Consider the following 63,952-nt stretch of genomic DNA (forward strand, 5'->3'; position numbering starts at 1 on the left):
TCCGTATAGACAGCCCCCGTACTCAGGAGTGAACCCTGGTCTCTGGCGCTGTGAGGCAGCAACTCTACCGCTGTGCCACCGTGCCGCCTGTAATCGTATGTTACGATATTTTCATATTTTATCTATAAGTCTGATTCTGTTTTAGATATCAACCAATTCATTGAAAATGTATTTATGTCCAATAAAGAATTTTCTGATAATTGCTTGTGAATAATGTAGATTAAAGACATTTTTAACATTGGGCCGAATGTATATAATCAAATACTAATACAATGTCTTCTCTGTTTACTGTGAGTCTGGTAGTCAGTCCTTTAATGCGACAGGTTGGTAGCAGCAGACTCCCATCAGTAAGGATTTTGCTGCCAATAAATAACACAGAGGCAGGCATCTCTTTCCAGAATAACTTCAAATGAAATAATCTGCAGAGCAGAGCTGTTGTTGAGTATTGGGGTTAGGGTACTGACATGGATAGAAAATTGGTTGGCAGACAGGAAACAAAGAGTAGGGATTAACGGGTCCCATTCAGAATGGCAGGCAGTGACTAGTGGGGTACTGCAAGGCTCGGTGCTGGGACCGCAGCTATTTACAATATACATCAATGATTTAGATGAAGGGATTAAAAGTAACTAGCAAATTTGCAGATGACACAAAGCTGGGTGGCAGTGTGAACTGTGAGGAGGGCTCTATGAGGATGCAGGGTGACATGGACAGGTTGGGTGAGTGGGCAGATGCATGGCAGATGCAGTTTAATGTGGATAAATGTGAGGTTATCCACTTTGGTGGCAAGAACCGAAGGCAGATTATTATCTGAATGGTGTCAAGTTGGGAAAAGGGGAAGTATAACAAAATCTGGGGGTCCTTGTTCATCAGCCACCGAAAGTAGGCACGCAGGTACAGCAGGCAGTGAAGAAAGTGAAAGGCATGTTGGCCTTCATAACAAGAGGAGTTGATTATGCAAAGAGGTCTTCTGTAGTTGTACAGGGCCCTAGTGAGACCAGACCTGGAGTATTGTGTGCAGTTTTGGTCTCCAAATTTGAGGAAGGACATTCTTGATATTGAGGGAGTGCAGCGTAGGTTCACGAGGATGGTGGGACTGTCATATGTTGATAGAATGGAGCGACTGAGCTTGTATACACTAGAATTTAGAAGGATGAGAGGATATCTTTTCAAAATATATAAAATTACTAGACCAAGTGCAGACCCGTTGGGTCTGTTCCCCCAACGTGCGGTTGTGGGGGGGGGGAGGCGGCATGCAGCGTCACACACACTAACTATCCCCCCCCCTCCCCCCTCCCCCCCCCGCACTCACGCTAATTACCCCCCTTGATCCTTGATATTATATTAATATTATTAATTTGCTCCTTTTACCCCATAACCACCCTATCTACTGACGCACAGCCCCCAACTTGCAGTCACATCTAGAGAGGGGGGGGGGGGCGGGGGTAGAGAGTTAGGGCAGAGAGAGAAGGGGCAGAGACAGAGACAGAGACACAGAGAGAGGGGCAAGAGGGAGAGGGGGGTGGAGAGGAGAAGAGGGAGGGTGGGTGAGGGGGGAAAGGTGGGGGTGGAGGGGAGGAGCGAGAGAGGATGAGAGTGAGGGGGAGAGAGGTGAGGGGAGGGGTGAGAGGGGGGAGAGGTGAGGGGAGAGGGAGATGAGAGCAGGGAGGGTGGAGGGGAGGAGGGGGAGAAAAAGAGGGGAGAGAGAGGGGGGAGTGGAGAGGAGAGGAGAGGGAGGGAGAGGAGAGGGAGGGAGAGGAGAGGGGGGGGAGGAGAGGAGGAGGGAGGAGAGGAGAGGAGAAGGGGGGAGAGGAGAGGGGGGAGAGGAGAGGGGGAGAGGAGAGGGGGGAGAGGAGAGGGGGAGAGGAGAGGGGGGAGAGAGAGGGGGGGAGAGGAGGAAGGGGGGACGAGGAGAGGGGTGGAGAAGAGAGGGGGGCGAGAAGAGAGGGGGGAGAGGAGAGGGGGGAGAGGAGAGGGGGGAGAAGAGAGGGGGGTGAGGAGAGGGGGGGAGAGGAGAGTGGGGGGAGAGTGGAGGGGAGAGGAGAGGGGAGGGAGGGGAGAGGAGAGGGGGAGAGGGGAGGGAGGGGGAGAGGAGAGGGGGGGAGAGGGGAGGGGGAGAGGAGAGGGGGGGAGAGGAAGGGGGGGGGGGGAGAGAAGAGGAGGGGGAGAGGAAGGGGGGGGGGGGAGAGAGAGAGAGAGAGAGAGAGAGTGCCTTTTTATTTCAACCCAAAACCCCCAAACAACCATTTGCAGGCAGTGCTTTTTTACTTTAACCATATTTTCATTTTCAAACCACATTAAGGGTACTTAGTCAGTTGTGTGCACATGCGTTCAGTGTTATTCACAGCTCAGAGAAACGTGACCCTCTGCCTTCCTCCATCTTGAAGAGACTGAATGAGGCACACCACTACCTGGTTTTATAGTCCCTCCCCCCTGCCGCCAGCAGGGGCAGCAGAGAGAATGGGGAATTTTGTAAAATCATTAATATCTCTCTCATTTTTCATCGACTGGAAAAATCCTCGGCACACATACGGCGGAGGGGAGGCTCTGAGCGAGGTGGCCAAAAATGACAGCCGTAGGTGGCGGCATTCTCTCGGAAATCGCAGCACAGATAGCCGAAACCGGTCAAGAACAGACTTTTAGTAATATAGATTGAGGGATTGGACACGCTAGAGGCAGGAAACATGTCCCCGATGTTGGGGGAGTCCAGAACCAGGGGCCACAGATTAAGAATAAGGAGTAGGCCATTTAGAATGGTGGTGAGGAAAAACTTTTTCACCCAGAGAGTTATGAATCTGTGGAATTCTCTGCCTCAGAGGAGCTCTTAAAGATAGCGGAGTCAAGGGATATGGGGAGAAGGCAGGAACGGGATACTGATTGTGGATGATCAGCCATGATCACGGTGAATTGTGGTGCTGGCTCAAAGGACCGAATGGCCTACTCCTGCACGTATTGTCTATTGTCTATTTACCTGCAGATGAAATTCTAATAATCTTGCAGTGGCTGCATCTCAAATATTATTCTGTAATGAAAATGCTATTATCTATCAATTCTTTGGAGTATTTCAGTCATTTATAGTGGATGACATCCACTTATGAAAAAATACCAGCAGTAAATGTAACGTTTATAAGATTAAGAGTAATTCTGCACATATTAGCGAAAGTAATTCCACGCTATGATTACAAGGAAAACAATTATATTAGGGTCATCTGACAATAAAAATCTTAAACCTCAGATTTCTGGTTAAACTGTTTTCGAATCTTTCATTGATATTAGTTTGTTATTATTCCAGCCAGCCATTATTTTCCATGATAAAACACAAGCCTTTGGAGTAGCAATTCGGCAGAAGGAATGGATAGGCAACATTTCGGGTAGGGATCCTTCTTCAGGCTGACGTTTCGGACAAATGGTCTTGACTTTAGAGATACAGCGTGGAAACAGGCCCTTCGGCCCACTGAGTCCGCACCAACCAGCGATCACCCCGTACATTAACAGCGCCGCAGCTTGCCGCCACCCCGGAGCATGCGCCCTTTTTAGGTCGAGCACCTACGTATGCCGAGCCGGATGGTATCACCCTGCTGCGGACTTCTGCTGCCTCAAACGCAAGAAGAAGAACACTATCCTGCACACTAAGCACAATTTACGATTTTTACCGAAGCAAATGAACCTACATACCTGTACGACTCTGAAGTGTGGGAGGAAACTGGAGCACCCGGAGAAAACCCACGCAGTCACGGGGAGAACGTACAAACTCCGTACGGACAGCACCCATTGTCAGTATCGATCCCGGGATCTCTGCCGCAGTAAGGCAGCAACTCTACTGCAGCGCCACCTTGCCGCCCCTCTGACCCAAAATGGCACCTATCCATTCCTTCGACAGACGCTGCCTGACCCACTGAGTTCCTCCAGCACTTTGTAGTGTACTCGCGATCCCAGCATCTGCCGTCCCAGGCGTCTCCATTTTTTTTCGCGGCCTCTCAGAAGAGAGAGAAAATGGGCATTACAGTGGGGTGCATGTCAAACTGCGCAGGTTGGCTAGATTATCATCTTCTTATTGAGTCCACACACACAGGCACGGAAATTGCATCAAAATATGGAGGGGACCGTGGGGACTGGCGGGACGGGCAGAGTTGAGCTGGGTTTAGCGCTGCTTGTCTGCGCTGGCTGTGGGCCTGGGGGTACCACGCCCGTCTGACTCCCGACCTCTCTGGCCACCCGTGGGGGGGGGGGGGCACTCGGGTTGGGACAGGACAGCGCCGAGAGCCGGGATCGATCCTGGCTGTGGATGAGGCGCAGGTCTGTGCCACGTCTCCCTCCTCCAATCACCGCACTCTATCCTCAGTCCCACCCCCCCCTCCACTCCTCCCTCCTCCAATCATCGTGCTGAATCATCATGTCCCGCCCCCATTGCCTGCTGACTGACGTCTCTCTCACCCAATCGACGCCCTCGATCAGCAGTCCCACCTCCACTGTCTCGCGGAGAGCGGAGATTTTAAAATCCGGATGACAAAAACTTGGGGGGGACGTCCCCCACCTCTCAAAACATGGGGGGGACGTGTCCCCTCTGCCTCCCCGGCTTTTCCGCCCCTGCACACACAAGATCGGAAGTTGTTCAGCCAGAGCTGGACACATTTCTCGGCATCTACACACACAATAGTGTCTGCCTCGTGGCTGCTTGTGCTTCGTGTGCGTGGCGGTGGAACGATTGGTGGAAACAAGGCCGCGACGTGAACGCTCGTTCCTTGACCCCACTAGATTGTCATGAAATATACAGAGTGAAACTTTTGAGTAATATCACACGTTCATTCAAACAACCCAGCTACCTTCCTTCTTTACACAGTTTGATGTGTTTTTTAAAGCTATTAATGACATAATTAGAGAAGCTGACTGGAAATAAAAACTGAGCTTCATAGAGTTGAGCTGACATCTTCACAGTTGAAATGGCATTTGATCACTGATATAAGGCAGGATAATGACTGTGTTAATTCAGCTCTACTGCAAGAGCTGTTAAGGCTCAGTAACTCCTGCATGCCTGTTTACTTCGTGCCATTAGTGTTGGGTATTAAAATTAAAATATCGGCACCAGAAAAAAATCCCCCGCCTCAATCTATCAAAATCCCATCATAGTTAGCCCCTGGGTGGGTGAACCGGGGTGATGCCTCCAGCAGCTTTAGCTAGGCTTGCATGGGACTTCCCCCTGGGACACAGGATGCCTGGGAGAAGAGAGGTGAGGGACGACGGTTTGCAGGCCAAGCCAGTCGAGGGTGACGGGGAAGAAATTGCAGCGAATTGTGGACGCAGCCCAGACCATCGCACAAACCAACCTCCCTTCCATTGACTCCATCTACACCTCACGCTGCCTCGGCAAGGCCAGCAGCATCATCAAGGACCAGTCGCACCCCGGCCACTCCCTCTTCTCCCCTCTCCCATCGGGCAAAAGGTACAGAAGTGTGAATACGCACACCTCCAGATTCAGGCACAGTTTCTTCCCAGCTGTTATCAGGCAAACTGAACCATCCCACCACAACCAGAGAGCAGTGCTGAACGTTTCAGCCCAAAACGTTGCCTATTTCCTTCGCTCCATAGATGCTGCTGCACCCGCTGAATTTCTCCAGCATTTTTGTGTACCTACCATCTACCTCAGACTATCTTTGATCGGATGCTGGCTTTACTTAGCACTGAACCTTATTCCCTTGTCATGTATGTATGCAATGGGGATGGATGGATTGTGATCATGTGTTGTCTTTCCGCTGACTAGTCAGCACGCAACAAAGGCTTTTCACTGCACCTCGGCACACGTGACAATAAACTAAACTGAAACTGAACTGAGGGTATCGGGGGCAGCTCCGGTAGAACGAACAAGCGGGAATCTGAACTTTGAACTCGATTAAATTGCGCCAAACATGGTAGCAGCGGCATTATTATATGCAAAATGAATTTCACTGTGTAATGTTTCATTGCATATGTGACAATAAATATCCATAGAACCATTGAGCCACCGATATTTCCATTTAACGTACCCTTTCTTAGCCAATTCCTTGCGATTTTGCGCGACTTACCTGGTAGTGGTCAAGGGGTAACGTCAGGTTGAAATGGATGAGTACTTTATTTTCACATGTGACAAGTCACAGTGATATTCTCTCAAGTCAAGTCAAGTCACTTTTATTTCTAGAACACATTTAAAAAACAACTCTCGTTGGCCAAAGTGCTTTACATTGGTGGAGGTACTAACGTTCTACAACAGTGGTTCATAGATTAAGTACATACATAAATACATACATATAGCCCTCGCTCAGAGGACGTCAAGAAAGGCTTGGGAGTAGAGATGAGTTTTAAGTCTCGACTTAAAGGAGTCGATGGAGGGGGCAGTTCTGATGGGAAGGGGGATGCTGTTCCACAGTCTAGGAGCTGCAAACGCAAAGGCACGGTCGCCCCTGAGCCTATGCCTAGACCGCGGGATGGTCAGTAACCCCAAGTCGGCCGATCTGAGGGACCTGGAGGTGGTGTGGTGGGTAAGCAGATTTTTGATGTAGGTGGGGGCGAGCCCGTTAAGGGCTTTGTAGACATAAAGGAGGATCTTGAAATGTATTCGGAACCGCACAGGGAGCCAGTGGAGAGAGGCCAGGATCGGGGTGATGTGGTCCAGTCAGGAGTCTCGCTGCGGCGTTTTGGACCAGTTGCAGGCGGGACAGGGAAGATTGGCTGATGCCAGTGTGAAGAGAGTTGCAGTAATCTAGGCGGGAGGAGATGAATGTGTGGATGATCTTTTCGAGGTCATCAAACTGGAGGAATTGTTTTATTTTTCTGTGTTGCGAACCCAAGGTATGCAAAGAGTTGCCACGTAAAGGGCACCAACAAGGTTACAAAGTATTCTGCGGCAGGTCGTCCTTTGATCTCCACTCCCCCTCCTCTCTCCTGGCAGTTCCCTCATGAGGGTTCCCCACCCGGGACCACCTTTGTTCTTCTGCCCCCCCTCACGGTGGGTCCCCCTTAGTCCTTGGCTCCGTGACCTCCGGCTCCCACGTGGCCCATCCACGACCGCTGGCACCCTCAACCGCTGCTGCCAGCCTCGACCATCGGCGCCCTCGAGTAGGGCAATGCTAAGGATGCCTGAGAATACTTCTACCAGCTGGTCCACGCAGGCCCTGAGGCCACGACTGGGGTCTCCATCCAGGCCAAGTTGCATTCCCATGTGTTCGCCATCAGGAACGCTGTACTGACTTCCGCTACAGCGACTGCAAGGCCAGGTACACCTGAGGCCATCAAGGTGAATGACAGCACACAACTGATCCACTGATCGAAACAAGCACGGAATGGTGCTCATTGGACAGGCTAAATGCAGGAAAAATGTCCCCGATGTTGGGGGAGTCCAGAACAAGGGGCCACAGTTTAAGAATAAGGGGGTAGGCCATTTAGGATTGAGATGAGGAAAATCGTTTTCACCCAGAGAGTTGTGAATCTGTGGAATTCTCTGCCACAGAAGGCAGTGGAGGCCAATTCTCTGGATGTTTTCAAGAGAGAGTTAGATTTAACTGTTAGGGCTAACGGAATCATGGGATATGGGGATAAAGCAGGAACAGGGTACAGCTTTTGTATGATCAGCCGTGATCATATTGAATGGCGGTGCTGGTTCAAAGGGCCGAATGGCCTACTCCTGCATGTATTTTTCTGTTTTTAATGCATTGAATTCATGTGGGAGAGACCCGTTGCTGCCATCGATACTGCCCGACCTATCTTTGTAGCCTCTTACAGCATGCAAGCCTTGCTACAAACAGGTGACCATGTGGTTAGTCTGAGACACAAACCAGGTCTGGCATTGAGTGTGTCAATGAAGGTTCACCTTTCGTTTAATTTGCTAACAGTGGTTGGTGGCATTCCTGGGAGCTCGGCAAACATTGCTGATCCCAAGTAGCAATACAGAGCCCCAACGCAAATTGGAGGAACAGCAGCTCATATTTCACTTAGACAGCTTACCACCCGGCAGTCTAAATATTGACTTCTCTAACTTCAAGTAACCCTTGCTTTCCCTCTCTCCCCATCCCTCCCCCATCCCAGTTCTCTGACCAGTCTGCTTATCCTCCTGATTAAATTTTATCTGTGTATACCTCGTTGTCACCCAGCTAACAATGATCTCCATTTTCCTTGAACCTCATCTCCTTTGATGTCTCATGTTCACACCTTGCCCTTCCTTATCTCTGTTTCCTTCTACCCTTACTCTCGGTCTGAAGAAGGATCTCCACCCGAAACGTCACCCACTCCTTCTATCCAGAGATGCTGCCTATCCCGCTGAGTTTCTCCAGCATTTTGCGTCTAGCCCTGGTGAATGTCTAAAGAAGGGTCCCTGCCGGAAACATAATTTATCCATGTTCTCCAGAGATGCTGCCTGACCCACTGAGTTACTCCAGCACTTGGGTGCCATTCTTTGTAAACCAGCATCTGCCGTTCCCGCTTTCTCTGATGAATGATTGCCTGCAGAGCATAAAATGAGGAAACGTCAACAACGATATCATGGGAGGCACCTCTGACACGGTTTAATAATCGGACACTCAAGGTGAACTATATGTTCACGGGCTTGACATTCACCTTGCAGATGTTGGAAATTCTTGCAGAAGCTGCCCTTGTCAATATAAATGATGCGGATCGAGTTTCCTCTGAATAAGCTTTGATGTGTTACTGCTATCCTCGTTGGTTCATGGTGCAAACTGCAGGAGTTTTGTCAATATTGAGCTGTAGTGAAAGTTCAGTTTGGTTAACGGGGGAGGCAATGCTGTGTGATCAAGGATGTGCCATGTTTGGCATGTTTAGAGCTGCACACATACGGGGAAGTAGTGGTAGACAGTCAGAACGTTATTGCCAAGGTGGCGCAGCAGTAGACTGAATGTTACAGCGAATGCAGCGCCAGAGACCCGGGTTCGATCCCGACTACGGGCGCCGTCAGTACGGAGTTTGTACGTTCTCCCCGTCACCTGCGTGGGTTTTCGCCGAGATCTTCGGTTTCCTCCCACACTCCAAAGACGTACAGGTTTGTAGGTTAATAGGTTTGGTGTAAATGTAAAAATTGTCCCTAGTGGGTATAGGATAGTGTTAACGTGCGGGGATCGCTGGTCGGCGCGGACCCGGTGGAGCCTGTTTCCGCGCTGTATCTCCAAACTAAACTAAAAAAAAAATGTCAAGGAAGAGAGAGGGCATAGCTTTAAGGCAAGAGGAACAAAGTTTAAAGTAGTCAAAAGGGAACTGCAGATGCTGGAATATCGAAGGTACACAAAATTGCTGGGGAAACTCAGCGGGTGCAGCAGCATCTATGGAGCGAAGGAAATAGGCGACGTTTCGGGCCGAAACGTCGCCTATTTCCTTCGCTCCATAGATGCTGCTGCACCCGCTGAGTTTCCCCAGCAATTTTGTGTACCAAAGTTTAAAGTAGGTTTGCAGAGCAAATGTTTTAACACAGAGAGTGGTGGGTGTCTGGAACACACTGCCAGGGGTGGTGGTGGAGGAGGCAGATACGGTAGTGGCATTTAAGAGGCGTTTTAATAGACATGTGGATATGCAAGGAATAGTGGAGTATGGATCATGCACTGGGATTAACGGGATCATGTTCGGCACGGAGATTGTGGGCTGAAGGGCCTGTTTCTGTGTTGCACTGTTCCGTGTACTCTGTTCTTCCAGTTTAATGTACGGCAATGTGGTCTCCCCTACATTGGAGACCAAATGCAGATTTGATGATTGCTTTGTCGAATATCAGCAGTCAGTGCATGAAGCAATTCTGAGCCTCCCGTCACTGCCAATTTAATTCCTCATTCCTCATTGATGTCACTAATTCTCTTCTGTTCTAAGGTAGTCCCTTGGAGTCAAGAAGATTTGCTTCAACTTGTGTGTTTTAAACCAAGAAACATAGAAAGTAGGTGAAGGAGTAGGCTATTTCGCCCCTTGAGCCAGCACCACCATTCAATATGATCATGGCAGATCATCCAGAATCAGTACCCCCGTTCCTGCTTTTTCCTCATATCCCTTGATTCCGTTAGCCCTCAGAGCTCTATCTAACTCTCTCTTGAACACAACCAGTGAATTGTGCTCCACTGCCTTCTGTGGCAGAGAATTCCACAGATTCACAACTCTCTGGGTGAAAAAAAAAGCCTCATCTCAGTCTAACCCCTTATTCTTAGACTGTTACCCCTGGTTCTGGACTCCCCCAACATCAGGAACATTTTTCCTGCATCAAGCCAATCCTTTAAGAATTGTATATATGTCTATAAGATTCCCTCTCATCCTAAATTCCAGTGAATGTAAGCCCAGTCGATCCATTCTTTCATCATATGTCAGTCTCGCCATGCTGGGAATTAACCTGGTGAACCTATGCTGCACTCCCTCAATAGCAATAATGTCCTTCCTCAAATTAGGCGATCAAAACTGCACACAATACTCCAGGTGCAGTCTCACCAGGGCCCTGTACAACAACAGTAGGACCTCCTTGCTCCTAAACTCAAATCCTCTCGCAATGAATGCGAATATACCATTTGCTTTCTTCACTGCCTGCTGTACCTACATTTAGTGACTGATGTACAAGGACACCCAGGTCTCGTTGTATCTCCCCTTTTCCTAATCTGACACCATTCAGATAATAATCTACCTTCTTGTTCTTGCCACCAAAGTGGATAACCTCACATTATCCACATTATACTGCACCTGCCATGCTTCTGCCCACTCGCCCAACCTATCCAAGTCACCCTGCTGCATCCTTTGAGGCAGCATCAGCATCTGTCGTCCCTTGGGACGACAGATGGCACAATGGGCTAAGTGTTCGGCTGGCGACCGGAAGGTGGCCGGTTCGAATCCCGCTTGGAGTGCCGTTGTGTCCTTGGGCAAGACACTTCACCCACCTTTGCCTGTGTGTGAATGTGTGTGAATGTGTGTGAGTGATTGGTGATGGTCGGAGGGGCCGTAGGCGCAGAATGGCAGCCACGCTTCCGTCAGTCTGCCCCAGGGCAGCTGTGGCTACAGAAGTAGCTTACCACCACCGAGTGTGACTGAGGAGTGAATGAATAATGCGATGTAAAGCGCCTTGAGTATTAGAAAGGCGCTATATAAATCCCATCCATTATTATTATTATCCTCCTCCCAGCCACCCAGCTTTGTGTCATCTGCAAACTTGGAGATGTTACATTTAATGCCTTTGTCTAAATCTTAAATATATATTGTAAATAATGGGTCCCAGCACTGAGCCTTGCGGCACCCCACTAGTCACTGCCTGCCATTCTGAAAAGGACCCATTAATTCTTACTATTTGCTTCCTGTCTGCCAACCAGTTCTCTATCCATGTCCATATCCTACCCCCAATACCATGTGCTCCAAAATACACTAATCTCTTGTGTTAAAGTAGCTAACAAGGTCATTGTGGGATGGAAACGCCCTACTGAAGTGGCAAAAAAGTACCTGATAGGGAGAATGGATGGGTATAATATCATAGGAGATACAGCATGGAAACGGGATCTTCAGCCCATCGAGTCTATGCTAACCCATATACACTAATCCTACCATTGTATTAATGTTATCAACTTGCTTCAGACTTTATCATTCACCTAAACACTCGGGCAATTTATAACTTGCCGATGTGCAGGTATTTGGCTTGTGGGAGGAAACCAGAGCACCCAGATGAGAACCAAGCGTTCACAAGAAGAACATGAAAACTCCACATGGACAGCAGCTGAGGTCAGGATTGAACAGTGTCCCTGGCGCTGTGTGGCTTCACTAGCGTCTCTACCAGCGGCACCTCTGTGCCCCCCCCCCCCCCCGTGCTGTGCCCTTTACACCACGTATGTGAGGCTTCTCTCTCCTCCTGAACATGGCCTTGACGTTCTCAGTACATTGAGTAGTCCACAAAGATAGTCTCAAAGGTTGACAAAGGCAATAGAGTCATAGAGCTGTACAACTGGGAAACAAGCTCTTCGGCCTATCTTAACCAAGTGGTCTCACCAACAGTTTGATGATCTGCATCATGATATCCCAACTTTTGTACTCAATGGCCTTCCCAATGAAGACAAGCATGCCAAATTCCTTCTTCAACACGTTGTCTATCTGACTCACCACTTTTAGGGAACCATGCACCTGTACACACAGATCTCTCTGTTCTCCAACACTCTCCAGGGATCTACTATTTACCATGTAAGTCCTGCCCCAGTCTGACATAACAAAATACACCTCACACTTGTCTGAATTGAAACATATAAAATTGTTTGGACACGCTAGAGGCAGGAAATATGTTCCCAATGTTGTGGAAGTCCAGAACCGGGGGCCACAGTTTAAGAATAAGGGGTAAGCCATTTAGAACGGAGACGAGGAACCACTTTTTTTATCACAGAGAGTTGTGAGTTGTGAGGAATTCTCTGCCTCAGAGGGCGGTGGAGGCCGATTCTCTGGATACTTTCAAGAGAGAGCTAGATAGGGCTCTTAAAGATAGTGAAGTCAAGGGATATAGGGAGAAGGCAGGAACGGGGTACTGATTGGGGATGTTCAACCATGATCACATTGAATGGCGGTGCAGGCTCGAAGGGCTGAATGGCCTACTCCTGCACCTATTGTCTATTGATTATTGTCTATTGGATTAAATTCCATTTGCTATTCCTTGGAACGACCTTCCCAACTCGATCTCGATCTTGTTCCAATACCTCACTGTCGGCCACGCCACCAAATTTGATGTCATGAATAGTGACTGATATCTTTGATTACAATTTTTATTGGAAATGCATGGTTAACTGGATATCGATATCTAGGACTATTTATTTTGCTTTGGGTTCCAGAATGAAACGATTTTCATATAGTCTCAATCAAGCCCTGCTGAAGCATAAATTAGTATATGGATCTTTTGAAATTTAATCTTGTCGAAGGGAAAAGAGAAATTAAATGACAACCTCTCACATGACACTGAAAAAAACAAACATTTGTTTAGTTTAGAGATACAGAGTGAACCGGGCCCTTTGGCCGACCTGTGATCCCCGCACACTAACACTATCCCACACACTAGACACAGTTTACAATTATATCAAGCCAATTACATAGAAACATAGAAAATAGGTGCAGGAGTAGGCCATTCGGCCCTTCGAGCCTGCACCGCCATTCAATATGATCATGGCTGATCATCCAACTCAGTATCCCGTACCTGCCTTCTCTCCATACCCTCTGATCCCTTTAGCCACAAGGGCCACATCTTAAATATAGCCAATGAACTGGCCTCAACTACCTTCTGTGGCGGAGAGTTCCAGAGATTCACCACTCTCTGTGTGAAAAATGTTTTTCTCATCTCGGTCCGAAAAGGATTTCCCCTTTATCCTTAAGCTGTGACCCCTTGTCCTGGACTTCCCCAACATCAGGAACAATCTTCCTGCATCTAGCCTGTCCAACCCCTTAAGAATTTTGTAGGTTTCTATAAGATCCCCCCTCAATCTCCTAAATTCTAGCGAGTACAAGCCGAGTCTATCCAGTCTTTCTTCATATGAAAGTCCTGACATCCCAGGAATCAGTCTGGTGAACCTTCTCTGCACTCCCTCTATGGCAATAATGTCCTTCCTCAGATTTGGAGACCAAAACTGTACGCAATTAACCTACAAACCCTGTATGTTTTTGAAGTGTGGGGGGGAAACCAGAGATCCCGGAGAAAACCCACACAGGTCACAGGGAGAACCCACAAATTCCATACAGACAAGCGCCTGTAGTCAGGATCGAACCCAAGACCCTGGAGCTGCAAGACAGTAACTCTATCGCTGCGCCACCGTGCCGTCCTTAATTAACCAGATACAGAAATCCAGGCAAATGTCTTCTGCTTCGGGTACCAGAATGAAACAATTTTTATGTAGTCTCAATCAAGCCCTGCGGAAGCAAGAATTAGAATATGGATCTTTTGAAATTTAATCTTGTATAAGGGAAAAGGGAAAATTAAACATTCCCTCCCATGGCACGGAAAAACTGAACATTCATGCCGCCTTTGCAATTCCTACTTCCCAATCATCTCCACTGCCAGCTGCATAATTTAGACTTTTTCAATTCCTCACACCAAAAACACATAGTACATCAGTACAGGACTACGAGACACTTTTCTTTTCAATAATATATTCCCTCGCACAGCCAATTAGTTCAGAAACGGCTTGCCACGTTCGTCCCAGGACTGTGCACGTTCAGAGAATATCAAAGTTCTATTGCTACAGGATTCAATTATAACGGTGATACAACATTCCCTCACATTCCTGTGTCTGAAGGATCAGATCATGGCAGGGATTCTGTTAAAATATATATTTTTTCCATTTGATGTATGTCAGTTTTTGAAGTCACAGTGTTGGAAACAAGGATAAATACAGTTCTAATGATGAATTGATGATGCAGAGGTTCGTAGTGAAATAAATATCCCAGGAAAATGTAACATCCTGATCCATATTCTGTATATTACAGTACTCATAGTGTAAAGTGACATGTTGACTGCTACTATATTGGACCTATATTCACACAAATTGATGTAGCCTAGCTCTTTGAAAAATTAACTCATTCTGTAAACTACTCTGATGCTGCCGTTTCCAATGTATGCAATAAATCAGCTCCATGTAAACTGACACATATATATTATTGCACTGTGATAGCTGTCATTGAGAAGTACAGTTATTGCAATGCTAATTGTGAAGGAACAGTCCCTTACTGCTGCGCGCATCACTCATAGTACAGTAATTTTATGTTTAATTATGTATCAACAACATAAACAGCCTTCGGTAATGTGTGTTAAACAACACTGACATCCTTACATAATTCATTTCACAATGAATGAATGATTCTTCATTGCCACATGTGACAAGTCACAGTGAGAGTCTTTGTTTTATCCATCCAGGGTATGCAAAGAGTCGCCACATAAAGGGCGCCGACAACGTTATGAAGTATCCCGTGCTGGGTCCTCCTCTGTTCACCTCCCCCGCTCACGGCGGTACCCCTACGCCGAGCCCTCCTTTGTCCTCAGCGGCACATCTGTTTTGCGGCCCCCACGTGGCCCATCGTCGATCGCCGGCCCCCTCGCTCGACAACTCATTTAGCAATCATTAATTTATGAAGATCAGATAATAATTGTTTTTTTTGTTTCATTCCTTTTCACTTGTGATTGTCATCCTGAATTGTATCAACGGGATGATATTTCCAGTCCAATTTTATAAGTTTATTTCCTTCAGCAGCATGAATAGACAATGCCAAAACTAAATTGAACATACAAAACGTAAGTAAAATATCAAGAATTGTTGGCTTTTGAGGATCAAACAATGATCTATGATCTGGTTGATAAACACAAAAAGCTGGAGTAACTCATGGAGTCGTAGAGTTATAGAGTGATACAGTGTGGAAACAGGCCCTTCGGCCCAACTTGCCCACACTAATCCCACCTGCCAGCATTAGGTCCATATCCCTCCAAACCTTTTAAATCTTTTCCCCTTCACCTTTAACCTATGTCATCTGATCCACGATTCACCAACTCTGGGTAAGAGACTCTGTGCATCTATCCAATCTATTCCTCTCATGATCTTATACACCTCTATAAGATCACCCCTTATCCACCTGCACTCCATGGAATAGAGTCCCAGCCTACTCAACCTCTGCCTATAGCTCAGACCCGCTGGTCCTGACAACATCCTCGTAAATCTGCTCTGTACCCATCCAACTTGACAACATCTTTCCTATAACATGGTGCCCAGAACTGAACACAATATTATAAATGCGGTCTCACCAATGTCTTATACAACTGCAACATGACCTCCCAATCTCTATACTCAATACTCTGGCTGATGAAGGCCAATGTGCCAAAAGCCTTTTTGTCCACCCGATCTACTTGCGACTCCACCTTCAGGGAGCTTTGCACCTGCACCCCTTGATCCCTCTGCTCTACAACACTCCCCAGAGACCTGCCATTCACTGTGTAGGTTAGGAGTCAGCAACCTACGGCCCCCGGGCCGAATGCGGCCCGTAATCCGCAATCATCCGGCCCGCAGGTGGATTTTTTTTCCCGTAATCATCCGGCCCGCCGAACGCCCGACCCGAGCAGCGGCCGAGCTCTGGCTGTACCACATCCTGCGCAAAGCCGCCAGCACGGTCGCGCACCTTCTGCGAACACGTTTAAGAAAGAACTGCAGATGCTGGAAAAATCGAAGGTCGACAAAAATGCTGGAGAAACTCAGCGGGTGAGACATGCGAGGATTGCACGAGGCTGCCTCACCCGCTGAGTTTCTCCAGCATTTTTGTCTACCTTCTGTGAACACGTGATTTGATGCCTACCATCCGGGGCGGGATCCATGTGTACACGTGATAGATGTGGCCCGTCATCCGCTCACAGCTATGCGTCCCGGCCCCTATGCGGAACAAGGTTGCCCACCCCTGGTGTAGGTCTGCTTCCTTCCATGAAGCCAATTTTCTATCCATTCAGCTACAGTATCCCATGCGATCTAACCTTCCAGAGCAGCTGACCATGACGTACCTTGTCAAATGATTTACTGGAGTCCATATACACAACATCTACAGCTCTGCCCTCGTCGAACTTTTTGGTCACGTCTTCAAAATCAGATTTGTGAGACACAACTTCCCACGTACAAAACCACGCTGACTATCCCTAATCAGCCCTTGTCCATCCAAATCCCTGTATATCCTATCCCTCAGAATACCCTCTATTAACTTTCCAACTAGAGAACTCAGCGGGTCAGACAGCATCCCTGGAGAAAAGGAATAGGTGGTGTTTCGGGTCGAGACCCTTCTTCAGACCCTTTTTCGGACCCAAAATGTTACCTATTCCTCTTCTCGAGAGATGCTGTCTGCCCCGCTGAGTTACTCCAGCTTTTGGTGTCTACCTTCGGTTTAAACCAGCATCTGCAGTTCCTTCTGACACACCTATGATCTGGGCTACGTCTTTGGGTAAATGGACAATATGTTTGATCAACAAACATTTCAACAATGGGTTATAGTCACAAATGAGTCACACGCTGGGAACATGGTAAGAAAACATGAACAAAGATTCAAAAATAGCAAGTACAGAAATATAATGGCATCTTTTCTGTTGAAGTGGAGGCGAGAGAATAAGGACGCTAGCCAAAATGCAATATTCCAAGCAGAATGTAGACTTAATGGAAATGTGAAGCGCAATGTATTTGACTAACAGATATATAGATACAATGGCTGTAAATGGAAAATCATTTTGACTTTTCAATTTACACTTAACGTAGGTGAAAGGCACACTTATTTGATAATAATGTAAGTGAAATTGGCTGGATCTTAAATGTAGGGCTCTGAATTTTCTTGTTATGTAGTCAGTTCACATCTTTCATTTTCATGCACCACAGCTGATGCACAGCCTCGGTGTATCCATAGAAACGGCAAAGATGTCAAATAGGTAGCACTACAATTTCAACACCTTCGCACTCATTTACATAAGAAGTTAAAGTGCATCTCCTAAGATGTAGCACCCATTAAAAGTTGCAGTAAATTAATATGAATTTGGTGCTATCGAGAACTGCAAACATCCCCTTCCTCCAAGGGCAGTTCACTATTCAGCTCCGTGTAGCTTAAGAAATGAGCCTATGATTAGCAATTAAGCAATCTAGATTTTACTCTGATGACTATAATAGCTTCTTTATGTGGTTTGCAACTGAATCTTTGTGTCATAACTGTTCACCATTCTTTAGAACGCCCTATTGTCAGATGTTCCCCCTTCGATTCATTTATTTTTAATACAATTCAAACTATGGTTATTGATGAGTCAAAATTCAAGTGGGTTCACTTCTGTGTATTGGAATGGACGTGCAACATCCGGTTGATCATAGTCATAGGATGTTTCATGCCAGGCAATAATTTTGAAGAGAGGGATGAAAGATTAATTAACAATTCCCCTATTTCCCCTCGTGCCTTTCTTCAAAACAGCATGAGCCTTGAACCTTATTTCAGCCATGAATGGCGTCATGTACAGGCGGTCGAATAAATGTACACAGATAGACACGAAATGCTAGAGTAACCCAGGCAGCATCTCTGGAGAAAAGAATAGGTGACGTTTCGGGTTGAGGCACTTCTTCAGACGGGTTTAAGGTCACAGTTTAAGGATAAGGGGGAAATCTTTTAGGACCGAGATGAGAAAAACATTTTTCACACAGAGAGTGGTGAATCTGTGGAATTCTCTGCCACAGAAGGTAGTTGAGGCCAGTTCATTGGCTGGATTTAAGAGGGAGTTAGATGTGGCCCTTGTGGCTAAAGGGATCAGGGGGTATGGAGAGAAGGCAGGTACAGGATACTGAGTTGGATGATCAGCCATGATCATATTGAATGGTGGTGCAGGCTCAAAGGGTCGAATGGCCTATTCCTGCACCTATTTTCTATGTTTCTATGTTTCTATGAATGGAAATGGCTGTTCTTGAGAAAGACAGATCAACGAGAGCTTCATTTCCCTGATGTCCACCCATGGACATTATTCTGCAAGTTATACGATGGTGGCTCACAGAATATTCAAGTTCAAGTTCAAGTTCAAGTGAGTTTATTGTCATGTGTCCCTGTATAGGACAATGAATTTCTTGCTTTGCTTCAGCACATAGAACATAGTAGGCATTTACTACAAAACAGATAAGTGTGTCTATATACCATAATATAAATATATACACACATGAATAAATAAACTGATAAAGTGCAAATAACAGAAAATGGGTTATTAATAATCAGAGCTTTGTCCGAGCCAGGTTTAATAGCCTGATGGCTGTGGGGAAGTAGCTATTCCTGAACCTGGTTGTTGCAGTCTTCAGGCTCCTGTACCTTCTACCTGAAGGTAGCAGGGAGATGAGTGTGTGGCCAGGATGGTGTGGGTCTTTGATGATACTGCCAGCCTTTTTGAGGCAGCGACTGCGATAAATCCCCTCGATGGAAGGAAGGTCAGAGCCGATGATGGACTGGGCAGTGTTTACTACTTTTTGTAGTCTTTTCCTCTCCAGGGCGCTCAAATTGCCAAACCAAGCCACGATGCAACCGGTCAGCATGCTCTCTACTGTGCACCTGTAGAAGTTAGAGAGAGTCTTCCTTGACAAACCGACTCTCCGTAATCTTCTCAGGAAGTAGAGGCGCTGATGTGCTTTCTTGATAATTGCATTAGTGTTCTCGGACCAGGAAAGATCTTCAGAGATGTGCACGGCCAGGAATTTGAAGCTCTTGACCCTTTCAACCATCGACCCGTTGATATAAATGGGGCTGTGGGTCCCCCTCCTACTCCTTCCAAAGTCCATAATCAGTTCCTTGGTTTTGCTGGTGTTGAGGGCCAGATTATTGCGCTGGCACCATATGGACAGTTGCTCGATCTCTCTTCTATCCTCTGACTCATCCCCATCAGTGATACGTCCCACAACAGTGGTGTCGTCAGCGAACTTGATGATGGAGTTCGCACTGTGACCGGCTATGCAGTCATGAGTATAGAGTGAGTACAGTCAGAGACTCAAATGCCAGCAGAATTACCCAAAATGTTATCATAGGGAAAAGTTTCATGATTTCATGAAAGCAGGAAAAACTAATTAATCTTTCCATTTTTCCATTCCCATTAAGAACAAATTGCAACACTCTTTCTGCCCACTCTCACTCTCAATGTTCTTGACAATCTACTTTTCTCCGACACATTTATCAACAATCATAAACACAGGTTATAATCTTTCACTCAAAAGGAACACATTTCATCCTCTGTGTCAGAAATAGCTGACGAGGGAAATTGAGGCTTTGGTCAAAAACAAGATGGATGCATGGGACAGGTATAGGCAGCTGAGATCAAGTGCATCCCTGGAGGAGTTTCGGGAACTAAGCTGAAAAAAGGAGATCAGAAGGGCAAAAAGGGGCCGGGAGATAGCTCTGGTGGGTGGCATTAAGGACAATCTCGAATGATTTTGTAAATAGATAAGGGAGAAAAGGGTAACTAGAGAGAGAGTGGGAACTCTCAGGAATCAAAGTGGTCACCTCCGTGTGGAGACACAGGGGATGGGCAAGATCCTCAATTTCTTCTCTATATTTACCAAGGAGAAAGACAGTAGGATGGGGCAGTCAATGGAAGTGTCTTGAGAGCAGTCAGTGTTACCGTCGAAGAAGTACCGAAGGTACTATCATGTATGAAGCTAGACAAATCTCCAGGGCCTGATCAGATATATCCAAGGATATTGTGGGAAACCAGAGAGGAAATTGCGGGAGCCCTGGTTGAAATTAGACACAAAGTGCTGGAGTAACTGAACGGGAAAGGCAGCCTCTCTGGAGAAAAGGATCAGGTGACGTTTCGGGGCAGAACCTCTCTCCAGACATTTCTTCATCTCCTCTCCTCAAACGTTGCATAATAGTATTGTCTTCCCATGACTTGAATATCCACCAGCTTCTCCCAGAACTCTTTTGCCTCTGCAATTTTCACGTACTTGTTCTTGCATTCCTCAACTTTTTCTCCAGCATTCAATGCACATGTTATGCATGCAAGCCCCTATGTATGTCCACTTACCTTAATGGTCAAACAAAAACCCTCACTCAATACTACAATCCAATACAATACGGTTTATTTGTCACATTGCACATAAGTGCAAGTGAAATGAATATGTCAGCAGCGGTACAATTATAAAGAGCACACACACAAAAACACAATAAAAAGTTAACATAAACATCCACCACAGCATTCATCACTGTGGTGGAAGGCACACAATTTGGCCAATCCTCCTCCATTTTCCCCCGTGGGAACTCTCTTCCTGTTGGATGAATTAAGATCATAATACAAGGGTAAAGATCAAGACATTTTATGCCTTTCCTTGGTAAACAAGCATCTGCCGTTCCCTGTTTCTACATATACAGGGGTTGCCAGGGTTACGGAAACCTGACTTTGTGCGAATTCTCCGGCGTTTTTTTTAAACATTTTTCAACCTTGTAATAATAGTAATAATATGTTTCATGGTATTCATTAGCGACTGGAAACAGTATATATTTCATTAGGCTAATTATGGCTAGTGTTAGCGTGATTGCTCAATGAAATGAAAGAATTGCAGCAAGTGGGTAAGAGAAAAAAACAATATGGATTACTGTAGAAAACTAACATTTCTAACTTACAGAGAAATCGGCTTATGGATAATTCTCAGGAAAGGAACACTTAAATAAGATAGACACAAAATGCTGGAGTAACTCATGGGGGCAGGCAGCATCTATGGTGAGAAGGAATGGGTGAATCTGACGAAGGGTCTCAACCCGAAACGTCACCCAGTCCTTCTCTCCGGAGATGCAGCCTGCCCTGCAGCATAGGTTCACAAGGTTAATTCCCGGGATGGCGGGGATGTCATATGGTGTAGAATGGAGCGGCTGGGCTTGTACACTCTGGAATTTAGAAGGATGAGAGGGATTCTTATTGAAACATATAAGATTATTAAGGGTTTGGACACGCTAGAAGCAGGAAACATGTTCTCGATGTTGGGGGAGTCCAGAACCAGGGGCCACAGTTTAAGAATAAGGGGTAAGCCATTTAAAACAGAGACGAGGAAACACTTTTTCTCACAGAGATTTGTGAGTCTGTAGAATTCTCTGCCTCAAAGGGCGGTGGAGGCCGGTTCTCTGGATACTTTCAAGAGAGAGCTAGATAGGGCTCTTGAAGATGGTGGAGTCAGGGGATATGGGGAGAAGGCAGGAACGGGGTACTGATTGGGGATGATCTGCCATGACCACATTGAATGGCGGTGCAGGCTCGAAGAGCCGAATGGCCTACTCCTGCACCTATTGTCCATTGTCTATTGTTATCCCAGCATTTTGTGTCTATCTTTGGTGTAAACCAGCATCTGCAGTTCCGTAACACCGAGCACTTCAAATCACTCTGGACTGTCTGGATATGAGAACGATTCTTTCACCACATTCAACAATTTCACTTAATTCTGCAAGCATATAAACGAAGAACAATTATTTTTGATGCGTGATTATTTATTTATTTTTTTATAAAAAATTAATTTTGTTGGGACATTCCTTTAAAAAACACACAAAGCGACAGAGAATCAGCAGTGAATGTTTTTCATACAATGTAATTTCCCTCGAAATCCCTGAAGCTCGCAATAATGGGAAATGTGGATAATTTGCACAAATGTGTTTTATTGAGATACCTGTACAAGCGTCTGCACAGACCACGTGGTTGCTGAAAATAATAAAACAGGAATTCTGTTGAAAAAAACAAAAAATAATATCCTGGTTGTGAATGCTTCAAACACTCATTGATATAGGCTATTGTTTATTTTAAATGCTATCACCTTCATCAGGGTCTATTATTATCTTTGAAGTATTAAGGATTTTACTATGTACACAAAAATGCTGGAGAAACTCAGCGGGTGCAGCAGCATCTATGGAGCGAAGGAAATAGGCAATGTTTCCGGCTGAAACCCTTATTCAGATTGATAGAGGGTGGCGGGGAGAAAGAAGGAAAAAGGAGGAGAAGGAGCCCGAGGGCTGGGGGATGGGAGGAGGCAGCAAGGGCTAACAACATTGGGAGAATTCAATGTTCATGCCCGCAGGATGCAGGCTCCCCAAGCGGAATATAAGGTCCGGTGTTGCTCACTCTGGCAATGGAGGAGACCCAGGACAGAGAGGTCGGTTTGGGAATGGGAGGGGGAGTTGAAGTGCTGAGCCACCGGGAGGTCAGGTTGGTTATTGCGGACCGAGCGGAGGTGTTCGGCGAAACGATCGCCCAACCTCCGCTTAGTCTCACCGATGTAGATCAGCTGACTTCTAGAGCAGCGGATGCAGTAGATGAGGCTGGAGGAGATACAGGTGAACCTCTGTTGCACCTGGAACGACTGCTTGGGTCCTTGAATGGAGTCGAGGGGGGAGGTAAAGGGACAGGTGTTGCATTTTTTGCGGTTGCAACGGAAAGTGCCCGGGGAGGGGGTGGTACGGGAGGGAAGGGAAGAATTGACAAGGGAGTTGCGGAGTTCTTGAACACAAGGATTTTACTATCTTGAACAATATGAATGAGCAGAATTAACATTGTGTGTGATATCCTGAACCGAAACCTCTGAGACCGTCTGTTGCGGGCCCTGGTTTTCCGAGCCTTCTCTCAACTCCAGTTTATTCCCCCTCCCACCTCACCTCTACTTTCAGTCTGAAGAAGGGATCCGACACAAAATGTAACCTACTCCTTTTCTCCACAGATGCTGCCTGTCCCGCTGAGTTACTCTGGCATTTTGTGTCTATCTTTGATGTAAACCAGCATCTGCGGTTCCTTCCTGCACATACATATGCATGTTAAGAAGAGTTGTTTTTCTTGGTAATGTCATTTGCGCTCATTTAAAACAGATATTTAATAGAAAATGTGACTTCATTAACTTCCCAATGTTTGTTCTGCTGCCCACACCCTGTGATTTAGCATTTCAGTGGAACAGATAATAAACAATAGACAATAGGTGTAGGAGTAGGCCATTTGGTCCTTCGAGCCACCACCGCCATTCAATGTGATCATGGCTGATCATCCCCAATCAGTACCCCGTTCCTGCCTTCTCCCCATATCCCCTGACTCCGCTATTTTTAAGAGCCCTATCTAGCTCTCTCTTGAAAGCATCCAGAGAACCTGCCTCCACCGCCCTCTGAGGCAGAGAATTCCGCAGACTCACCACTCTCTGTGAGAAAAAGTGTTTCCTCGTCTCCGTTCTAAATGGCTTACTCCTTATTCTTAAATACATGTAGCCTGTACAATATTCACCTTCGTTAGCCGTCCAAATGCTTCGTTACATCTACCTTTGGTAAACAGTGAGTAATTAAAAGTCAGGAATCAAAATGTACAGGGTTTCAAATGAATAATGAAGTGGTGCTGATGAATTAGCCCATTAATGGTGACGAGAATTTCCAGACCCGTGTTCACTCAGGTGTCTTCCTTTGTCTTTATCTGTGGCCTTTCCCATTATGGTTGCAAGGTGTTCAACTGAGTTTCCCCTATATTCCACATTTCTTCTCTCGCCCGCTCTCCTCTTACCCAAGACACAGTCTGGATTCTCCGCGCCCTTATCTTCCATTCCATCTACCTCTATATTCACCTCCACATCGTCCTCCATAGTTTTACCACCTCTCCTGAAAGTGCTCTATGACTCGTCCAGTTGCAGCAATATGAGGGGACTGTCTACTGCTCCCTCCCCACCAACAACTCCCTATTCACAGCACTTTCATGAACAAGGGAGAGAGAGATACATCATCCACCCTTTTACCTCTTTCAGTGTGAAGCAACAGTTCACTTGTACTAACATCATATGCATTCAGTGCTCGTGTTATGGTCTCCTCCACATTGGAGAGACCAAATGCAGATTGGGTGACTGCTTCTCAGTCTGTGTGTGTGAACCTGAGAACTCTGGGATCTTCGGTTTCCTCCCGCACTCCAAAGACGTACAGGTTTGTAGGTTGTTTGGCTTGGTATAAAACCGTACAGATCAAGAATCTATCTATCTCTGAATTCTTGAACTCTCTTCTTGCATGGTAATCTCCTCCCAGGACTGAGCTTGGAACAGTATGTACGTTCTGGGAGTTTGGAGTTGGGTTTGCAAATGGAATGGCTTGATGGAGTGTAACAATTTCATCAATGTTCACCAACCACATCAACGTGACAGCCAGGAAGGCGCATCAACGCCTCTACTTCCTGAAATTTGGCATGTCTCCAGTGATTCATACAATCTTTCACAGATGCACCATAGAAAACATACCATTGGGGTTGCATCACAGCATATGCTGGGAACAGCTCAGCCCAAGACCGCAGGAAATTGCAGAGAGTTCTGGATGTAGCCCAATCCATCACACAGAACAGACTTCCCACCACTGACTTCATCTACACTTCACGCTGCCTTGGAAAAGCAGCCAACATAATCAAAGATTTGTCCCAGCCTAGTTATTCCTTCTCACAGCTCCCATCCGGCAGAAGGTACAGAAGCTTGAAACCATGCACCACCAGACTTAGGAACAGCTTCTTCTAATATAATATCAGGCTTCTCAATGATTCTTCCATAAGCTAGGGAAATGTTCAATTCATCACTATCCCATTGAGGACATTTGGACTTTATCTAAGAATCAGATGCTACAATGTGCTTTGATGCTGAGAACTATATTCTGCACTCTGTATCTTCCCCTTTGCTCTATTGTACTTCACCTTCAACTGCTTGTATATATGTATGATATATCTGATCTATTTGGATAACAGGCTAAGCTTTTCACGGTACACGTAATAATGAACCTAAATATCAAAGTTGGGAGCATTGGCCTTGGAGATGATACTTGAAGGTCTCGACCTGAAACGTCACCCATTCCTTCCCTCCAAAGATGCTGCCTGTCCCGCTGAGTTATTCCAGCATTTTGTCTCTACCTTGATTTAAACCAGCATCTGCAGTTCTTTCTTACACACGAGAGGATACTGATGTTGGTCTGCTCATCCTTCCAGTAAATTTGGAGGAGTTTGTGGTGTTGGCATTGGAGGTATCTTTCCAATGCTTTAAGGTGCCTATTTGTAGATAGTCCAGAGTCAAGAAACTGCAGTTGGAGGCAGTGAGAACTGAGACATTTCTGTGAGTTTGGTGGAACTATGAGATTAGTAGAACTAACTGAAATAAAAATAAGAAATGTGATCATAAATGGAATTGGGTGCTGGCAAGAAAAACTGCACAGTAGCTAATATCATCAAGTCTTCCAGATCATGCCAATTCTAACATTATTAAAATAGCTTTGCTTCTTAAAAAATTAAACATATAATACTTAAATTTTGGAAGCAGACAACAGTCCCTACAGTGAAGATGTGGATCACAGACATGTCTGAGACACTACATTTGGAAAACATTAGGCTTGTCTTGGCGGAAAAACCAGATCAATTTCTTAAGACATGGACACCCTTTACTGAATTGGTAGTTTAGGGGACTTTCCCTTGTTCTCCTTTACTCTATCTTTTCACTTTTTACTTCATTCCTTTCTTGCTTTCTTTCTTTCCTTTTTTTCACTTTTATAACTTTGGTTATAAGGTTAAAAATGAAGCTGTACAATAATTGTATAATTCTAGATGCCGCATGTTTTATCTTTGTACAATTGTTTCTAATAAAATAAAAAAATAAAAAATAAATAAATGAACATAAACAGATCTAAAAATGTATTGTGTTTCTGCTGTAACTGATCGATTTTTCGAAGCAATTTCTGATTGAGCAGTTTGTCTTTGAATTGTGATTCCTTCAGAGGTAAATGGCTGGAGCATATTTACTGCAATTCAAATTTTGGATTGTTGTTTTTAAAAAATATATATATTTTTATAGAACATTTTCACCAAATGTGAACAAATAAAGCCTTGAATATAAACAAAAAGAGGATGGTATAATAAATGGTAGTCGTTTACTCAAATCACAGTGAACAGACAAATAAAGTATTTTCTAAAATCTCGCAGTACTGAACCTGAAAAAACAAATATTTTACATGGTTCCAGTACGTACTGTATAATTCACAAAATGTCCCTGTGTACAAGTCAAATGGAAATTTGCTATGTTTACAGACTGAATCAGTTACTATACTTACATCATATTCCATAACTATAGAATACATAAAACATACAAAGCTGTCTTTACACATTAAAAAATGCAATTAACTTCAGTTGTTGTTGCCATTTTGGTCCTTGTCTTTACGCTTGGTATAAGTTTTTGTGTATCATAAGAAAAAAAGAACATTTGGAATAGTTTATCAAGTCAGTAACATATTTTGTCTCCAGTTGCTTATATTGTCGTCCGAACACTTCTTTGTGCTTCTGAACTAATATACTCTTTAATATCCATTGTTTTTGAGTATACACTAATATAACAGGTGTACATATATATTACATAGCACAGAAAGTTATATATTACTTCCCATTTCCATCGTATCCTTTGAAAGGTACACTATCCAGTACACCAGATTGAACGCACCAAATGACAATGGAAAAAGGATTCTGGCATATTGGTCTATTTTGCTGGTTCCTGTATCGGGTGATGGTTGTGGCGATGAAGTGAGACCAGAAAGGGTGCACAGAATAGATGAGACATTGTCGGCACGGCTGTTTGCATCTGCTCCTGCATTGGCCGCCGACTCCTTCTGGGATGCCGATGTTGGAGTTCGCTTCTTTAAGCTGCAATTAGAGTCAGACGGCTACAAAAGAAAAAGAAAAAGGAAAAAAAATTAGGAGAAAGTAAAATTAGCAAAATTGCTTTACTCTCTGATAAAAAATATACTGCCTTGTTTAATTTGTTGACAATCATGCTGAGGAAACGAGGAGGTTACAAGAAGCACTAATCAATAGAGTCACTTCAATTTAATTCAGGGCCAATATTATAAATAAGGACATTATATTGCTGATTTAGTGATACTCTTTTTTGTAAAGGCTGTAATTTGATTTACATCGTACAAATACAATTGTAGAAAACATATTTGATAGATAAACACAAAAATATATATATTCTAAAACATTTTTTCCAGATAATCTCCCATTTAGATGGTGAGGTGACCTAATAGTTATATATTAGAAGAGATAATGATCTAAAGACATGAGTTAGGTAATGATAATGATTTGAAGCCAAGTTCAAATCCCACTATAGGAATTAATATTCAGAGAATATAAAGCGGGTGTCGGTAATAGTGACCATTAAGCTACTCGCTAGGTATAAAAAGTCACCCGCTTCACCTGTCAGAGAAGATAGCCAACAGGTCTTGGTATAATTCCAGACCCAGGCCAGAGGTTGATTTTTAATAGTGTTTTGAAATGCCCAAGAAAGCCACTAATTTACATCAAACTGTTATGACTGGTCCAAGTTGGTTCATTACTCAGGTAAATATGAGTTTGGTGACAAATACCAATCTTGTCAGAAATACCTATATCGAGTGAATGTGGAAAACACCTTTGCAGTCTGAAGAAGGGTCTCGACCCGAAACGTTGCCTATTTCCTTCGCACCATAGATGCTCCCTCACCCGCTGAGTTTCTCCAGCATTTTTGTCTACCTTCGATTTTCCAGCATCTGCAGTTCCTTCTTAAACATTTTGTCTACTCCACTGCAAAATCTCCTCAAGGTATGCCTACTTTGAAGAAGATCTCCTCCCCAATCTGAAGAAGGGTCTCGACCCGAAACGTTGCCTATTTCCTTCGCTCCATAGATGCTGCCTCACCCGCTGAGTTTCTCCAGCATTTTTGTCTACCTTGCAGAAGATACTATCACGTATTTTAATAAAGAAATGTAAATATTTTTTCACACAAATATTTCAGCGAGCATTTGCCAATATTTGGGGAGTGTGATTTCAAGACAAACTGGTGTATGTAAATAATATTCTCCAGTTGTGAGTATGAGATGCAAACATATGTTCTTGTGCAACAACTGTTTATTGAATACCAAAGTGCCTTCTTAATCACTCCAATGGCAGGCAGAAAGCATTACTCATGGCTCAACTGAAGGCATCCCACTGTACTAGTGCAGTCAAATAGGTTACTGTCCAGAACCTACATTTAAAACAGGCAAATGATGGGAAACAAATCCTTCTTCAACACTCTCTCTGCAGCCATGGTTTGCTTTTGGACTAATGGCATTCAGGGCAATAATGAAATAGAAAATTGCCCTCAAAGCACAAGCATTATAGTGTGTGCAAGCTATATCTTGCTCTTAAAAATTAATGGAACTAAATTTTGGAAGTGGAGTGTCCCCTACATACACCACTACAATGTATATCAATTAATTTTAACCAAGTCTGCATATGGTGTATTGGGCGATCCAGAAAAGGATACACCCAGGGATAATTTTATTATTATTTATTTATTTGTTTATTTATTATTTATTAAATCATTGAAATCATTAACGAGGCAGTGATACTGGTTTCCGATGGGCACGGTGACTGACGCACCACACATCTCTGTCTTCCATGCAGCTAACAAGTTCCTCTTTTGTCTCCACACATAAGATTTTAAAATATTCTTCCTTGTTAGAAAAGTAAGAATGCTCCTCACATTCAAAATTTAAATCAAACGGATCACTAATTGTGCCACTGCTAATAACACTCACACTTCCCACAATCACTAGTCAAATAAAATATTTGGATTCTGGAGAGTTGTCTCAGCAGTAGGAAGTCTGGATGGATTTTTTAAGTTTATTTGGACATTTCTAAAATGCTGTGTTAGCTATTTCAGTGGCTCCAACTTTTCTTATTTTGGACTGATTTTGTTGAGTCTTGTAAAATTCTTGAGTTACCACAACAGGTGCAAATTGAGACTTCTGTCAGCTTTGGAAGTCACCATTGTTCTTTACCTGGCAATTCAACTATTTGCAGAAAGGATGAAAATGCTTTTACACGAATAGAATAAAATCCAAAATTATGACCAGCTTTCTTCCCAGCTGTTATCAGGCAACTGAACCATCCGAGCACAACAAGAAAGCAGTCCTGAACTACTATCTACCTCATTTGAGACCTTTGGGATATCTTTGATCGTTTTTTACTGGCTTAATCTTGCACAAAACGTTACTCCCTTATCATGTATCTGTACACTGTGAATGGCTCAATTGTAATCATATATTGTCTTTCTGGTTAGCACGCAACAAAAGATTTCCCCTGTACCTCGGTACACGTGACAATAAACTAAACAGAAACTGAACTGAAACTGAAACTGAGATTTGCATCAATTTGGGAATGATCCTAAACATTGTCAATTGAGCACCCTTACTTCCCAATGTATAATTATCTATTTACATAGGAGACGTGTGAGGCAAGTTTAAAATCAGTTGTACAGGACCCTGTGTACAGTGAGTATAGATGTTGGGAGGTCATGTTGCAGTTCTATAAGATGGTGAGATTGCATTTAGAGTACAGTTCTGGGCATCATGTAGGAGGAAAGATGCTGTCAAGCTGGAAAGGGTACAGAAAAGATGTTGCCAGGACTAGAGGGTGTGAGCTATAGGGAGAGGTTGAGTAGGCTGGGACTCTATTCCTTGGAGTGCAGGAGGATGAGGGGTGATCTTAGAGAGATGTATAAAATCATAAGAGGAATAGATCGGGAGATGCACAGAGTCTCTTGTCCAGAGTAAGTGAATCGATGACCAGAGGACATAGGTTTAAGGTGAAGGGGAAAAGATTTAGTAAGAATCTGAGGGGTAACTTTTTCACACAAAGGGTGTCAAGCTGCCAGAGGAGGTATGTTTAAGAAAGAACTGCAGATGCTGGTAAAATGGAAGGTGACGTTTCGGGTCGAGACCCTTCTTCAGACTGAGCATCAGGGGAGAGGGAGATACACAGGTAAGGATGTGTAAAGTCCGAAACGTCACCCATTCCTTCTCTCCAGAGATGCTGCCTGTCCCGCTGAGTTACTCCAGCATGTTGCATCTATCTTTGGTGTAAACCAGCATCGGCAGTTCTTTCCTACATATTTAATCTATGAGAGCACACTGGATAACTGAGCAGATAGATATTGAAAGACTGGATTGATTGAACTATGCAGCATGGGAGCAGGTCCTTTAGCCCACCAACTCCATGCCGACCATCGATCGCCCGTTCACATTCGTTCTTGGTTCTTGGTTTCCTGGTCCTCCAAAATATTCCAAATGGAATTTAAACTGGAGGTGGTGAAGGGAGGACTTAAGCCAGAAAGGGTTATTGGGAAGAAAGAGCTACTTTAAATTTAGTTGCATCTGGTTGGGTAACTATAGTTGGGTGGAGATTATTCCATGCTTTAATTGTGCGGGGGAAGAACACATCTGTCTTTGTAGCTGGGATCACAAATTGGATCGAATGCCCTCGCCTGCATTATCCCACTTACGCATCATCTCCCTACACACTAGGGGCAACTTACAGAAACCAATTAACCTGTAAGCCTGCAAGACTTTGGGAAGTGGGAGGAAACCGGAGCACCCAGAGGAAACCCACATGTTCACAGGGAGAACATGCAAACTACACGCAGAGAGCACCCGAGGTCGGGATCAAAGACAGGTCTCTGGGGAGGTGAGGCCGGCCACAGCTCTACAATGCCGCCCTAAAGTAAAGTAGAAAAACATCGCTTATTAAAGAGCAGGCTTAATAAAGAACGTTCAAAACTGGAGTTAAACCAAAAATCCGAGGCAAAGACAGGGCAGGAGAAATGCCATAACCATTTTGTGATTCTGTGCAATGAGATTAACTAAGATTGGCCAATAGAGACAGATTTTGGACATAGATTAATGAGTCTTGATATCTTTCCAATTTTTAATATTCTGGAAGGAGTTGGCAGTGGCGATCCTGAGAGGTTGTTTTCTCTACCTGGCATGTCCAGTGTGCAGCTGCACAGGACGTTGGTTGGGCCACATTTAGAATATTGGGTGCATTTTTGGTCCCCACGATGTAGAAAAGATGTGGCACTGCTGGAAAGAAGCAGAGGATTTCACCTGGAAGACCTTGCCCGGAATGGTGGACTTTCGTTACAAGGACAGGTGGGTTGTTCTCTTTGCAGGAAGCTGAGAGGTGACCTTACAGAAGGTTTACAAAATTAAGGGGGGCATAGTGTATGTCGTTACATTCTTTATCCAAGAGGTGGGTGGTAAAAAAATTAGAGGGCAGAGGTTTAAGGCGAGAGAAGAAATATTTAAAGATCTAAGGCGCAGTTTTTTTTACTGATGTTGTGTGGAACAAGTTGCCAGAGGAAGTGGTAAGTATTTGGATAGGAAAGGAATAAAGGAATATGGGCCAAATGCTGGTAAATGTGATGAGCGTAGATAGGATCTTGGTCAGCATGGATGTTTCAGCTGAAGGGCCTGTTCCCGTTCAATGTATCTATCAAAATCTCCTAATGATGTTCCCTAATGTTTAGAAGAATGAAGGGGGGACCTCATTGAAACATACAGAATAGTGAAAGGCTTGGATAGAGTGGATGTGGAGAGAATGTTTCCACTAGTGGGAGAGTCCAGAGCTAGAGGTCATAGCCTCAGAATTAAAGGACGTTCTTTTAGGAAGGAGATGAGGAGAAATGTATTTAGTCAGATCATGGTGAATCTGTGGAATCCTTTGCCACAGACAGCTGTGGGGGCCAAGTCAGTGGAGATTTTTAAGGTCGAGATAGATAGATTCTTGATCAGTACAGGCGTCAGGGGTTATGGGGAGAAGGCAGGAGAATGGGGTTAGGAGGGAGAGATAGATCAGCCGTGATTGAATGGCAGAGTAGATTTGATGTGTCGAATGGCCTAATTCTACTCCTATCACTTATGACCTTCTGACCTAAAGTAGATACAAAGTGCAGAAGTAACTCAGCGGGTCGGGCACCATCTCTGGGGAAAAGGATGGGTGACATTTTGGGACGGGACCCTTCTTCAGGCTGGAATATATTGCTTTTCACTGGAATCCACAAGGACTGGTTTACCGAAGGTCTTTCGTGAATAAAGCCTCTTCAACATATTCCCTCTTCTAGCAGGCTACTCTGCTAATATCCATTTGCCTTGACACTCTGGATTAAGAAGAATGGTCACCAAAGCTTCCACCCACTGGATCTGACTGAAGCCTGTAGAATTTGACACATTTCTTACTTGTATCAGGCGTCTGAATACATTCAATTCTGCATCGATACCAAGAATTGTCATAAGATCTTCAGTCGAGAACCAGTCTTTCTCTACAACCAGCACTCCAATAAAACCCTCAAGTTAAGAGGACGGTAGTTTACTGGATGTAGAGTGGTGGGATACAGAGGCATGCCGCACAGAAACAGGACCCTTTGGGCCACCATGCCCCCCACCAACTTATAGTGATCCTAATTTGTTCTCCGTACATTCACATCAAGCACATTCGGGGCAATGCACTGTGGCTAATTAACCTCCTAACCCAGTGGTGGGGAACCTGCGTCCTTAAGGCCGCATGCGGCCTTCTAAGCCATTAAGTGCGGCCTTTTGACTGAATCCAAATTTTGTAGAACAAATATTTTTATTTTTATTAATATGTTTTTGTTCATCTTTTATTATTTTTTATTTTAATCTTAAAATGAACGTATTTAAAATACTAAAGAGTAAAAGAAGATTCAACAAAATAATCCTCCCCGACTGACGGCCACAATTAAAACATTAGTAAGTCATGAGGGCTATTTTAACAAAATAATGTCTGAAGGGTTTCAGCCCGAAACGTTGCCTATTTCCTTCGCTCCATAGATGCTGCCGCACCCGCTGAGTTTCTTCAGCAATTTTGTCTACCTTCGATTTTCCAGCATCTGCAGTTCCTTCTTGAACAAAATAATATACATTTTGAAGTATATCTAATTGAAGTTTCTTGGATGCCGCCTTATTAGATTACAGCTAACTAAACGCTGCCTTCCACCATGAAAAGGTTCCCCACCCCTGTCCTAACCTGTGCATCTTTATGGAAAGAAATCTAAACTTCCAAAAGAACCCACACGGATGACATGAAACATCAGACAAGATCAGTTATCAGGATTGAACCAAAGTCAGTGGAAGTCAGAGACAGCTTGACTGAATTTACCACTGTGCTACTCTGGCTGCTATGATACTGCACATCTCCAAATAAACACATTCTGGTCTGCTATGGTGCCTTGAACTTGGAAGGTTAAGCAGATTGCAGCAAAAATGAATAGATAATTACTGCTGCCCAAGACTATTAATATGGACAAATGAGTTATAAGTCCTACCATGGCAACTGGGAATACGAATGAAATTAAATAAATGTTTCTGGAATACAAAGCTACTACAGTGACGGTGACCACAAAACTGCCACCAGATTGTGGCTAAAAACTCATCTGGTTCACAAATGTCCTCCTCAAAAAGAAATCTGTCATTCACCATCTGGTCTGGACCTTGTGCAGTTCTAGACTCAAAAAATACGGTTAACTCTAAATTGCTCCATGAAAAAGGGCAGACAAGCCACTAATTTCAAGGGAGAATTCATGATGGGGAAATTAATGCTGGACTTATCAGCAATATGTACAGCCACAAAATAATGTTACAAAGTTCATTTAAATTGCACAAGTGATGATGGTGGATGTGGTGAGTTCTTCTTGCAGATAAGTCCTGGACCCTCCACATGAGTTGGGCAGTAATTTTTTGCCACAGCATCGATGTCCAGCATCAACTCCGTTACCTGGGAAGACGACAACAGGACAGGGGACCTCAAAACACATCATTTTGAGAATGAAGGTTGTACAGATGGGTTGCGGGTCAAAGGTCCAGCAAGGGAACTTCTTCCCCAGAGGTAGACACAAAATGTTGGAGTAACTCAGCGGGTGAGGCAGTTTCTATGGAGAGAAGGAATGGTTGAAGTTTCGAGTTGAGACTCTTCTTCAGACTAGCGTCAGGGGAGTGGGCGGGACAAAGGTAGAATGTAGGCGGAGACAGTAAGACTGGTGGGAGAACTGGGAAGCGGGAAGGGATGGAGAAAGAAAGCAAAGGCTATCTGAAGTTAGAGAAGCCAACGCTCATATTGCTGGGGTGTAAACTACTCAAGCGAAATATGAGGTGCTGTTCCTCCAATTTGCGCTGGGCCTCACTCTGACAATGGATGAGGCCCGGGACAGAAAGGTCAGATTGGAAATGGGAGGGGGAGGTGAAGTGTAGCTTAAGACGAACTGAGCGGAGGAATTATTTCCCACACATTCTTCCCAGAGGTTTTGGAGCAGCTTTTCAAATGCAGTACGAATGCCATCATCTAGATTTACAATGGGGGTGATTTTTCCCATATGAAAACATACAGTAAGAAAAATGCAGGGTACCGCGGTAACAATTATAAATATCATCTATTGCCGTCCACTGTGTCACTTGAAAGGGGCTGTGACGCGCTCTCCTCAAATTTGGCTGATCTAAAGTGAATGGAAGTAGTAGTCAAAGTGGCTGTTGGACTCTGTGAACCTGCAGTCGATATTGGTCCCCTGAGATGGGGATGGTGAATGTGAAAAGGGCAGTCAGAAATGTGCAATGTGAAAGAGGGGTTTGGGTTTGAAATAGCTACAGTTGTCCTTACAACATGACTGCACACTTTGCTTTCCCTCCACTTTGTTGCCAAGGCTGTCAAACATGTTGGTTCCATTGCTCATTCTTCAGCTCTCACCTCCTCCTTTTGTACCCAAGGTGAGGATAGGACTCCACCCAGACCCTCCACTTGACCTTCCACCCAGAAGGTCTCTCCATTCAATAGATTATCCACTGTAATGTCTGCTATCTTCCACCAAATGCTACCACCAACACATGTTCTAGTTCCCTCTGAATCAGAATGTTGAAAGGGACAGTTTCATCATTCAATCTTCTGTTCCTACCAACGTCCGTCCCGATTCTCACAGCATCTTCCTTTCTCCATTCAGACATCCAAACCCTCATTCCTATCAAAGCGTTGTGTAAGAAAGAACTGCAGATGTTGGTTTAAATCGAAGGTAGACATAAAATGCTGGAGTAACTAAGCGGGTGAGGCAGCGTCTCTGGAGGGAAGGAATGGGCGACGAATTCCTTCTCTCCAGAGATGCTGCCTCACCCGCTGAGTTACTCCAGCATTTTATGTCTACCAATCAACGCATGGATTGATTTGCACTTCGTTCAACTTATGTTGGGTTCTCACAACATGGCATCTTCGACCATGAAGGAAACAAATGAAGATTGGGATGAGTTCTCCGCAGTTCTAGTCAGTCCACAAGAATGATCCCAAACTTTAGGTTACCTGTCAGTATAATTCTCCATCCCACTCCCACCATGACTTGCAAAGCATAATGTAATGTCAGCCAACAGGATCTCCTGACTAGACAAGTTATAATAGCCTCAAGAACTTGGTGTTGAATCCAACAATTTCAGATAATGGGTGCGATAACCAGTCATTATTATTGAAAAGCCATCAACCTGTAATATTAAAGGTAGACAAAACTGCTGGAGAAACTCAGCGGGTGAGGCAGCATCAATGGAGCGAAGGTATAGGTGACATTTTGGGTCGAGACCCTTCTTCAGACTAATGTGGGGGTGGGGGGGGGGGAGGGGGAAGAAGAAAGAGGCGGAGACTGTGAGCTGTGGGAGAGCTGGGAAGGGGAGGGGAAGGAGGGAGAAAGCAAGGACTACCTGAAATTAGAGACGTCAATGTTCATACCGCTGGGGTGTAAACTGCCCAAGCGAAATATGCAGTGGGACTCACTCTGGCCATGGAGGAGGCCCAGAACAGAAAGGTCGGATTCGGAATGGGAGGGGGAGTTGAAGTGCTGAGCCACCGGGAGATCAGGTTGGTTAATGCGAACTGAGCGGAGGTGTTGGGCGAAGCTTTACCCAGCATCTGCAGTTCTTTCTTAAACAACTTGTAATATTACCTCTGTCTTTCTCTCTCCACAGACGCTGCCTGACTTGCTGGATATTTCCACAGTTCTTTTAGTTCTTATTTCCACATGTTTACACATAGTGAAGACAACTCAGCACCCTATCTCAGGACCAAACTCATCCACCTCCATAATTATCATAATTCAATCATTCTTTCTTAGTTTCCACCACACCATAGACATTCTATGTTTAGTACAGGTGTCAGAGGTTATGGGGAGAAGGCAGGAGAATGGGGGTAGGAAGGAGAGATAAATCAGCCATGATTGAATGGCGGAGTAGACTTGATGGGCCGAATAGCCTAATTCCACTTCTATTCCTTATGACGTTATGACCTTCATAACGTCATAAGTCATAACTAAGCGGGCATAACTTCATATTGGTCAGATTCAGTAGCTTACCAAATACTCTACCAAACATCTATAGATGTACACTAGAGAGGGAGGGCATTGACTGCCAGCATCACAGCCTTGTTCAGTAACGTGAAAGCTCAGGATTGAAGAAGGCTTCAGAATGTGGTTGGCATCGCACAGTCCACCACAAGCCTCACCACCACTGAAGGAATCTACAAGACGCACTGCCTCAAACAGGCAGATAATATCACCGAAGATCCACACCACTCTGTCCACGCTCCATCAGGAAGAAATCACAGGAGCTTGAAAATTGTGAGTTCCAGGTTCAGAAACAGTTTCTACAGTACATAGCAATCACCAGACTCTTGAACACTAACCACAACCCTAAGTCAGCAACTATATTCTACTATGAACTTTGTTTGGTTGTACAACAGACATGTTTTTGTACTATTGTGATCTGGCTACCTATATTACCGATTATTAATGTATTGTATTTTGATTATTGTATAATTATTTGTCTATTATTGTGCCGTATATCTGCAGCAAGTCAGACGTTCATTCATACATTGCTGTTTGACAATTAGATACTCTCGACTCCTGCCTAGTGTTCCCTCCCTCCACCTCTCTCCCTTGCTTGGAACTTAAAACATACGTTCCCTACTTTTCCTCGTCCTGCAGAAAGGTAAAAACAAAGGCTGAAACTTCCCAGCCCATTGCTTTAATATGCGGCAAGTGTAGCAAAGACCTCCATTGGGGCACTTGAGTTATACCAGATGGTATTCAACATGGAATCATGCATTAAAGCACAAACCACCATCCTATTGTATGGAAAACTGCCATGGCCATGCTTGAATATACCTTTTTCTGTATTATATATGAGATTTTCAACAAAAAAAAGATTTTTTAAATTATGCCAGTTATGATTAAGACCAATCCAAAGAGTTATGCCACTGTCCCACTTAGGAAACCTGAATGGAAACCTCTGGAGACTTTGCGCCCCACCCAAGGTTTCCGTGCGGCCGGAGGTTGCAGGTAGTGGAAGCGGGTAGGGAGACTGACAAAAACCTCTGGGAACCTCATGGAAACCTTGGGTGGGGCGCAAAGTTTCCAGAGGTTTCCGTTCAGATTTCCTAAATGGGACGGGGCATTATTTTTTTGAAATAATTTGTATCATGGTTTTATGTTCTGTTGTCAATAGGTGTGGGGTCACTCATATGCCCAGGAAGAAAGGAGATTACTAAAAGAGGTGGGCACTGCCCGGTCCAACACAGGCACTGACCTTCCCACTATCGATGGGATCAACAGGAAATTCTGCCTCAAAAAGATTGCCAGCAACATCCAAAACCCACACCACCATGGCCACGCTCCCATTTCACTCCTGCCATCAGGAAGAAGGTATCGGAGTCTGAAACCATGGCCTCCAAGTTCAAGAACAGCTTCTTCTCAACAACCATCGCTTTTGAACACTACCAAACACTAACTAAACTATTAACTGTGAACTGTCTTGGTTGCTCTAAGGACTTAATGCACTGGTATTATTTTTAGTTTAATTTATTGGTCTATTTTGTTTATTATGCATTCATGTAGTTAATACATAATATATAAAGCCGCCACAGCCAGACATAAAAACAACTTTTTCCCACGAGCAGTAGCTCCACTCAACAGCCAAAGGTCTGTAGCCTCTTTGTGCTCTGGTATTTTATTTCATTCTTCACATGATTAAATTAAAATGTCTTAATTTTAATTGTCTACTGTATATCATGTTGTTACTTGCGAGGAAAAAACCAAGGCAAATTCCTTATATGTTTGCATATTTGGCTAATAAAATGTATTCAATTCAATTCAAATTTATTCAATGTGCATTGTATTTACCAGCTTATGTTGCTGCTGCTGCAAGTAGGAATTTCATTGCTCCATTGTCGGTACATAAGACAATTAAACATTCTTGTCTCTCTTGAATCTTACCGAAACGTTCTTCTCTGAATCAGACACTGCCAATGCTGCTGACAACGCTGCCGATCTGGCTGTTTTTCTGAGATCTCGTTGAGTCTGAAGATTTGTGAAGTAGTTCACAGCTGCAAACTCGATGAGCGCAGAAAAGACAAAAGCGAAACATACGGCAATGAACCAATCCATGGCAGTAGCGTAGGATACTTTGGGTAACGAATGGCGTGCACTGATACTTAGTGTGGTCATGGTTAAAACTGTAGTGATACCTTCAGCAATTTTAAAACAAATTATCATTAGTACTTGAAGTAGATAAACAACAGATTAACACACCAATAATCATGTATTTTTACTTTTATTTTCTTTTATTATAGTTATCAGGGATAAACTTTAATTTTAACTGTGAAGACACAAAAACAAACTATTCCTAAATAGCCACCAAATGGGTTTATTTCTACCCATATTGGACCCTTGTCACTATAATTTCATACAGGACTCCGACAGTCAGCAAAAGAAGAATATTAGAGCAACAATTAGTCCCAGAAATGGGCAGAATTCTTAATTTAGGATTCATCCCTTCCCACAAACTGATTGTATAGTATTTCACAAAAATCAAAGGAAATAGATAGTTCATGGAAAAAAATGCGATAAAATCTATAACTTGTTCTTTGACAATTAAAACTACATACAATTCAGTGACATAAAACCTACATGAACAAAAAAAACCCACCAGAACACAGACCTCACACTTTTGAATGAATGAATGAATGAATGAATGAATGAATGAATGAATAAGTTTATTGGCCAAGTGTCCACATACAAGGAATTTGCCTTGGTGCTCCGCCTGCAAGTGACCACATGACATACAGTGACAGTTAGGAATGACACATTAAACATTAATAATAAAACATTATCGATTAAACATGTGAATTAAATAAAATACCAGTGCAAAAGGAGGCTACAGATTTTTGTTAATGAGTAGAGATACTACTCATGGAAAAAAGCTGTTTTTATGTCTGGCTGTGGCAGCTTTGACAGTCCGCAGTCGCATTCCAGAGGGAAGTGATTCAAAGAAATTGTGGCCAGGGTGAGGGGTCAGAGATGATCTTACCCACTCGTTTCCTGGCCCTTGCAGTGTACAGTTCATCAATGGAGGGAAGGTTGCAGCCAATAGCCTTCTCAGGTGATTGGCCGATTCGCTGCAGCCTCCAGGTGTCGTGCTTGGTGGCTGAGCCAAACCAGACCATGATGGAGAAGGTGAGGACAGACTCTACGATGGCCGTGTAGAATTTGACCATCATTGCCTGTGGCAGATTGTGCTTCCTCAGCTGCCGCAGGAAGTACATCCTCTGTTGTGCCTTTTTGACTGTGGAGTCGATGGTGGCCCCCCATTTAAGGTCCTTGGAGATGATGGTTCCCAGGAACTTAAAATACTCCACAGATGTGACTGTGGTGTTGTTGATAGTGAGTGGGGTGTGGGGAGGGGGAGCTCTCCTAAAGTCTACAGTCAATTCCACTGTCTTAAGAGCATTGAGCTCCAGGTTGTTGCGATGGCACCAGGACGCCAGCTGTGTCACTTCCTGTCTGCAGGCAGATTCCTCCCCACACTGGATCAGGGTTGTGTCATCTGCAAACTTGAGCAGCTTGCTTCTAAGTCACCAAGTGCACTGATTTACAAACAAGCATAGAAAATGTGCCAAACCAGTCACAGTATGGCCAGGGGCAGATTATTTGTTTATCCAGAACTTGAGACAAAACTACAGTCATGGTGCATGGGATGTTGGTCTGAGTGATATAATAGCCTAATTTCATCGCAAAAAATAGACTATCTGCATGGAATATTCACCTCAGATGGATAAATGATGTTTAAGAAAGCACTGCAGATGCTGGTAAAATCTAAGGTAGACACAGAATGCTGGAGAAACCTTTTTTTTTTTTTGCCCTACCCCCTCCCCTGACATCAGTCTGAAGAAGGGCCTCGACCTGAAACGTCGCCAATTTTTATGTCTGGCTGTGGCAGCTTTGACAGTCCGGAGTTGCCTTTCAGAGGGAAGTGATTCAAAGAGTTGGGTTTTTTTTTTTTGCCCTACCCCCTCCCCTGACATCAGTCAGAAGAAGGGCCTCAACCTGAAACGTCGCCAATTTTTATGTCTGGCTGTGGCAGCTTTGACAGTCCGGAGTTGCCTTTCAGAGGGAAGTGATTCAAAGAGTTGGGTTTTTTTTTTGTTGCCCTACCCCCTCCCCTGACATCAGTCTGAAGAAGGGTCTCAACCTGAAACGTCGCCAATTCCTTCTCTCCATGGATGCTGCCTCACCCGCTGAATTTCCCCAACATTTTGTGTCTACCTTGGCTAAATGATGATGGTAAATAAACAAAGACTGGACAATGAATACCGTGGAGAGAAGGTGTGGTAAATCAAGGCGTACCGAAAACTGTTCTAGCTGGGACAGACTCCTTATTAATCCAGAATGACACTTGGGAGAGAATTACTGTCATAATGCATGGAATGTAAGTCTGAATCATAAAGTATCCCATCTTCCTTTTTAAGTGAAAATATACTGTCATCACTATGTATTCACCTGTTCAAAGAAAAATGTGAATATTTTTGTCATCATAACAATAATAATGAACATTTTCATTCTCGGCACATGGGTTTCCATACAGCATATTCTCTAATGTATAATAGATGCAGCACAAAAGTAGAGATATGAGATACAGAGATACAGCACAGATATGAAGAATATTCTAATCACATGCAAATGATGAAGGCCCAAATTATTTTTGCATCTTATCATTGTGATAAAATATATATTTTATGCTTCACGATTATTTTCAGTTAGCATAGTTTACATTTGCTTCCACGTTTTTAGAATTACGATTAATGAAGAGTGAAATAAGATGGCAATTTTAGTGCCCTTCAATAGGCTATTTGTATCGACTGCATCTCATCTGAGACAAGTGGCCATCCAACATAATTATATCTTTAATAGCAAAAATAAATCACATCTATAAGATTGTTTATCTGAAGTCAGATGTTGCAGCTCTCAGTCTCACGGTAACATTGTGGCAAGCCAAGAATTTCAACTGAGAATAGCGCAAAACTCATGCAATCTTCACAGGGGTCACGGTTGAAGAATAAGGGGTAGGGTTAGGGTTAGGGTCTGAAGAAGGGTTTCGTCCCGAAACTTTGCCTATCTCCTTTGCTCCATTGATGCTGCTGCACCCGCTGAGTTTCTCCAGCATTTTTGTCTACCTTCGGTTTTCCAGCATCTGCAGTTCCTTCTTAAACAAGGGGTAGGCCATTTAGGACTGAGATGAGGAAAAACTTTTTCACACAGAGAGTTGCGAATATGTGGAATTCTCTGCCACAGAAGGCAGTGGAGGCCAATTCACTGGATGTTTTCAAGAGCGAGTTAGATTTAGCTCTTAGGGCTAAGGGAATCAAGGGATGTGGGGAAAAAGCAGGAACGGGGTACTGATTTTGGATGATCAGCCATGATCATATTGAATGGCGGTGGTACACAAAAATGCTGGAGAAACTCAGCGGGTGCAGCAGCATCTATGGAGTGAAGGAGATAGGCAACGTTTCGGGCCGAAACCCTCCTTAAGAGTTCTTCAACCCTTATTGAATGGCGGATCTGGCTCGAAGGGCCGAATGGCCTACTCCTGCACCTATTTTCTATGTTTCTATGTAATCTTCTTTTAAAAAGCATATCACAATTTTATTCTTGTGCAGATAGAAATTTTAGTATATCTTCGTGTGGCAATATTTCTTTGTCATTTACTTTTGAACTGGATGAATTAATTATTTATATTTTTCACCTCGCTACCGGAGATTTCCTCAGTGGTGGTGGAAAATATCATTCACATCATCGGTAAGACACGTTGAACGTTGAAATGATGTCAAAGCAGATTTATCAAAAAATCTGTGATTTTCTTTAACATTACGTGACATTTTTCATGCAACATATTTTCCTATCAGGATCACCTCATATCACAACAGATCAAATCATGTAGCTATGAGAGTACTTCTGGTTAAATTAGATCCCATAGTATCAGCAAAAAATGATGAGAATCTGCTGTTGATTGATATCCATCGTGTATTGTGCCAGTAATAATGCCCCTGTCCCACTTAGGAAACCTGAACGGAAACCTCTGGAGACTTTGCGCCCCACCCAAGGTTTCCATGGGGTTCCCGGAGGTTGCAGGTGGTTGCCGGAGGTTGCAGGTAGTGGAAGCAGTAGGGAGACTGACAAAAACCTCCGGGAACCTTCGGGAACCGCACGGAAACCTTGGGTGGGGCGCAAAGTCTCCAGAGGTTTCCGTTCAGGTTTCCTAAGTGGGACAGGGGCATTAGTTATCACATGCACAAAAATAATTGCACTGCTGCATAGTTTAGTAAAACAAATCCTGTTACATTTCCACATGTTTCTCTTTTATAATTGTTGACAATTATGTTCAACTTCACAAAATAGTACAGTAATTGTACAGGTCTGAAGAAGGGTCTCGACCCAAAACGTCACCTATTCTTTTTCTCCAGAGATGCTGCCTGATTCGCTGAGTTACTCCAGCTTTATATCTCTGTCTTCCGTTTAAACCAACATCCACAGTTCCTCCCATACACAGTATAGTACAGGAACTTGCCTATTGACACACAATATCTGTGCCGAACAAAACTGATCCCTTCTGACTGCACATGACCAATATCACTCTATTGCCCTCATATTCATGTGCCTATCTAAAAGCCTCATAAATACCACTACTGTGCCATCCACCAACTCCCACCAACGCCCCAAACTGATCGCTCAATCCACCTGCAACTCTCGTTAATGGAATACCCCAAGTATAATGCTGTAGAAAACACCAAAAATAGGAGGACCCCATTAGCCAAATCTGGGCCATTATGTCAACTAATCTCTCAATATCTTTCTTAGAACACTACCTCATATATTATTCTATAATAATCATGTCTAATTAAAGGAAAGCTATTAGATATCAAAATCACAAATTCACCCATTAATATCTTTGGACTAAGATGCCATCATCCAGTATTATCAACATACTGTTCCAATTTCTGTTGGTTAACAATTAAGAACTTTGTGTTAAAAATGTAAACACAGCTATTTTGAAGATGAAAGAAAATGAGCTTCGAAAATCGAAAACCCATAACAGCAAAAGTAAATGCACTTGCCAGTGTTGGACTTCATAGTTTCACTGGATACGGTTTGGCCTACAAGGTCATACTGAAGCAGACTTGAAGATTCATCTGGTACTTCTACTGAGTACAAGGGCCCCTTCGTCCATGTGTAAATGATTTCACTTCTTGGGTAGGCATCTGTAAATTGCATAACATTTTTCAGCTGATTCTGCTCCTGTACATGATTGTTTTTTTATATTAATTTCCCAAGAAACCATTTTTGTCAATTAACAACATTGCATGTTCATTTTCGTCATTAGTGATTCACTAACACTGCGACAAAAAGCTTACTGGAGCACCAAATAACAACAAAATTAAAAAGTGTACAAGTACCAGAATTGATTCAAATCTTTTAATAGTTTCTTTCTATCAATCTGATGACAGGAACTTCATAGAATAATCTTGTGTATTACTTTTTGCTTGAAACAAACTTTTTTGTATTTTCCAAATTACAACTATAGTCATTTTAAATCTGATGAGTTACGTAGACAGTGATTTGTGACACGCACCTCAACCTCATTGGGGGGCGCCGGACTATCTTTGATTGGACTTTCCTGCGTTTATCTTGCACTAAACGTTATTCACGATTTTCACTTTCTATTATATCTATACACTGCGAATGGTTCGATTGAAATCATGTATTGTCTTTCCGCTGACTGGTTAGCACGCTACAAAAGCTCTTCACTGCACTTCGGTACACATAACAAGAAATAAACTAAACGAAACTGTTTCCAAATTTTTAAAAAAAAAAATTTTAATTATTTTTATTAGAAGTACGGTAAATTACAAGAATACACAACACATATATCTAAATACGTTTTTTGTACCGCTTCATTTTTTTTTTAAGCTTTAAGAAAAAGATAGAAGTAAGGAAAGTAAAGAAGGTGCGCAAGAGTCGTGAAGTGCAAGAGAGTGTTGGGAAAAGAAAGCCCCTTAGAAAAGAAGTTAGAGAAGGAAGTGAAGTAAGAAAGTAGACCCTAGAAAAGAAAGAAAAAGAAAGTAAGGACAATCGCTCTATTATAACATTAAACTCCGCAGGAAGACTACCAACCAAGTCTGTTTTTGTTGTTTTACCTCCCATTGCCAGGTCCTGATACCATTTATTTATTTATTTATTTATTTTTTAAATTACTATTGCACCTCATGCTTGTAATAGGTCCATAAACGTAGACCACGTCTTTTGGAATTGGTTTGCTTTACCTGCTAAGAGGAATCTCATCTCTTCCAGATGTAATGTTTCAAACATATTTGATGTCCACATTTTTATTGTTGGTGTGGGCGCATTTTTCCAGAATTTAAGTATGAGCTTTTTTCCCATTATTAGCCCGTAATTGAGTAAATTCTTCTGATACACGTTTAATTCAGGGATACCTTCCGATATCCCAAAAATGATCCATTCTGGTTTTGGTACCAGTTTTATTTTAATTAATTTTGAAAAAATATCAAATATTCCATGCCAGAATTTTTGGATTTTTGTACAAAAAACAAAAGAATGCGCTATGGTAGCTTCTTGACACAGACATTTATCACAGATTGGTGAAACATTAGGAAAGATTTTATTTAATTTAGTTTTTGAATAATATAGTCTATGTAATGTTTTGAATTGCTGTTTCCAAATAATAACCTGAAACGTCACCTATACCTTCGCTCCATAGTTGCTGCCTCACCCGCTGAGTTTCTCCAGCATTTTTGTCTACCTCCAAGTAATAATGTCACTTTAAGCATCCTTTCGGTTTTGATCTTGATTTTAAAATGATTGTTTTTTTATTGTTTATTAGGGCCTATTTAATTTTGTTTTTAAAAAAAGGCCAATTTATATTGTATTAAAAATCTCTCAGTGACGTCTTGCAATGCCAAAAGAACAGTGTCTCGTTTTCCTATACACATACCTCTCCTAGTTGCTTATACCCTTCCACCTCAAATTAGTTGGGCACTGACAAGTTAATTGCATCAAGTATAATGATGTGGCTCAAAGATGAATATATGGCTACCATGAAATAAAAATACGTAATTGTGTTATAATACATTATTGCAAACATCCCTACTTATTTCTACTTTTCTGAGTTTATAAGCCACAGTTTCCTTGTAGCATCATGTTATTCTATGGTGCAAATATGTATTGGTATGAGTAAGAAAAAAGTAGCTTTATGCACTTTTTCTCTGTTTTCATTCAAATTAACCAAATATATGACCTTTATTGCAAAGGGAATGAAAGTAATTTGGGTGAGGCTCAATAATTGGAGCAAACTACCTCTTAACAAAAGTTGCCCTCGAATGGTTTTTAAATACTTGAGGCACAAAATACAACTTTTACAAACTTCCACAGATGTACTGTAGAAAGCATCCTGTTGGGTTATATCACAGCTTGGTTTGGGAATAGCTCTAACCAAGACCACAAGAAATTGCAGAGAGTTGTAGATATGGCCCAGTTCATCACACAGGCCAGAATTCACACCATTGACTCCATCTACACTTCACTCTGCCTCGGAAGAGCACCCAACATAATCAAACACATGCCCCAACCCGGTCATTCCTTCTTCTCCCGTTCAACAGAAGGTACAGCAGCTTGAAAGCATGCATTACCAGACAAAGCTTCTTCCCCCTTTGTTATCATGCTTCTGAACTGTTCTTCCATAAACTACAAAACTGTCCAATTCGCCTGTTACCCACTAGACTTTGTCTATGGGACTGATGTGCTGCAATGCTGAGAAATACACTCTGCACTCTGAATCTTGCACTTTGCTCTATCTATTGGACTTGAGTTTGACTTGATTGTACTTATGTATGGTATTATCTGATCTATATTCACCCTGTTGAGCTTTGTAAGAACTCTGTATGTTTCATTGAGATCACCTCCCATTCTGTGAAACTGGACAGCGTATAGGGTCGATTTGCTTCATTATTCATGTGACAAACATGCCATTCCAGGAATCAATAAGGCATTCCCTTTCCTGTAGAAGAGTCTGAAGAAGGGTCTTGACCCGAAACATCACCCATTCCTTCGCTCCGTAGAAGGTCCTCCAGCATTTTTGTCTACCCCTTCCTGTACTGTGAGTATATCCTATCTCGAGGAGAGAGATTGGATTTCTAGATAATATTCCAGATGTTTATACGTCAGCACTAAAATCTTCTTACAATAAAATCCAACCTACCTTTTCCTTCTTATTTGCTAGCTGTATAGGCTCATTAATATGTAGTGGTTTGCTCACAGGAAAACCCACATCCCCCTGAACATCAACTTTTAATTTCTCAATATTTAAAAAATATTCCACTTCTTAAATAGTTTTTTGACCTCAGATTTAGTTTACATTATATTCCACCAAGTCTTGTGACATGTATATTCTTTGCGTCCTCTTTCCAACACAACCTGCCACTTAGTTTTGTATTATCAGCACATTTGGGTGGAATACAGCAAACCACAGAAAGATCATTGACTGGAAATGGTATCTACGTTTGTCTCTCCAGAGATGCTGCCTGACCCGCTGTATATTTAAAATTCCGGTCTCTCATCCAAAGTTGTGTGACCTGCTGGGGCCTTGTGACATCCTACTAATCACCAACTCTCAAGGCAAGGCAAGGCAAGGCAACTTTATTTATATAGCACATTTCATACACGAGGCAGACTCAAAGTGCTTCACATAAAAACATGTCATACAATAAATGAAATAATAAAATGAAATAAAATAGAAGAACTAAAATAAAAGAAAAGCAAAATTAAAAATGCATTATAAAAAGTGCAAAAGTTAAAAGTGCAATGTAGTTAAGATTTAGCTGAAAGCTAAAGTAAACATAAAAGTTTTCAGTCTTGTTTTAAAAGTGGTCAAAGTTGAGGCAAATCTTAAATCTTCAGGAAGTTTATTCCAGCTATTTGTTGCATAGTAACTAAATCCTGCTTTCCCATGTTTTGTATTTACTCTGGGAATCACTAGCAGATTGGTTTCAGAAGATCTTAGCGGTCTAGAAGGCTTATATAGTGGAAGCATGTCAGTGATATACTTTGGCCCTAAACCATGTAGTGATTTATAGGTGAGCAGCAGGATTTTAAAATCAATTCTCTGACATACAGGGAGCCAATGTAAGGATTGAAGAATTGGTGTAATATGCTCAAATTTTTTGGTCTTTGTTAGAACTCTAGCAACAGCGTTCTGAACAAGCTGTAGCAGCCTGAAAGTTTTTTTTGGAAGACCTGCAAGGAGACCGTTGCAATAATCTAGCCTACTATTAATAAAGGCATGTACAAGTTTTTCTAAATCTTGAGCTGACATGAGTCCTCTTAATCTTGCTATGTTTTTGAGGTGATAGTAGGCCGATTTTGTTACTGATTTGATGTGACTGTCGAAATTTAAATCTGAATCCATAATGACCCCAAGATTTCTGGCTTTGTTTGAAGTTTTCAGGGACAGAGAGTGAAGGTGTTGGGTTACTTTAAGCCTTTCTTTTTTAGCACCAAAAACAATTATCTCGGTTTTGTCCTTATTTAGTTGGAGAAAATTTTGGCACATCCAGTCTTTGACTTGCTCAATGCACTGGCACAACAGATCTATGGGGCGATAGTCATTTGGTGATAGCGCTACATAGATTTGAGTGTCATCGGCATAGCAGTGGTGGTCAATATTATTGTGGGCAGCGTGGTCAAGCTGAAAATAGTTATTTACTCCAATTCTTTGTGAGTAATCCATACCAGTAACTATGTCTACACCAATGCCATCTCATTTTGTTTAAAATCCTTTTGTGCAACATTATTTTGAAGGCGTGTAAGAAGGAACTGCAATTGCTGGTTTACTCAGAAGATAGACACAAAATGCTGGAGTAACTCTGAGTTTCTCCAGCATTTTTGTCCACCCACGTTATTTAGTAATTTGTACCCGTCATTTAGGGATGTTATATGAATTTTTTTTTAATAAGTTTATGTGTGTTGTTTTCTCTCTCACCTTCAAGGTTAGTTCCAGGACTGCACTGGAAAAAGGTATCAAGGCAGCGAAACATGACTATGCAAAGAAAATCCAGGGACACCTCTGTGACACAGGAAACACCAGGAGGATGCGGAAGGGAATCCAAACACTGATGGGGTACAAGGCAAGGCAGCAGGTAACTGACACCGACACTTCTCTTCCAGGTAAACTGAACAATTTCCTTGTACGTTTTGATGCACCAAACACCACACCCAAGGGGAGAGCCAGCCCCTGCTTACAAACCGACCAGCCAGTCCTGACCATAGACTCAATGGACACACGGAGAATCCTGTCTAAGGTCAACCCGTGGAAAGCAGTTGGACCCGACAACATCCCAGGACGTGTGCTCAAGGAATGTGCTGATGAGTTAGCAGATGTGCTAACAGACATCTTCAACATCTCCCTTAGTCAAGCCATTGTCCCCACATGCCTCAAAACGTCCACAATAATCCCAATAGCAAAGAAACCAGTTGTTGACTGCCTAAATGACTACCGCCCTGTCGCCCTGACCCCCATAGTAATGAAGTGCTTTGAACGCCTGGTTAAACCTCACATTACTGCCAACCTCCCCTCATCGTTAGACCCCCTCCTGTTTGCCTATTGCCCCAACCGTTCTACAGAGGATGCCATCTCTACCACGCTGCACACAGTACTCACGCATCTGGAAAACAATAACACATACGCCAGAATCCTGTACATTGACTTCAGCTCAGCCTTTAACACCATCATCCCACAGAGACTTGTGGAGAAACTAACCCTGCTGGGTCTCAACACCACCCTGTGTCACTGGGTCTTGGACTTTCTGACAGAGAGACCGCAGTCAGTCCGTGTTGGCAAGAACACCTCAGGCTCGATCATGCTGAGCACCGGCTCCCCTCAAGGCTGTGTGCTCATCCCGCTGTTGTTCACATTGCTCACACATGACTGTGCTGCCAGATTCAGGGACAATAAGATCATAAAATTCGCAGACGACACAACAGTGGTGGGACTCATCAGCGGAGATGATGAATCAATGTACAGGGAGGAAGTGAAACAACTAGTGGATTGGTGCGGCAACAACAATTTAGCATTAAACGTCGACTAAACAAAGGAGATGATTGTCGACTTCAGAAGGTCGCAGCCATAACACACACCCCTCAACATCAGTGGCACTACGGTGGAGAGAGTGGAGAGCATAAAGTTCCTGGGAGTGTGAATTACAGACAGTCTCACCTGGTCCAGGAACAACACTGGGATTGTCAAACGGGCCCATCAGCGACTGCACTTCCTGAGGAAACTCAAACAGGCCTCACTCCCCACCAACATCCTCAGGACTTTTTACAGGGGCACGGTGGAGTCTGTACTCACGCACTGCATGAACACGTGGTACTCCAACTGTAATTGCTCAGACAGGAAGGCTCTGCAGAGGGTAGTGAGGGGAGCAGAGAGGATCATTGGCGTCTCCCTACCCTCGGTACAAGAACTGTTCCAGAGCCGCTACCTGAAAAAAGCTCTGAGAATAGCTAAGGACAAACTGCACCCCCTCCACACACATCTGGATCTCCTGCCATAAGGCAAGAGATACCGTAGCATCAAAGCCCGGACTACCAGACAGATAAACAGCTTCCTGCCACAGGCTGTGAGGCTGCTAAACAGTCACTCCACCTGATTCTGCGGCTTTGCACTGACATTTTAATAACTCTGGCACTGGCCACTCAAATCAGCTACCCTGGACATTTTAATGACTGTTTTTACTGTATTTCAATGTTGCTGTTTTACCTGCTTTTAACTATTTATATTGTTTCATCAGGGACTGGATTGTTTTTACTGTTATTATGTGTGAAATGTTTAAGTTTTATGTGCGATGCTCCGGTATTCCCTGGGAAACGTCTTCTCATTTTGCACTGTACAATTGTTGCTTTGCAAGATGACAATAAAGGTTGATTTGATTTCTGTTTGCCTTTATTTGCTTCAGTTTTATTTAGTGTTATTTATCACGTTGTGGTTGTAGCTTTTGAACGATTTAAACGTATCGGGTTTTTAAAATTCATATAAATTCATAGCGTTGCCCAAACGGGAAATCCCTTCAGCTGTACCTGCAACTGAAGCTACGGGCGGATTCGTAGACCTTGAAGAGGCATTGACACTTTGTTTTTATGTAGAGAGGTAATAGAGGAGGGCTCCAGACTGAGAGCTCACTGACTGAATGATACAGACGTCCTGACTGAAAATCACACGCTTCCGATCAATTGTTTTAGGTGCTACATGCTACTTTTTGCTTTGCCCATTTTCAAAATGTAGAATTTTGAATTTGGCATTTGATTGGTACAAGGAGACTACAAAGCTCGTAATATCTATTTTTTTTACACACTGTAACTTACTACATTTCTACTTTTGGGTATGTATGTGGCAATTATGGCTCATGAAATTTTCTCCCACACAACTAGTTATATTCGTAACAACATATTTAAATACGTGAAAGTTTCGAACTTTCCCAACCTCTTAAAAAATGCCTGAAGAAGGGACCTGACCCTAAACGTCACCTAGCCATTCCCTCCATAGATAGACACAAAATGCTGGAGTAACTCAGCCGGTCAGGCAGCATCTCTGGAGAGAAGGAATAGGTGGAGTTTTGGGTCGAGACCCTTCTTAGATCCAGCTAGACCTGCTGAGTTCTCCAGCACTTTATGTTTTGCTCTTAAAATAAATCCGTGGTCCGCTGAAGAAACAACACGATAGACCACTCTGGAAGTGCCAGTTTTGCTGTACACTTCATACTGTAGAACATATCATAATACACAATGAGTGATTTAATGGGATTAGATTATTTTGTTTAATCTGTTGTCCAGAATTAATCGATACCCACCCTATGTACCTTATATCAGATTTAAATCGGAATTCCGATTTTTTTGTTTTCCTATTTGTCAATTTTTTGTGCCCGATTATTTGGCGGCCAATCAACCGCTGTCTCTAAGGGGGTTGCGACCAATCACCGACCAGCTTCCCTTACTGAGATACCTATCTTTATTTGGCTGTGTTACTGATAGAATGTGTATGTAATTATCATACCCAGTGCATATAGGCACAAAATGGCCCTGAAATGTATCATATTACAAAAAAATTATCACGGGGAGCTAATAGCGTCTACCCGCCCCCCCTCCTTCCCAACCTCAGCCTCACGGACTTCAGGGTACCCCAAGTTCCTAAAACCCATTTCCATCACTGGTTATATTTGCCACCTTCTCATCTGTGGAAACTATTCAAGGAATGATGCAACTTTGGAAGATGACAACCAAGATGACAATGCATCGTGAATAATAATAATAATAATAATAATAATAATAATAATAATAATAATAATAATAATAATAATAATAATAATAATAATAATAATAATAATAATAATAATAATAATAATATATTTTATTGTCATTGCACATAAGCACAACGAGATTTGGTATGCAGCTTCTATCCGATGTCATAACTTAAATAACTAATAAAATTTAGATTTAGATACCCCGAGAACATGGTTTGTAAAAAGAACTGTACAACAGTAAAATAGTCAAAACAGTTGACTGCAGATGTTGGTTTATATTGAAGATAGACACAAAATGCTAGAGTAACTCAGCAGGTTAGGCAGCTGGATAGAAGGAATGGGTGACGTTTCGGGTAAAACCCTTCGGGGGCCTGTACCACTAGGCGATTTTTTTGGCGACTGTCAAAGTCGTAGCAGGTCGCCGAAAAAACGGCGACTGGACTACTTCAGACTGCATCCACTATCTTCACAGTCGTCTCTTTCAACCCTTTTAGATGTGCATCATCAAGTCCTGGAGGTTATTTTGCCTTTTTCTCACTTTATTTTTTCCCATTTTACCCACGTGCCTATGTTAATTTCATTTATCTCCTCATTCTTCAAATCTGATGTTCTCTTCTATTTCCAAAAGGTTTGCTATGTCTCCTTCCTTATTCCCCAATGTAATTTCTGTTCACTCACTATGTAAGAGACCCAAATTAACTGTGATAATAATTTCCTTGCTACACTTCTAAATAATCTTACACTATGTCACACAAATGTAACAATTTTAATGCAATCAATTGACGTTAACTGATTTATCCATTATGTATGTCAAAAGCACAGCAGATCAATTGAAAATGCACTTAAATTATTGAATTACAGTAGATACGTTATATAATTTTACTGCTGCCGTATAATGAATAGAGTATTGGCTACGAATCAACATATATTTTGTTTAAAATACAAATCAGCGATAAATGCAATTTCCCAAGTATAGCTTTGTTTTCACTGAATTTATTTCTGAATTCACTACGTTTGGGGCAAAACCGTACTTTCAAATTTCAAAATAGAATGGGAAAATTGGACTCTTGTTGTGTATTTGCTTGACCTACCAATCATATTAACAGCGAAAGAGAAGCTAGCACCATAAACTCCCCTTAGAGAGAAAATCTGGAAGAACAGCTTGAAAGGGAACATCAAGCTGAGTTGCACGAACAGAAAGATAAGAAGCCAGCCAAAGTCTGTGAATGCCACAAGAAAAAGAAAACAATCAAAATGGAGGCATCAATCCGATATAAAGGAAGGAGGAAATTTAGAGAAGAATGGAAAATAACAAGATATAGAAGGACCAGAGGACAAGGGTTTGAGGACATGGGTTTAAGGTGAAGGGGAAAAGATTTAGACAATAGACAATAGACAATAGACAATAGACAATAGGTGCAGGAGTAGGCCATTCGGTCCTTTGAGTCAGCACCGCCATTCAATGTGATTGATCATGGCTGACCATCCCCAATCAGTACCCCGTTCCTGCCTTCTCCCCGTATCCCCTGACTCTGCTATCTTTAAGAGCCCTATCCAGCTCTCTCTTGAAAGTATCCAGAGAACCGGCCTCCAGTTGGTTCTACAGACTCGCAACTCTCTCTGAGGAAAAGTGTTTCCTCGTCTCCGTTCCAAATGGCTTACTCCTTATTCTTAAACTGTGGCCCCCAGTTCTGCACTCCCCCAATATCGGGAACATGTTTCCTGCCTCTAGCATGTCCAAACCCTTAATAATCTTATACGTTTCATTAAGATACCCTCTCATCCTTATAAACTCCAGAGCTTACAAGCCCAGCTGATGCATTCTCAGCATATGACAGTCCCGCCATCCTGGGAATTAACCTTGTAAACCTATGCTGCACTCCCTCAATTGCAAGAATGTCCTTCCTCAAATTTTTTTAGGAAACTGTGGGGTACCTTTTTCACACAAAGGGTGGTGGGTGTATGGAATGAGCTGCCAGAGGAGGTAGTTGAGGCTGGTACTATCCCAATATTTAAGAAACAGTTAGACAGGTACATGGATGGGACAAGTTTGGTGGGATATGGACCAAACGCGAGCAGTTGGGACAAATGTAACTGGGACATGTTGGCCGGTGTGGGCGAGTTGGGCCGAAGGGCCTGTTTCCATGCTGTATCACTCTATGACTCTAAATGAGAATGGGAATTCAATAAACGCAGCAATAATGGATTCAAGGCAAAACATAGGTAGCTGGTGCATATGCTTACGTCTGAATGTTATTAGAAAAGACAGAGGAATGAAAGGTGATAAGTGTAAATATTGCAATGGAACATTGATGCATAAACCACTGGCAATAAACAGTACTGAGGGTTTACACTTTGCTGTGTTAAATTCTGCAATTAATAATGAGTGATTCCTTTATTATTATTGCATTTGATTACCTCATCCAGCCTTTCCTGGGTTGTTTGATGTTAGTTAATACAGGAGTAATGGTCTTCTGACTGTGTGATCTTTACCACTGCTAAAATGTGTGTAGCGTTTAATTACACTGTGACTTGGTGCCTTTGGAATGAAGCATATATAAATTCTAAAGAATTTCTCCATCTCCTAATCAGCGATAGAAAATGTGAATGTTTAGATATCAAAGGTTAAAATGACAGTATGTTCAGATCGCACATAAATACAAATACTGAACATAAAAGATAACAGAATGTACTTTCCTTTCTCTGCATGAATTTTTATGGCTTCAGTATAAGTTATGGATACATAGATACGATCGTGGCATTTGCAATGTTTTTAGATAGGCACATGGATGTGCAGTGAATGGACGGATACGGATAACATGCAGGCAGCGAAGATTAGTTTTACTTGGCATCATGTTCAGCATGGATATTGTAGGCTGAAGGGCCTGTTTCTGTGCTGTACTGTCCTGTGTTCTATGTGCAATGTTTACATTGAAAACAGAGTCTGTTTCAACTACTTCCCTCCGGCAGACGTTACAAGGCCTTCTACGCCCGAACCTCCAGACTCAGGAACAGTTTTATCCCGAGAGCTATAGCGGCTCTGAACCGGCCCTAATGAGTGCCCCCCCACCCACCCCCTTTGGACAGTCTCCCTCAGATGGTCACGTCAATCAATTCAGCTTGTTTATTTATGTATTGTATTTATTTACCTTTCTTGTACATCAGTGGAGCTGCACACTAAATCTCGTTGCACTGACGTGCAATGACAATAAAAGATATATTATTATTATTATTATTAGAACATCTTCCATTAGATTGGCCTGCTTTTAAATATTCTACATTCAATAAGCATAGAGAATATTTAGAAGGTTTGAAACTTTAATTTCTGTACTATAAAGAAGGAACTTACTATTTATATTGAGGGCTGGTTGTTCCTGCTCATTTTTACAAATTTGTACATTTTAATCATTTCATGGTGAAACTTGGGTGAACAAATCAATTTTTGGGAAGGCAGGATAGCGTCCTACTATGAATTCACCTCAGGACTCATTCTATCAATGCTCAAGAAAGATAAATGGATGCGTAAGAAAGAAGTACACAGAGAGACTCATCTCCTGTAATCCACATTGCAGCACCTATTATAATTTTCAGGAGAGGGAAGAAGATTAAAAATGAAAAAGAAACCACCATAAAATAGCAAATTGTCATGAAATTCGTCATACCTGACGAAAATAAGCCTCCAACCTATTTTCACTCATTTCCTTATCCATCAAACTTAGTGGAAAATAAATCAAATTGGGCACAAAGGATGCAGTATTGTTGCCACTATTTTTACACTACCACCCTACTATATTTTGTTTGGGAAAAATAATGCGACCACATTTGGATCAGACATTGAATCTAAGTCTGACAGTTGTGGTTTAATTTCCAACCAGAGTAAAACAAAATGTTTGATTTGGCCGACTTTGGTCTCAGAAGAAAGCTGTGTTGATTCTAAATATGAGAGTGTGGGCAGAATGATTGCTTTGAACCTAGAAGAGAGAGAATCTTTCCTGTTCAAGCAATCAAAATAAAGTTCAATGGCTTTACAAAATATGGCAGGTTAAACAGGATTTGTCCCACATTCGATTTACAGAAAAGTGTATTGCAAATTGAAGAAGTGAGATATTAGGCACTTTTTTCACTTGGAAGTTGATAAGTTATAGGAGCAGCATTAAATCATTATGTCTTCTCCCCATTATCCCCGACACCCGTACTAAGCAAGAATCTGTCAATGTATGCCTTAAAAGTATCCATTTACTTGGCCTCCATAGCCTTCTGTGGCAATGAATTCCACAGATTCACCACCCTCTGACGAACAAAATTCCTCATCATCTCCTTTCTAAAGGTACGTCCTCTTATTCCGAGGCTGTACTGAGGCTAATATCCTCTCCACATCCACTCTATCCAGGCTTTTCACGATTTGGTAAGTTTGAATGAGGTGTCCCTTCATCCTTCTAAACTCCAGCGAGTGCAGGCCCAGTGCCATCAAACGCTCATCATATGTTAACCCAAACATTCCTGTGTCAAGTCTGGTCTTGACTTCAGATTTACATTGATAATTGTATACTTCTGAACAGCTCCCCATAAGTTGTTTTATATAAAACCATGACCACAAGGTTCAAGAATAGCTTCAACAATCGTTGGGCTGTTGTATACAACACAACATTATCCTCAATAATAATGAACTTCTATGGACTGGTGTTGGTTGCAGTAAAGACTTTGGTTTTTGCACTCGGATTACAGTTCTTAATTAATTGGGTTTAAAAAATTTTTATTGTGTGCATTGCATTCACAGGCCTGTTAAACTGCTACAGGTGAGAATTTCATTATTCTGCTGTTGGTACATATGACAATTAAACATGCTCGACTCTCTCTTGACCCGAAACGTCTCCCAATCCTTCTCCCCAGAGATGCTGCCTGTCCCGCTGAGTTACTCCAGCATTTTGTGTCCAATTTCAGTTTAAACCAGCATCTGCAGTTCTTTCCAACACATCTCTCTTGAATCTTAATCCATTGATGAATTCCTAATGAAAATATATTCTTGGACAACAAGGTATACAATACATTAACACAGGAAATCACTGCCAGTGTGCTTAAGGATGCAATCTGTGGTATATGGTTCAACTAAATCATAGTGTACGAAGGAACTGCAGGTGCTGGTTTAAACCAAAGATAGATACAAAATGCTGGAGTAACTCAGCGGGACAGGCAGCATTCCTTCCCTTCAGAGATGCTGCCTGTCCCACTGAGTTACTCCCGCAGTTTGTGTCTATCTTTAGCTAAATCATATATTTTTCCAAGGATGGGAGAATCAAATCCTAGAGGGCATAGCCTGAAGGTGCCAGGGACAAAGTTTAAAGGCGATGTGCGGTGCAAGTTTGTTTACACAGAGGATGGTTAGTGCCTGAAACCTTCTCGGTGGTTGAGGCAGAATGATAGTGGCATTTAAGAGACTCTTGGATAAGCATATGGTATGGATATGCAGAGAATGGAGGGATATGGATTATGTGCAGGCAGATTTGGTCTTAGCATCATGTTAAGCATATACATTGTAGGCCAATGAACCTGCTATTGTGTCCTGCTGTTGTATGATAAATCATCTTCTGCTGAAACTTCATACTTAAAGTGATGAGCTTATCAAAAGCTGTGACAGTGTATATGTTATATATCGAAAGGGTATATAAATCAGTAAGGGCAAATTAGGTTGTAACAAACAAATGAAGATCAAAGAGATGCTGCCAGACCCGCTTAGTTACTCCAGCACTCTGTGTTCTAAACATGATTCCACATCTGCTGTTCCTTGTGTTTCAATTAAAAAAATAACTTGCATTCAGAGCTGCACTAGCAATCGCAACAAACTTCTTAGATGACCAAGTACTTATTTCTGTCATGTAGAAAATGTGACAGAAAGATACACATGGCAAACTCCCAAGAAAACTAATCATTATCAAATAATCTGTTAATGTTGATGAATGAATATTGACTAGGGCTATGGGACAACATCCTGCTCAACTCTGAATAATACTAGCAGATATTATACATTCATTTGAGTGGGCAAACTAAATTTACACATAGTGCAACACCAAGCATCAACTGAGATTCATAATCTCACACTCAAATCAATCAATTCAAATTTTAACCCATAACTCCTGACTCATAAAATGAATACAGCGTTTAATCTCGACCAAGCCCCAGCCTCTTTTCATACTGATTCAGAGTTTGTAATCTGCAATCTGCGTTTGACCAAACGTTGATGTTCTCTCGCTGGTTAAAACAAAAACAAAAAAACGCGCTACACCGCAGAGAATGTCAACTTACAGCTGCCGAATTTCAAGGGGCATGCATGCCCGTCCATTGGGAAGTTCACGAGTCTCATCGGACACGCAGCATTTATGGTGAGTCTGAAATTAGAGGAGAACATGTCTATTTAGCGTGAGTTGTTACACGTGCAATGGGGCAATAGATTGTCTCGCCAAACTACAATGCCTAACCTCATGGTGTAAAGTACTGTCCCGTTTTGCATGATCCGGAAAAGCCTGTTGGGGGTCGTCATGTTGTGAGCGATAGATTTTTTTCCATTTCTGAAAAAAGTATCCGGGGTCCAAATTTTGCTGACCATTAAATTATTCAACCTAAGGATTTCAATGGGCCCCTCAAATTCTAGCCTCTTGTCAATCCAAGTTTGTCGAAAGAAGACATCCATCGTATATTCCTATAAAAGTGCAATAACAGGTTTTTAAAACAGTTCATTGCATTTACTTTAACTGTAGGGACGTGAAATGGCCACGGTGTTTGATACACATAATCTAAAACCTCTAATACCTACCCGACACAAAGCCTCAACAGCTCAATGGATTACTAAGTGTCAATGTCCGCTTTGGCTAAATACTTTTTTCCCCCCAGTCATTTGACCTGTTTCTTAAAAATAAAAGGTTTTGTTTTCCAACCGATCGGGGTAGTTTAGTGAAACATTAATCATTGACAAAAGATGAAAGATCACTGATACTTTAGGCGGCGGGGATTGTCAAACAGATTAAAGAGAATAATCTTCTCATAATATTCTCCCGAGACGCCTGTACACTAAGCAATACCAACGTGCCTACACTGACGCGTGTATATCACCGAGCATTTCTAGTTTATGCCGTTCTTTGGAAGAGTAAATATGCTGATAACTCTCTAGTTAATCTACCGTTGCGAGTTGTCATACCATTTCGACGTCGGATACGGGACCGAAACTTGTCACATATATGTCGGTTTTCACTTCAGTGACAGGACCTACAAAAAAAAAATCAGACCACGATTAAAACGATTGCTGTGTGTTCGTGGGGTACACGATTCATGCTGGTGTCACGTGGGAAGAATGAAAAAAAAGCCCCCTCAAAGTTAGGGGAACAAAGTTTATAAAGGTACTGAGTTCTAAAATTACCTTCTATAAAAATCACAAACCTATTAAATGCCAGCACGTGACTAATCAATTGAAATATTTGCCATTGGCTTAGTCATAATATCATATCGACTGAAAAGTACGTCATTCGAGGCTGAAAAGGGGTTTGAGTGTTAATACCAGACGAATGGTTATGTGATAAAACGTAAGGTTTACCTCCAAACCCTGGTCGGAGCCTGTTGTCATATCCATCAAGAAGTCTGTCGAGAATACGCGTGATGTTTTCCGAATGGATCCTGACTTCATTGTCGCGATTGGAAGACTTTTTATCCAGCGCCTCTCCTATACTGTAAATGCAAATTTAATATTGGGGGCTAGGACGACTTTAGCAATCAAAGTGTGTGTGTGTGTGTGTGTGTGTGTGTGTGTGTGCGTGTGTGTGTGTGTGCGTGTGTGTGTGTGTGTGTGTGTGGTGTGTGTGTGTGTTTGCCTGCACTTGCGATGATTCGACTCGAACATGAAGTACGTACATATAAAACAAATCTAAATCCAAATAAAACGCGTGAGGATCTAACTTAGCAGAGGATTGTAAACGAGATAGACTCACCAAGACAGCGCCGTGCACAAGACAAAGATCAGCAAACCCACACGGCTGGTAGACATTGCAACCACACTTCCCATGTCAGCCGTTACCATTTGCGTGTCCCATATTTTAAGCCTCCTCACTTTTGCCGTCATTGTGTCATTTCAGGAGGAATGAAAGGAAACGGTTGCAAAAACACTTTGGTGCCCCCTCAACGCTGAGCCCCTTTGGCGTTTGAAGGAAGACAGTTCTCCAGCCTCCTTGATTTTTTTTTTTTTTACCGTTGGTTTATTTCTCCGCTGCTGCCTGGGCTCAAGTGAATGTCTCCGTTTAAAACTATAGAGTTTAACAGCCGGTATGGGATGGCGAGCATTGACAATAATCGAATAAGGCATCATGGGAGATTAAAAACAAGAAATCCACTGATACTTTTGGCAGGAATTTAGCGAGGAGCATTCAGGAATCCTGGCATGACACGGGCGGGCGGGCGGTCAGCCGACTATGATTGCAGTCCAAATCACAGCACCTCTTCTATCACTATAACCATTTAAAATTCTATTGATATTCCTTCTCGTAATGTATCAGTGTTTTACATTACCAGCCTCTGAATGAAACTGGGATTTATCACAACGTCTCTCTCTCTCTCGCTCTATCCGCCCCGCCCCAAAGAAATGTGTGACGGCTTGAGATATTGAGGTGACATTGTTAGTTCTTTATTTTATGTAATCTAGGTAATCAGAATTAGTAAAGGGGAACGTTAGCGTTTGTGTTGTCACGTCTTAGTCATTGCATTCTGCAGTGATCTCCAGACCTGTTGGTGAGCATTCAAAATGTTGCTGCTGTTTATCTTCCCATTTAACTTATCAATTGGGCATTTGTAACAATATTCTAGTGAACGCATCTGTTCCATCGCTCGAATGTGTCAATTTTAACAAACCTCTTTGTTACTGAGGCAGGTCGCTTTTAAAAACAAATGTTTTCACGTTGATAGTTTTATAAGGTTGGATGCAAGGGGTAATTTTGGTCAATATCCTCAATAAACGACCTTCAATACTATAGGCCAGTTGCCCGAATAGCCATTTTCCGCGCTATAAATTAAACGCAATACTATAAATACAAAGTGTTAAGAAGGAACTGCAGATGCTGGAAAATCGAAGGCACCCAAAAATGCTGGAGAAACTCAGCGGGTGCAGCAGCATCTATGGGGCGAAGGAAATAGGCAACGTTTCGGGCCGAAACGTTGCCTATTTCCTTCGCTCCATAGATGCTGCTGCACCCGCTGAGTTTCTCCAGCATTTTTGGGTACCATACTATATATACAATTAGGTTTGCAATGCATATGAGGAGGTACAATTCAATAAATGGATTGAATGGCGTGAAGGAACTGAGGGACTTTGGAATGAACGATCACGGATGCTGAAAGGTAACAGGACAGATTCATAAGGTGATTAAAAATACATATATGGGGCGTTTTTCTTTATTTGCCATGGCACAGAATGTAAGATAGACACAAAAAGCTGGAGTAACTCAGCGGGACAGGTGGGGTCTCGACCCAAAACATCACCCATTCCTTCTCTTCAGAGACGATGCCTGTCCCGCTGAGTTACTCCAGCTTTTTGTGTCTATCTTCGGTTTAAACCAGCATCTGCAGTTCTTTCTTACACACAGAACGTAAGAGCTGGGAGGATATGTTGGTGTTGTATGCACCATTAGTTCGGCCACAGCAATGTGTCATGTATCCATTTCGGACAAGAAACGTTCCAGACAAGAAGCCATTTCAATGGGGAAATACCGAAGGGATTTAGGAAGATATATGAGAAACCAGGAAATGATTGTTATTGGGAAAGATCGGATAGGCTACAATACCGGAAATACTTAGGCCTGTCAACGTTTGTAGAAGGGGAAACAGAGTTGTATAGGAAGGAACTGCAGGTGCTGGTTTAGACCGAAGATAGTTACAGAAGGATGGAATAACTCAGCGGGTCAGACAGCATCTCTGGAGAGAAGGAATAGGTGACGTTTCGGGTTGCGACCCTTCTTCAAATTAAGAGTCAGGGGAAAAATAGTTAGCGTCTTAGATCTGATTAGAGTTTATTTGAACTTATACGTTAACTATTTATCTTTCCAAGAATGTTATCTGCCTTTCTGAATGTTCGAGCATTTTCTGATTTTATTTCACATTTTCAGCATCTGCAGGTTATTGGATGGGCCAGTGCTGTATTCTTTGGAACGAAAAGATTGTACTGAATTGAGTCGAGTACAGATATGAAGAGACCAGTGGCGGACTGGCCAGGGTGTCAGCTTGCCCCTGATGAAGTGTGGCCCCCTTTGTCTCCTGGCAACCAATATTTTTAGACCCAGTCCGCCACTGGAAGAGACTACGTGAAATAAATAAAATAAATAAATAAATGAACATTCAAATCCTGGAAGGTGGACCCAATAATTCAAATTAGTGGGAAGAGGAGGGGAAATAAATCTTGGTCAAAGAGTGGTAGTAACAGAAACTTCTATCACATTTAAAACACGGGCGTGCTCTTCGAGACTCCTGTTCAGTTTGAACGCGGGATTGGATTTCCCTTATGATCGATCGTAAATGTTGTGTTGTAAATCTTCCCGATTTTCCTGATTCTACCAGGTCCCACTGCGGCAACCTATTTGGCGAGTTTAGAAGAGTTTGCCCTCGACTCATTCAATAGGGGTTTTTGGAATTAATCATTTCATGATAAACATCAAACCACGATTTAATCCTAATTAATCTATATTGATGATAACCAATGCCCATCACTGTGTGGATTAACAGTTCATGAAAAAATAAGACGATAATCATCTTAACGTTTTTCCCTTCCCTGTCCCTACTGCCATTGCCAAGATCACACCTCGGGTAGAATTTACACACACTAGGCTAAAATAAAGTAAATCATATCATCGTATGTCTTTCTACGGCTGGGTAGCCGCTAGTGTTAATTTCAGCCTCTACAAATGAATTTGCAATGATCTTCTGGGTATTAATGGACACTTTAAACGCTGACCCAATTTTTTACGTTAGTTTTTCTCTTCTAGTTGCTGGAATAAACAATGCATTCTCAAGGACAGACAATAATCCAGGAAGCATTCATGTTTTACAGATGGATACACATGCTATTGTAGTAACCTTGCATAAAAAGACGACCAAGAGGCGATATATTCTGCCCACGTGATGACATTCAGCGTGCTACTCAGGATTGTTCTAAGTTACTTTTTTTTCTGGAAGCAAGTTGAAATGGATGATGTGTAGGAAGGAACCGCTGATGCCGGTTTAAACACAAAATGCTGAAGTAACTCAGCGGGATAGGCAGCATCTGTGGAGAGAAGGCGTGGGTGACGTTTCGGGTCGAGACCTTTCTTCAGACTAGACAGGGCAAGATATAGACAGTGATGTAGAGAGATGTTGAACAAATGAATGAAAGATATGCAAAAAAGTACCGATGATAAAGGGAACAGGCAATTTTTAAAGGGGCTGTCCCACTGCGGCAACCTATTTGGCGAGTTTAGAAGAGTTTGCCCTCGACTCATACTCGCAGCATGGTCGACACGAGGTCCTAGGAGGTCTTTGTAACTCTCCTTCATGCTCGAGAGTAGTCCCCGTGTACTCGGGGCCTCAGCTAGGTCGCGGCGTATTTTTCAACATGCTGAAAAATGCCTGCGAGTAAAAAAAGGTCGCCATGGAAAAAATGTATACTTATTTTACTCGTAGGTTTAGTCGAAGTAGGTTGTAGTTGGTCGGCATGCTATTCAAAGGTAATCGAGGGTAGTCTAAGGTAATCGAAGGTAGTCGGAGATAGCCTTCAACATAGTCGAAGGGAGGTTGAAGGAGATCGAATGAGGTCGTCTTCACTCTCCACTGTTCGGTGTCCAATTTTCCCGAAGCTAGTCGAAGCTAGTCTTCAACATAGTCCAAAGAGGTCTTCTACATAGTCGAAGGAGGTCTTCAGTATGACACTTTTTCAAACTT

General features: G+C 42.8%; 1 protein-coding gene across 1 annotated transcript; it reads right to left on the minus strand.

The window, feature by feature from the left end:
* Positions 1-26,344: 26,344 nt before the first annotated feature.
* Positions 26,345-60,491, minus strand: gabra6 (gamma-aminobutyric acid type A receptor subunit alpha6). Its single transcript, XM_033029238.1, has 9 exons — positions 59,986-60,491; positions 59,595-59,725; positions 59,202-59,269; positions 58,486-58,706; positions 58,313-58,395; positions 43,760-43,903; positions 40,995-41,147; positions 38,586-38,836; positions 26,345-27,141 (listed from the first exon to the last, which is right to left on the minus strand). The coding sequence occupies exons 1-9, from the start codon at positions 60,114-60,116 to the stop codon at positions 26,851-26,853; spliced, it is 1,473 nt and encodes a 490-aa protein (XP_032885129.1). The 5' UTR covers positions 60,117-60,491; the 3' UTR covers positions 26,345-26,850.
* Positions 60,492-63,952: the final 3,461 nt, after the last annotated feature.

This window comes from Amblyraja radiata, chromosome 11, assembly GCF_010909765.2.
Source record: "Amblyraja radiata isolate CabotCenter1 chromosome 11, sAmbRad1.1.pri, whole genome shotgun sequence".
In the NCBI taxonomy this organism is placed as follows: Eukaryota; Metazoa; Chordata; class Chondrichthyes; order Rajiformes; family Rajidae; genus Amblyraja; species Amblyraja radiata.

Excerpts from the sequence above, each read along its gene's own strand:
- gabra6 (XM_033029238.1), bottom strand. The coding sequence starts at position 60,116 with ATGACGGCAAAAGTGAGGAGGCTTAAAATATGGGACACGCAAATGGTA. Across the intron at positions 59,270-59,594 it reads GCTCCGACCAGGGTTTGGAG|GTCCTGTCACTGAAGTGAAA; the intron begins GTAAACCTTACG and ends TTTTTTTTGTAG. Across the intron at positions 43,904-58,312 it reads CCCCTTGAAATTCGGCAGCT|ATGCCTACCCAAGAAGTGAA; the intron begins GTAAGTTGACAT and ends TGCAATTTACAG.